The 72,089-nt window shown below is 36.9% G+C and overlaps 5 protein-coding genes across 10 annotated transcripts; 4 read left to right on the top strand and 1 right to left on the bottom strand.

Moving 5' to 3' along the window:
- Positions 1–4,235: 4,235 nt before the first annotated feature.
- Positions 4,236–5,194, bottom strand: LOC113303829 (probable helicase CHR10). The gene is made up of 4 exons (XM_026552916.1): positions 4,942–5,194; positions 4,846–4,853; positions 4,498–4,576; positions 4,236–4,380 (listed from the first exon to the last, which is right to left on the bottom strand). The coding sequence occupies exons 1-4, from the start codon at positions 5,129–5,131 to the stop codon at positions 4,337–4,339; spliced, it is 321 nt and encodes a 106-aa protein (XP_026408701.1). The 5' UTR covers positions 5,132–5,194; the 3' UTR covers positions 4,236–4,336.
- A 2,896-nt stretch (positions 5,195–8,090) lies between these two features.
- On the top strand, positions 8,091–9,164 carry LOC113301543 (probable xyloglucan endotransglucosylase/hydrolase protein 26). Its single transcript, XM_026550318.1, has 3 exons — positions 8,091–8,276; positions 8,398–8,591; positions 8,762–9,164. Exons 1-3 carry the CDS (start codon positions 8,097–8,099, stop codon positions 9,162–9,164), a joined length of 777 nt encoding a protein of 258 aa, XP_026406103.1. The 5' UTR covers positions 8,091–8,096.
- Positions 9,165–37,606: 28,442 nt separating this feature from the next.
- On the top strand, positions 37,607–38,954 carry LOC113301759 (probable xyloglucan endotransglucosylase/hydrolase protein 26). Its single transcript, XM_026550566.1, has 3 exons — positions 37,607–37,894; positions 38,003–38,196; positions 38,552–38,954. The coding sequence occupies exons 1-3, from the start codon at positions 37,607–37,609 to the stop codon at positions 38,952–38,954; spliced, it is 885 nt and encodes a 294-aa protein (XP_026406351.1).
- Positions 38,955–40,168: 1,214 nt separating this feature from the next.
- LOC113306476 (BTB/POZ and TAZ domain-containing protein 1-like) lies at positions 40,169–46,290 on the top strand. The gene is made up of 3 exons (XM_026555405.1): positions 40,169–40,343; positions 44,951–45,405; positions 45,514–46,290. Exons 1-3 carry the CDS (start codon positions 40,169–40,171, stop codon positions 45,994–45,996), a joined length of 1,113 nt encoding a protein of 370 aa, XP_026411190.1. The 3' UTR covers positions 45,997–46,290.
- A 3,897-nt stretch (positions 46,291–50,187) lies between these two features.
- On the top strand, positions 50,188–55,119 carry LOC113304002 (casein kinase 1-like protein 3). 6 transcript variants are annotated; one of them, XM_026553101.1, is made up of 17 exons: positions 50,188–50,479; positions 50,576–50,616; positions 50,718–50,787; positions 50,899–51,047; positions 51,203–51,298; positions 51,435–51,505; positions 51,872–51,933; positions 52,018–52,081; positions 52,294–52,378; positions 52,479–52,605; positions 52,740–52,822; positions 53,232–53,289; positions 53,584–53,726; positions 53,851–54,045; positions 54,230–54,528; positions 54,662–54,710; positions 54,801–55,119. In XM_026553101.1, the coding sequence occupies exons 1-14, from the start codon at positions 50,398–50,400 to the stop codon at positions 54,040–54,042; spliced, it is 1,323 nt and encodes a 440-aa protein (XP_026408886.1). In that variant the 5' UTR covers positions 50,188–50,397; the 3' UTR covers positions 54,043–54,045; positions 54,230–54,528; positions 54,662–54,710; positions 54,801–55,119. The 6 variants fall into 6 exon arrangements, with proteins under 6 accessions (XP_026408886.1, XP_026408884.1, XP_026408885.1 ...); XM_026553099.1 differs by having other exon boundaries at positions 51,872–52,081; positions 54,230–54,479; XM_026553100.1 differs by having other exon boundaries at positions 51,872–52,081; positions 54,230–54,479; positions 54,650–54,710.
- Positions 55,120–72,089: the final 16,970 nt, after the last annotated feature.

Genomic DNA, 72,089 nt, shown 5'->3' with positions numbered 1-72,089 from the left:
TGTTGACTGCAAGCTGATCCCACCTAAGGTCTGTTTCATAATGTGGGATGCAATGCATTATGAAGTTCCAACTAGAGATATGTTAGTAAGGCGTGGTGTCACAATTTCGTCAAATATGTGCTTATTATGCGACTCAGAAGTGGAAAGCTTGGATCACTTGTTTCTTAAGTGCAGTTGGGCTAAACAACTTTGAACTTTCTTCATTAATTCTCTTCAAGTTTGTTGGGTTATGCCAAATGATTTTCGTACCCTGATGAAGAGCTGGAGTTTAGTTGACAGTAGGGAGAGAAGGAAAACAATCTGGCAGGTACTACCTTATGCAATTTTGTGGGAAATATGGATGGAGAGAAATAGCAGGCACCATGGTGACAGAAGTAAGACAGCAGAAGAACTAAGTCACGCCGTGATTTTGGATATTTACTTATGGAGTTTATCTACGGAGATTTTTAAGGGATACTCGATGAGCCAAATCATACAACACCGGGAAGATATGGTTATTTTGTAATTAGCTAGCCTTTTCACTTTTTTGGGAGTCTATTGACTCCTCTCTCTGTACATTTTTTTCTTTTCTCAATATAACCTTTTCTTCTCGAAAAAAAGAGCCAAAGAAGAAAATGTCAATGTTAAGTCATGGCCTCCATCAACGGCAAACAACTATTATCTACTGTTGGATTAACTTCAACATAGAAGTCACTAACAAGCTGGTTAGGACAAGATTAGGAAATTGATGTAATCCTAAGGGAATTAGAAGTCATCTATTTCTAAGAAAAGGAAAGACATGTAATAAGGTAATAGGACTAGGAAAAGGAATTCATAGTTAATATATATATATATATATATGATCACCAAAGTTGTGGTTTGATCATATGAGCAAGATTAGAGCTTGTGTTTAGTTTTGAGATATTTTCTAAACATCAATAAAGAGAGTTGTCTTTATATAAGCTAAGTTTCATCTTGCAATTGCCATTAATTGGTATCAGAGCTTGTTTCTGAGCCATGGAAAACGAAACCACCATTGTGGGTGCAAAACAGTTCACGCCACCATCAATACAAGTTCCAATCCTCAACGCCACAAACTACACAGTATGGGTCATGAGGATGAAGGTCTTGATGAAAATCTACAAAGTTTGGGAAATAATTGATCGTGGTACATTGTACCCATACAAAAAAAAATGTTGCCATTGGATTACTCTTTCAAGCAATACCAGAATGTCTTGTTCTACAAGTTGGTGAACATGAAACTTCAAAGAAAATTTGGGATGTAATAAAGGCACGTAATCTCGGAGCTGATCGAGTTAAAGAAGCCCGTCTGCAAACCTTAATGTCTGAATTTGAAAGAATGAAGATGAAAGACACTGATACTATTGATAGCTTTGCAGGAAAGCTATCAGAGATAGCCTCAAAAGCTGCGTCACTTGGACAATCCATTGATGAAGATAAACAGGTAAAGAAGTTTCTCAATATTTTACCAAGATCCAAGTATATTCATATCATAGCTTCTCTCGAACAAGTCTCAGATTTAAAGAAGACTAGCTATGAAGATATAATTGGAAGATTGAAAGCATATGAAGAGAGAATCCTTGATGAAGAAAACAATGGAGAAACTCAAGGAAAACTCTTGTACACAAACTCTTACCAACAAAACTCTGCGACAAGAGGAAGAGGTCGTGGAAGAGGTGGTAGAGTAAACAGAGGCCGAGGAAGGGGAGGAAGGTTTAACTCACAAGATAGAACAACAAGTCAGAATGATCAAAACCAAGGGAAAGAAAAGAAGGATAGAATTATTTGTTACAGATGTGATAAACCAGGACACTTCTCCTCTGTATGCCCTGAAAGAATACAAAAGATGGAAGAAGCAAACAAGAATGAAACAAGGAAAGCAGATACAGCTCATTTCATGCACGAAGTTGTATTCTTAAACGAAGGGAAACTAATACCAAAGAACTACGAATCAAAGGATGGAGAAGAAGGAATCTAGTATTTAGATAATGGATCCAGCAATCACATGACTGGTAAGAGACACTACTTTTTTGAACTCAATGAGAAAATCAAAGGACAAGTGAAGTTTGGGGATGGATCTTCTGTAGAAATTGAAGGGAAAGGATCAATTCTATTTCAGAGCAAGATCGGAGAACAGAAGCTTGTCACAAACATCTACTTCATCCCAAACTTACAAAGCAACATTCTAAGTTTAGGACAAGCTACAGAAGTTGGATGTGATGTTAGAATGCGACAAGATTATCTAACAGTTCATGACCCAAGTGGAAGACTTTTAGTTAGAGTGTCACGCTCACAGAATGGACTCTACAAGATAAGTCTCATGATTGGAAGGTCATTGTGTCTGAATATGAGACTGGAAGATCAGACATGGAAGTGGCACGCAAGGTTAGGACACATAAGTTTCAGAACCTTAAAAACTATGTCTCAGAACAAGATGGTTCGAGGGCTACCACAACAAAACGGAGTGGTGGAGAGGAGAAACAGGACTCTAATGGAGATGACAAGAAGTTCTTTAAAGGCTATGCAGGTACCTAATTATCTATGGGGAGAAGCTGTACGACACTCCACATACCTAATAAACAGGATACCTACGAAAGCTCTGAAAGACATGACTCTATATGAAAGTTTGCGAAAGAGAAAACCAAACATAGATCATTTAAGAGTGTTTGGTTGCAAAGCATACGCAAAAGTTGATTCTGCAACTCTTAAGAAACTGGATGATCGATCTCAGAATCTTGTGCATCTAGGAATTGAGCCTGGATCCAAAGCTTACAGATTATTCAAGGTGATTTTAATAAAGTGTCACACTTCCAATTTTCAGATCAAGAAAATGCCACCGTTTTTTTCAAAGTTTATTAAATGTCATACATTTGACATTTTCCATCCAAAAAAACTGTTGCCATCAGTTAGTGCATAGGTGGCAGTTATCCAGCTTAGTAAAAGACATATATACCCTCAAATCAGTTAGTACATGTACTCTTTCTGTTGTTCTTAATTCCTATTTTAATGACCACTTCAAAGTGGCAATTAAAGATACCAACAAAATTGCAGTTTTATCTCCACCTGCAGCTGCAGCACTTCATCTCAGTACCACTAGCAAACTCATCCAACAACCAATGAGGATAAGTTTAGACGATAAGTTTAAACTCATCCAGCAAACTCATCTCAGTACCACCAGCAAACTCATCCAACATCCAACAAAAAAATCATCTCAATTACTCAACCCACAGCAGCATATTTAGACGATAAGTTTCTTTTGCTTGAGATACGGGACCCTACAATGTATGACAGTATAAAATTTTATGTTGAAGAGCCTGTAAAGAAGGAGGAACAACCCTGCTAGTAACTGTGAAAATATTTCTTTGGGCATGCTTATGAAATCCAACACGATCACCAACTTAACTTGAAACTCGAATCACTTGAGTAGAAAATACAGTTGCTTTCATATAGGCTTCGTTACAGAGTGTCTCAAGACCAACACCCACTGACAAAAAATGAAGAATTGAAATCCCACCTCAAGAACAAAGAAAAGGTGATCTACTAAAACTTCAAAAAAGATAAGAAGAAGAAAATACATGTTGAGAAGTCTCCAGCCTCCTTAAATGTGGATAGGAATTGCTCCAGTGTACCAGAAGACCATAGGCATACAAAAATGCATAAGAGACCACAGTTCAGAAAGATTATTCTGAATGGGGGTTCCCGTAATCAATAACCTTCGTGGAATGAAAAAAAGTTGTTCAAATACATTGTATAAAAACTGCAAAAATTGACCAATTAGGCAGCTGCAAGTGTGTTGAACGCAAAGGTGAACTTTACCATCAGTACTCGTTCATTTACAAGAGTATAAAATTACAAACACTCCCTGCAGCTCCTGATGAAAGTAGTTTTGTAGGTGTAGGACTATCGAGATGAATGAAGAGTTAATTAAAAAAATTTGTACATACACTGGAAGGATTTTTAAGTCACTGTGCTTCATCAATTACAGCATAGTGCCATGGAATTTGAGAAAGAAATTCCCTTATCCATCAACACAATGTCATACGTAGTCAAAAGGACATCAAAAGGAAAGTCTGTGTTAGCCTATAAACATAACAAACAAACATTAGCTCAAAAATGATTTTGTGTAAAAGAGTATGACAATCAACTCGAATCAATGCTCCTTTCGAGAAACAAAACTCAGAACAGCATCAAGTTCATAAGATAACAAACCGTCAAAAGTCCCGTACAAGGAAAAATACTGCATTACCTGCTCAAAAGGTTTCCTGCGAAGATCGCGTCTGACTTCTTTGTCGCCAACATATCGTAGAACCCTCAATTTAGGACAAAACTTTGCTACCTATGATACCCAACCATCTGTCACACTGAGAGGGCATATTACCACTGAAAAAAACAAGAAATTCGTAAACAAACAACAACGAAATCCTCTAAAATCCGTAATCATATATAATCAACGATCAAATCACAAAAGTACTAGCAGAAACCAAAAGATTAACTCACAGAATGGCCCAGGTGATTTCAAATGGAACTTCAAATAGCTTAAGAAAGTAATGGCTTGCAAAGTCTTCCCAAGACCCATCTACACAAAACAGAACCTAAACCATTATAAAGTAGAATTTTATTACCAATTAATCCGTGGGAATTAGGCGTAAGCAAAGAAAATTCTCCTCTCCCCACTGGTAAGATGACTAGCAAGCTTTCCCTAATGGCCTAACTCATTGCAATTACACAGTGAGTAACAACAAAAATACTGATTTCAACAACTAATACTGAACTTGAAAAACTCGAAGGAAAGAAAAAAATAAAATCAAAGAGTTAGGGTTTTAGTAAGCAGTCCGAATTCCCAACCTCGTCTCCTGCAAAATAGATAACAAAAGATCAATTTAAGGGAAGAAATCAATGATATAGAGTAGAAACGGAATTCAGAGCTAGGGTTTTACTGACCAAGAATAAAATTGACACCAGTAAGATATCTTTGTATAAGCCATAAAATTCCTTGAATTTGATGAGGCTTCAGTGTAGCCTTTATGCCAATCTCATCATAGTTTAACGGGAGTACGTCACTTTGATGATGATCGCTAGAAATAACTAAATCTGCTGCTTCTTTTAGTCTCTCCTTGTAATTCATCGACATCTTCTCTCCTGAGTAGTTGAAGAATCAATCTACCAGAACATTTACCTCGATCGAAGAAAGTATGTGGAAATCAACCCTAAATTGAGAGAACCCGTCTTCTCTCAAGAACATCACAAACCCGTTTCTCTACTGTTTCTTCTCATCTCAAGAACATCACTAGTATACAGGGTTTTCAAGGGTAAATATGTAAATCGCGACAGATTATTTTGACCGAGTCAGCGAAAAAGACCAAGTGTGTGGGTCCTGACGGAAAAACTAACGGTTGTGGCATTTAATAAATTCTGAAAAAAACGGTGGCATTTTCTTGAATCGGGATTTGCAAGTGTGGCAATTTGTTAAAAATCCCATTATTCAGTCCAACAACGAAAAGAGTAATAGTGAGTCGAGATGTGGTATTCGATGAAAAAGCAAACTGGAACTGGAAAGAAACTAATGATGGACCAAGTAGGGATCCAGGAATTTTTCACATGAGATGGGGTCAAGTAATTGATGAAGGAGAAGGACCCATAATCATCAATACCAATGGAAACAATGATGTTAATCAAGAAGAAGAAGAGAATAATGAAAACACAGAGAATAACGAAGAAGTAGAAGAAGAAGAAGAAGAAGAAGAAAAAGAGGAGACCGATGAAATAACTCAACCCATTCCACTGCGAAAATCAACAAGACAGATACAAAAGCCACAGTATCTGGAGGATTATGTTCTTCAAGCAGCAGAGGAATGTGAGACATTATTGTTGTCCATTAATGACGAACCAAGAAACTTTAAGGAAGCAAAGCTTTCGCATAAATGGATACAAGCATGTAGAGAAGAAATTATTTCAATCAACAGAAACAAGACTTGGTTTCTAGTTGATAAGCCAGGTGGAGTAAAAGTGATTGGTATTAAGTGGATCTTCAAGGTTAAAAGAAATGCTGATGGAACTATTAACAAATATAAGGCAAGACTTGTAGCTAAGGGATACGTTCAAGAATCAGGCATAGACTTTGATGAAGTTTTCGCACCAGTTGCTAGACTAGAGACAATTCGTCTCTTAATAGCAGAAGCTGCATCAAACTCATGGGAAATTCACCACTTAGACGTTAAGACAGCATTCTTACATGGTGAATTGCGAGAAAATGTGTATGTTGAAAAACCAGAAGGTTTTGAAGTAAAAGGACAAGAGCATAAGGTTTATAAGTTATCAAAATCTCTATATGGTCTAAGACAAGCTCCTCGATCCTGGAATACAAAGTTAGATCAAATCTTAAGAGAAATCAGATTTGTTAAGTGCTTTAAAGAAACGTCAGTATACAAAAGAGAAGAAAGGGGAACGCTTCTTGTGATTGCAGTCTATGTAGATGATCTATGTTTGACTGGCAACTCCCTTAAGGTGATCAATGAGTTCAAGAGAGAAATGTCATCAAAGTTTGAGATGTCAGACCTCGGAAAACTCACTTATTACCTTAGCATAGAAGTCCATCAAGGAGTAGATGGTATTCAGATTAAACAAGAAGCTTATGCAAGGAGAATTCTCTGTGGCAGTAGCAAGCCGTTATATGAAGAGTCCACGCAAGTCTCATGGTGATGTAATAAAGCAGATATTGAGATATCTAAGAGGAACAATCAGCTGGGGATTGAAGTATGGTCGAGGAGGATCAAAAGGAATTGTTGGGTATAGTGACAGCAGTCATAATATTGACCAAGATGATGGAAAAGGTACAACTGGTCATATATTTTATCTAGGTGAAGCACCTATTACATGGTGTTCACAGAAGCAAGACACTGTAGCCCTCTCATCCTGTGAAGCTGAGTTTATGGCTGCAACAGAAGCAACTAAACAATCAATATGGCTTCAAGAAATGTTGGGTGAAATCAAAGGAAGAGAACCTTAAAAAGTTCTCATCAATATTGATAATAAGTCTGCAATTGCACTCACTAAAAATCCAGTGTTTCATGGGAAGACGAAACACATTCACAAAAGGTATCATTTCATACGAGAATGTATCGAGAAGGAGATCATCAACGTTGAACACATACCAGGAACTGAGCAGAAAGCAGATATATTGACAAAGGCATTAGCTCGGATCAAGTTTGAAGAAATGAGATAATTGATTGGAGTACAAGATATCTCACGGGTAAGGTTGAAGCTTAACGGGGAGAATGTTGGATTAACTTCAACATAGAAGTCACTAACAAGCTGGTTAGGACAAGATTAGGAAATTGATGTAATCCTAAGGAAATTAGAAGTCATCTAGTTCTAAGAAAAGGAAATACATGTAATAAGGTAATAGGACTAGGAAAAGGAATTCATAGTTCTATATATATATATGATCACCAAAGTTGTGGTTTGATCATATGAGCAAGATTAGAACTTGTGTTTAGTTTTGAGAGATTTTCTAAACATCAATAAAGAGAGTTGTCTTTATATAAGCTAAGTTTCATCTTGCAGTTGCCATTATCTACTCTAGTCTCGGGTCATGAAAGAATTGGCCCCAAGACTTCGTGCGCAACATAACTTTGCAGTTTGCACCCTTCTGAACCTTATTTTTCTCGAATCATGCATTTTCTTTTGATTAATTATCAGAAATATGCAATTTTATGAATACCAATTCCCTTCTAAAATTAAGAAAATAATTTAACTGGACATCTTCAAACAAAAGATATGGATCAAAACATAAAAATATCTAAAAAACTCTATGTAGTTGTTGACATGAATGAAGACATAAAATTGTTATCAGCTAACAACTAATATAAAAGCCAAATCCTGGTTCCTCCAAAACAAACATCCCAATAACTTCAATTCTCTACCGAGTTTAAGTTACTAATCAGTTCCAAAACACAGAAAGTTTTCATTTGTTTCGAGGGTTTGCTGGGAACATGGAGGGGAACAGGAAGGCTATTTTCTTAGCCTTAGTTCTATCTGTTATTGTTGCATTTGATCATAGCAGTCTTCAAGTTAATGGTCAAGCTCTTGCAAAGAGTATGATTATTTTATGGGGTAAAGAACGTGCCACCATTAGAGGTGCTAATCTTGAACTTGTACTTGTTGATAAAAATTCAGGTTCTGCAGCAAAGACTAAGGCAGCATTTCTCTTTGGAAGTATTGAAATGCTAATTAAACTAGTACCTGGAAATTCTGCAGGTGTTGTTACAACGTTTTATGTGAATAGTTATGCAAAGTATGAAATAAATATTTACATGTATATACTTTTACACAAACATAATTTTTCCATAATATTCAGTTTCAGAAATATAACGTAAAATATATACGTTTGACGTGCAGCTGTCATCTACTGGTGATAAACATGACGAAATAGACTTTGAGTTCTTAGGAAATGTAACGGGACAACCCTACACAATCCACACAAACGTCTACGCTCAAGGAAAGGGAAACAGGGAAGAACAGTTTGTTCCATGGTATGACCCGAGTGCTGCTTTCCACAACTATACCATCCACTGGAACCCATCAGAGATTGTGTAAGTACATATGTACTGTATATGTTGTTGTTCAATCGGCTTTTAATGTGATAGATGTTAGGTGTTGGGACTGATCAAACTAAATTTAGCGTGAAGTTTAAGACATGCGCATGTGTATGAGTGAAACCGTGGTCTCTGAATGATAGCTTTTAATATTTCTCGTGTTTCAGGTGGTATGTAGATAGAATACCAATCCCTGTCTACAGAAACTATGAAAGCGAAGGAGTTCCATACCCAAATAAACAAGGAATGAGAGCTTTAACAAGTCTATGGAATGCTGATGACTGGGCAACAAGAGGTGGTCGTGACAAGACTGACTGGACACAAGCTCCATTCAAGGCTCAATATAGGAGGTTCAGGGCTAGGGCTTGCAAGTGGAAGGGAGCAGTCAGTGTTACACAATGTGCCAGCAAGTCTTACTGGTTCACATCTCCAGTTTATAGCCAACTAACTACTGCTCAAAAAGGTCAAATGGATTCGATTAGAAACAATAATATGATCTATGCTTACTGCAATGATACTAAAAGATTCGGTGGAATTATTCCAAAAGAATGTTCGTTGCCCCAATTTTAGTTCATTTTTCATGAACAAATTGCCATTGCATACGAACCTGTGCAAGGGTCCAAACAATTTGGACAAATTTCTGTTTTATCTATTTATTCAAGTGCTGTTGTAAGAGTGTACTTACGCCCTAAAATGGCTTATTCAGTATTGATTTCCTTTTGCTGTTATGCTTATTTTCATTTTGTACTTCTTTGGAAACAAAATTATTGGCTTTTGTAAAGGGCAGTGCTATTCTCATTTCCTTTCTCCTCCCTATTCTCCTTCCTCGTTACAACCGTAAATCGTAACGTGAATCGTTTTTATATTTTGAGAATCGAATCGTATAATGGATCGTGAATCGTAAATTTATAGTCATTTTAATATGTCCTTAGAAATTAATAATACAGTTATAATAACACTAATTTTTATGAGACCCATAAATAAATTCCAACAGAAAATAATTATAAAGTAAAATATATATGAAATCCATGTGGTATAGTAGCTCAGGACTCTAACCACCGAAGAGCTATATAAGGTGCAGCCATCCATGCAACCTTAAATTGTGAATTTTTATCACACATTTAGTATTTGATGGTCCAATATGCACAAATTTTTAACGTAAGTCTTCAAAGTTATCGTCCCGTAGTAGATTTCTAAGACCTAGGTAGTTGATGGGGTCCAAGGGGACACATAAGTCAGTGGAAACATAATTATTTGATTGGTCAACTAAAAGAAAAAGTCAAAATCGTATGAATAATTACGATTCTCCACACTAGCGATGTGAATCGAATTCAAAATTTTTGACGCGAATCGCACGATTTGAATCGCAAATCGTGCGATTTTAAAAACCATGATCCCATGTGGCGTTCAAAACTATCAGCATGAAAAAAACACGTCATACATAGTAGTCACGTGGATTTGTTCTCTCTCTTTCTCTTTGTTAGTTGAGAGAAAATCATACACACTGATTTTGTTGGAATATTTTCAACGCCGCTAACCAAAGGGGGTCCTGGGGGCATCGCCCCTGGTGGGGGTTTCAAGGGGGCAACGCCCCCGGAAGAATTTTTTGAACTGAAGGTTTTATTTGGCCGATAAAAGCCTGTTCGAAAATTTCAAATCCAAAAGACACCATTGATGTCTGTTGATGAAGGAACCTGACGTTTCGTGAATAGAAACCTGTTGGCGAATAAAAAAAACCTATTCCCAACAGGTGCAAAACCCTTTATAAATAGCTTCTCCCAGTTTCGTTTAACATATAAGAAAAATCAATCTGTTTTCTCTGTTTCAAAAAGCATCATCAGAAATCAGAAATCTCTTTGTGTGTTCTTGATTGAATCAAGGGGTACAAACCTTGAATTCAGTTTTCGTTGCAGGGCTTTCATTGTATCCTGAAGGCAATATTTCGCATACCTGTTGTAATCGCCAATTGTTATTGGGAGGGTAGAAATATTTGTCTAAAAGAAATTTATACAAGCCTTGAAAGTTTTGGAGTGCAACACTTTCTTCTCTGTGTCATTCATCCTTTGTGAAACCCATTTTTTTCCAACAGATTTTGCTGTAAATTGAAATTTTAAATTATATATCTGCTATTTGAATGATACAAGTTCAGATGATGGTAAAGATCTGAAATAGATTCTGAATTCCATTTTGGTTCTTCAGCTCATAATGATATTTCTTTTCAAACAATGGGTGCTGGGTGATTGTATAAATAATTTGATTTTGATGTTCAAGTTTGAGTTGGTTGTATTGGGATTAATTCCGTAGATGTATCATTGTTGTATTGTACAGGGGTGATGGTAATGGCAGTGGTCGGTGAGGTTTAAGATAGCCAATATTGTAGAATAGAAGTCCATAAATAGTTCATATGTATTGTTCATGAATAGTCCATATATATTGTCGGGTCTATGTCAGAGTCCAATGTAAACCAAAACCTAATAAGCTCAATATATATGTTTGTCTCCATAGCCCTACAGGGGTAACAAGAGCTTATACAATTGTTCATGGTATCAGAGCCATAACGATCTCTTTGAAATCCTAGTTTCAAAACAATTTTCTTCTTTTTCTAAAACCCAAACTTAGCCTGCTCTCTTTATTGTTCATATTGTTCATGATACGTCCGGACATTATCTATGCAGTTAATCAGGTAGTCAATATATGCATCGGCTAACTCAAGCTCATTTACGGTTGCTAAAAGAATTCTTTGATATCTTAAGGGTACACTTGGTCATGGCATCTCTTTTTGGCGCAACAATTCTATGCAACTTACGGCTTTCTCTGATGCTGATTGGGGAGGTGATCCTGATTCCTCTCGTTCTACTTCAGGTCATTGCATATTCTTAGGTAAGAATCTTATTTCATGGGGTTCTAAGAAACAACCCATTGTTTCTACTAGTAGTACTGAAGCTGAATATCGTGCGTTGTCTTCCACCTCTGCTGAAATCACCTGGATTCAGTATTTGCTACATGATCTTGGTTCTTTCTTACAACAGCCACCCATCTTATACTGCGACAATATCAGTGAAACAAATCTGGCTATAAATCCTATTCAGCACTCATGTTCGAAGCATATTCAAAGTCATTATAACTTTTTCAGAGAACGTATTTCATAAGGTTGTCTACTCTGTTATATTAAGACTGAACATCAGCTTGCTGATTTATTTAGTAAAGGTCTCTCTACAACACGGTTTCATTTTCTATATGGCAAGCTTTCACGTTGTCTACCACCGCGTACAGCTTGAGGGGGGTGTAGAATAGAAGTCCATAAATAGTTCATATGTATTGTCCATGAATAATCCATGTATATTGTCGGGTCTATGTCAGAGTCCAATGTAAACCAAAACCTAATAAACTCAATATATATACTTGTCTCTATACCCCTACAGGGGTAACGAGAGCTTATACAATTGTTCAAATATAGACCATGAAATCATGATGTCCTGTTTTCAAATTCAGTACGAAAAAACCTTGTGGATCTGATATCTTCAATCTTTTTTCTTTACCGATAATCATGATCGAATTCCTTGATTTAGCTAAATACTAATAATGGGATGATTGAATGTTGAAATACTTGTTCTAGAATAACATTAAGAACCCAACAAACAATCATGATTTGTTCCTTTTAATTAACTTACTGACAGAAGAGAAAGAAATTAAAAGCCAAACCTACGTCTTTTAGGATTTGGCTGATTTGAACTGCCACGTATTTAGAACCATGTCATCCGGGAGGAGAGTAGGGAGGTGAACGGGTAAAGAATAGCAGGCGTTTTCGTTTTATAAATGTTGTTAATTTCGCCTTTTCTTTTTTAGGCCAAGCACTACGGAACGCCATTTCCCTTCCCTATCCCTTTGATGTAGAGAAATGCATAAAAATTTAAGTTCTGCGGTCTTCTATATCCCTTTGAATAAGAGATATCTCTTCCTAATTTAGAAGTGGATCATATCTGGTTCATCCTGTAGGAAAGAGTTTTCGTGTGAAAAAGTATTTTACGATTTTCAACGGATACTTAGTTTTCATTTGAGAATTTTTAGTTTTACCGTATTTTTTTCACTTTTTAACTCTTCTATTTCTAATAAAATTCTTTATTTCCTATTATATCTCCAGTTTTTTCTGTTCAAATTTTTTTACCCATAAATAATAATTATCTAAACTCGTGAAAATAAAATTTGGAAAGAAAAAAATGTAAATTCACTATTTATACTGAAATGTCCTAGACTATAGTGAGGTTGCCTTGTGACTCATATCCCCTCCCTATAATTAGAGATAGGGAAGGGATACCCCTTGCCATAATGCTTGGCCTTAAATAGTTTTTGACCATGTTATGCACTAGGGCTTCGTATAATATATAATAATGGTAAAAAAATATGGAAATAATAAATTTGAGGTGTGCCATAATTAAACAAAATTCTAACTTAGGGTTAATAAAAATTGTCTTAATGAAAATGGAAATTAATAAAGAAAAAGACAAATAAGAGTGGTAGTGGTTATAGTCAAGTTTAGTTTGACTTAAATATACAAAGGTAGCTTTAATCAAAATTAACTAGGAGTGTGTTTGGCACCGGTGGATTTGAGGGTGGAGTGGATTTAGGGGAGGTAGTTGGAGGAGATGGTTCAAATTACCCTTGTTTGGCATAACTTTTTGATGGTGGAATTGATTTTCTTGTCAACTTATTTTTCTTCAATCAATGGCAAAGAAGTTGACAACCTAACCCTGGGATTTCAAACTCCTCCCTTTTTTTTCTATCCTTTTCACTTTCTTCTCTATTTTGCGCTATTTTACTTTCCTGTTCAGCAACAGAAAACATAAGCTCACAGGATTAATGTGGGTAAGTCACACTATGTTCCCATGTTTTCATCATGGGTTATTGTTAAATTTTTGTTCTCTTCTTCTCATATACTTCTATCAATCATCTTTGGATGGAAATACCAAACCCTAGATTCTTTTTCAGAACCAAATAAATCTGGATTGTAAATCTAATCCATGGGAAAGAAGCTTTCATGATCGAAAGATGTTCTTCTTGTTTTCGTTTCAGTACGATAATGAACCCTAATCTACTTTTTTCCCCTCTAAATTCATGATTTTCGTATGTACGAACATGTTAGAAATCTAAATTGGTTTATCAGAAAATATCAGCACAAACGGATCCTGATTTCAAACGATTTACACTATCAGAAAGATCTTTGATTCTTCTTATCTTTTTTCATGAAACCTTACTTTCAGTAAGAACTATGTCTTAGCCTTATTTTCCATCTATTCATTTTTGATGTCAAACAGAAAATATTGCACGGAGGAAGTTGAATTTCTAGGTAGTTGGTTTTTTGGGATGTTGAACTACCTAGAAATTGAACTCCGCTGGTGCCAAACGAATCCTAGTGTTACTTTAGAAATTCCGAGAGAATGACAAATACTACATGAAACCAAAAGTTCAAGGATAGTTTTGTAAAATAATTCCACTTTTAAATTATGCGTCATATTCCCATTTAATTCACCACTTTTAGCAATTAAATTTGGTTTTAGACCAAGGTTATGGGGAATGGAATCCTACTTAGTGGATCAAAAAAACGTCAAATTTCCCCTAATATGGACTCAACAAACATGCAAAACGAGTGAACAAACAAACAAATCTATTGGTTTGTTCAGTGCGGGCAAACATTAGCCGCGATTTTAAAACACAACCGCGCAGACGCAGGAAACTCGCTGGCGGGTGTACTGAAATCTCGTGGATTGTGGAAACCCACCAACGGGTAATTATAAACCACCAGCGGGTAATCTTTACCCGCCAACGGCTAAATATGAACAGCTGGAAAATATGTTCATCCAACGTCCATAATTTTGAGTTCTATAAATCTCTTCATTTCAACTCTAAATTCACACATTCTACACAATCTAAATCTCTTTACTCACAAAAATGCTTCCTAGAGTGTCTACTAGAGTTCATGGTACTAGATACAGTCAAGAAGAGGATTTAGCTTTTTGTAGAGACTATGTTTTTTACACACAAGATGCTATCAATGGGAATGTAGCTGAATCGATGTTCATCCTCTGGGAGAAAGTTTTTATAAAGTTCTTCGCTGAAACGGGGAATACTTATTCACGAGTCGCCTCCAGATTATCGCATCATTTTAGTGTAATTAGTTGGGAAGTATCAGAATTCCTAAGTCAATTAGTTGATAATCACAAAGTAAAATGGACGGTGAAGGTGCAGGTGTGGATGTAGTGGAATCATGAATACTAGCGAGGTGGGAAGTATCTCACGGCAGTCCTTTCGCCTTCCAAGCTTGTTTTAACATTCTTAGGGTGCTCAACCGGTTCAACCCCTTCGGCATCATAGGAATTCCATAAGGCGGCTATTAAATGAGGAAAAAGTTAATCGAGTGTTATGTAGTAGTAGTGGCTTTAATGTAATGTATTTGCTTTAATATGATGTAGTTGGTTTAGTCCAATGCATAGTATGTTTTTATTTATAAAAACATTTAAATTAGTTATGATATTGATAGTGGAAATGTGAAGAAATTTTGGTTTAATTAGATAATCATAACACAACATAACACCAAACAAAAAAACATAATACCATAGTGAATCGATCAGTTCGCACAGTTTAATCATAAGAAAGGTTAATCAGCCCACTCCACCAAAAAACACCTAGGACATTTCCAGAAGTTCCTTCCGTATGTGTCTTATTCTGTAGAAGTGCACAAATGCATAAAAGTCCTGCAACCGGCCGGGCTTTGAACATCCACTAATTCTCTGTGACAATGTTTGTATTCGTGATCTCCATCTCCACAATGCTCGCAGTGTAACGACTTCTTCTTCAGTTTGGCTTTAAGTTTGAAGTTTCTACAGAGTGTTGCAAACTTTTCTTCTTCTTCTTTAACCTTCATAGAATCATCTAGTATACGTGGTTCCGCTGGATAATTGAGATCTTGACATTGCAAATACCTGAGCTTTTGTAGTTGTGATTCAATCACCATTCTGATGCGTGAACAACCTTCCCGGGGACACTTTGAATACATCCAAGGGCATTGCATCAAACTGTTATTATCCATGAAACATAATGGGCAAACCTCTTTTGCTTAGACACATAATATTTGCTTCTCTTTTCCTTTATAAAACATGGTGGATGTTGTTGGCTACAAAGAAATCTGTTGGTTTGGTTGAGAATCAAAGCTAGTGTTGTATTTATTAAAAAAAGAAAAAGACAGCCATTGGTAATTCAAATTGGTGGTCAAAGTAAAGCAGCCTGGTTTTATTTTGATTGCCAACGGTTACATTTCCAACGACTCTATTTTTCTAACCCTATAAATTCAACTCTTCCCATCATCAGATTCACATCTTCTTCTTTTTTTATAAATATCATCATCTCTTAATCTATAGAAAAATATCTTCTAGAATTCGTGGTCCTAAGTTTACTCAAGAGGGGGATTTAGTTATATGCAAAGACTACGTTTTTCATATTGGAGGAAAAAATATTATGCGCGATCAAGACATGTCAGACGCTTTTGTTTGGCAGAACATTTTCACAATGTTCGTCTCACAAAAAGGGAACTTCGGAAACCGAGTTGCTCGTACTTTGTATCTTCGTTTTCATTCAATTAATCGTGATGTCACGCCATTCTTTGATCGTGTAAAGGAAATTGATCGAGAAAAATTTGTCAGTGTAAATGAAGCTGAAGTGATCCAAATAGCTCTAGATAATTGGGAGGAAGCTCACAACAAACCTTTTCTTTACGAAGATTGTTTCAGCATTCTTAAAACGGTTCATCTCAATCACATCTTCACTACATCGTCAGGGCTCTCCGTTTCTTAACTATGGAAGAAGATGTTATGCTTGTTCGATGTTGGATACATTGTATAACGAGAAATATGAATAATGACCATTTCTGGGGAAGGGTTTTGCAAAAGTTTGTGGCATTGAGAAATGATTATATAAGAAACATCAAGAGCCTAGAATTAAGATTTTCATTCATCACTAGAAGTCAAATATTATACACAAGTTTTGTGGATGGTTCACTGTAGTAATTTTGGATTTTCCAACGAAGAACTGGTTAGTATATCTTAATACCTTTATCATCACTGATAATATCTTAACTAACTTGTTGTTTATCTGTTTTTGAGAAAAGCATCGTTCAGACCATGTTTAACGAAGAAAACAGAAGAGATTTTACGCATTTTGAATGTTATGAACTCTATAGAGATAATGTCGCTGGATTTGATGTAGTGTGATGATATTTTTGTCGTTATTATATATGCAAGTTTAAATTAATAAGTATCGCTTAATATGAAATGAAAATCAATTTATGATCTAAATATTTTCATTGATTAATAAAATTACTGCAACTTCTTTACAAGATATAAACTTAAACAATAATAAGAAGTAAACTAAAACTAATAACTTCGATAAAAATCAAGTACAATATTTGGCCTCCTTTTTATCTTTATTTGACTTATCTTCCATTCAACGCGCTCTTGAACTGTTTCCCATTTGTTTTTGAATTTTCTGTTGTGAACTTTCAGAACTGGAGCTTTTCTCTTCCTTTTAGCGGAACATTTTCTTGAAGCCACTTCTAAAACTTGCATTTCCTTTTTATAATTTTCAATATTTTTAATTCTTCCACATATCTTAGAAACAGCAGCTTCAAGTTTTGCATTGCAAAAAAGTGTTATGGCCTTTTCAGACATTTGAAATAAACTTAGAAGAGAAAACTTAAGAGAAGTGAATTTTTGTGTGAGTGGGTTGTTTGAAGATGGTGGTAATTAATAGTGATAAAAATATGACCGTTTTTACTTTTGAAAAACTGGTCGTTGGCAGTTTATGTCCACCCGCCAGCGAGTTTCATTCATCCACAAGGTTTTGGCTAAACCATCAGCGGGTTTATTTCACTCGCGCATTTGGTGATGAACCGCCCACAGCTTTTCCCACACTGCAAACTCACGTTTTCCCATCCACCTGGCTCAACAAGTAATTTTTTTTATTGATTGCCATAGGAATTGTCCTATGTGGATAAAGTTTTGCTGCTAGCGAAGAAAAAAGGTTAAATGGCTAAATATTTGTTGCTCGACCTATAAATCTTATTTTATATATGTACTGCAACTGTGGGGATTGCGAACCTGATTTGCTTTTTGATTTTAGAATAACATATTTTTATACTAACGGGTAAACCTTTGCCGCTTAGAATGTCTTTAACTAATTCTCATAGTGATAAAAATGTATCACTCTCTTCCTAACTCATTTTGAAAGGGATATCCCATAGCTCTTTCTCTTAATTTTTGAATTTTATTTTTCAAAATCAAATTAATAATGGTTTCTAAATTCATAAAATAATCTTTTAATTTTTTGGGATTTCAAATTTCAATAGGTAATTAAAGTTTTGATTTAGTTAGAGATTTCAGTGTTTAAGATTTAGAGGTTAATATTCACGATTTACAATCTTAGTTTCACAAATTATAATTAATCTCACAGGGTTAAAAGTTGTAATTAGGTAATTTAAGTATAAGGATCCATGATGGAAGACTTTTTTTTTGGGAAATTAAGGATCCAATAATATGGTTAAAATGACGTGATTTTGATATTATCACTCCATTTATATGGTACTCACGAAATACGACATGGTCATAATTAATAGGAAGGAAGGGAGCATTTAACAAGCGACACATATTTTGTCGCGAGCAAACATGTTGTTTCCCAATATGATAGCAAGAAAATTTCACGTGTTTCCACTACATCCAGGTTGTTGATATTAGTCTCACATTACTAATTCCCCTTTGATAAATGCTAAATATAATACGAAAGGGTCACTCTAATTATTGCCAATTGGTTTTGAGTTGGATGCTCGCAAATTTTAACTTGGTAACAGAGCTACGCCCGTATGCGAGTAAGCCCAATGACTACCTGAAAATGAGAGGGTACTAAGTACACCACCAACTTTTTCGTTCGGCAGCATATATGGACAAAACCTAATACAATTGTAAGTAGACCAACCTAATAATCCTTGAAAATATATATAGAGAGAGAGGGAGAGAGTTTATATTTCTAATTATTCTCAATTAGAAATTTTAGACACAAGATCATGTGAACCTAATTCTGAAGAAGAGTACATGGACATTCTCAAAAATCAATTACCAACATCAATCTAGTCGTGTCCAAACATTTAAATCGAAATTCTGCCAAATAAAACTTGTTATCTATATTTCTAGATACTAATTCTACGAGAATGAGTCTCTTTCTCGATCACAATTACGTACAACTTGTGCTATTCTTATTATAAAGATAAAAAATGTAATGCGAAAAAGGAAAACACACAAGACACCATAATTTTTGTTAACGAGGAAACCGTAACTACTACAGGAAAACCCCAGGACCTCGATCATCCATATTTTAACATCGAACTGTATTAAGCCGTCACAGACACTAGCTTACTACCAGACTTCGGGATGTAATGTAGTCCTCCTCCAAGCAATTCAGTTGCAGTCGTGCTCCTTGCATCTCTTGAACCTCGCAAGGGTCTAAGAAATTTATTCCCTTAGCTGATGTCATTTATATCCTAAGAGTTGCTTCAGCCTAAGTGAAAAATTTTGATACCAATATGCCTCTAACAGATAAACTTAACTAATATCCCTTTATATCAAATAAATTAAGGCTTGGAAATATGTTTGCAATAGACAAAAATAGCTAATTAACTTCACAAATCTGAACACTTACACCTAGTTAGCTGAGAAGCATTGATTCTTAACCACCTCTCAAGAACAATTGCGAACTAATCAATCTTAGATACCTATATTGAGAAGACTTCACTTTGCGAAATATATCTATCTCGTTCCTGAAAAAAATTACTAAAACATCGATAACAAAATGAACAAGATCAGGATACACGAATTATCAAGGTAAAGATAGTCGGACCTGGATTCACGAATCCATATAAGTGAGGTCTTTCAATCGTAGACGTAATTATGTTTCTTAGAGAAAACCTGGGTCAATAGAAGTTGAATCTAGCAATAAACTAGGACAAAAAAGTGTCAGGAATTAAATTTCCCAGTTGAATGAGTCTCTCTACTTGTATATTTTCAAAACCTGAGGGTTGCTTAGGATTCAATCTAAGATAACTTGTGAATCAAACAACACTTCTCTATTTAGATGGAACTCTAGTTAGGATTTTAAGTAAGCATGTGAGAAACTTGTGTTGAAATCACATAGAAGAATATACACTGTGGTCCGGGTTTTGGAATCGTGTAAAATGATAGTCCTTGGCAAAGTGCCTTTCGAACTTGTTAGAAATATTGTGTTCATTTAAACACGTAAGACTTAAATCATGTTACACATACACAAGGTGTATTAGTGATTATATATGTCTTAAAGGTATTTATGAGAGTCATAACAATGCTAAACATATTTATGAAAGTAGTCTTTCAGCATCTATTAACACGTACTGGGACTATTTGTGAAACTGTTCGTGAATCGTTAGCCAGTTCGTGAATTCAGGGCGCTATCCCCGAACTCGGATGTCTACGCGATTCATTAACTGGGTTCGTGAACCGTTGGCTATTTCACAAATTAATATCACCACGGTTCGTGAACTGTTTCATTCAGAACTCCACGGTTCGTGAACTGGGTTCGTGAAATTACATGTATTCCAGAACTTCAGATATCCATGGTTTGTGAGATGGTTCACCAACATATCCTGAGTTAATATTTTAACTGTTTTGTCTCTTTTTATGTTGAAATATTCTCATTTTCCATACATATAAAATAACATTGCTTGGGAAACTTTCAAATGATCCATATCATGACAGAACAATAGTTCTTGAATAGTAAATAGTTTCGAACTAAAACCTAACCGTAAAATATCCTGAACTACACCATCTTTCCAAGTTTTTTATTTCGATTTACGGTTGGGTTTTCCCAAAGAAAAAACAATTGTCACTAATTTAAAGTTAGTTTTTACCCAGTTACAGTTGGGTTCGACTAAGATCATAACTGTAAAACCAAAGAACCCAATTGTAACTGGTTTACAGTTGGATTTTTCCCAATTTTACCTAGTTACGCCGAAAAACCAATCGTAACTGGTTTAATACAATTGGGTTTCTCCAATTTTATCCAGTTATGGTTAGGAGTTCATCATCATCTAACTGTAAATTTGTTTTACGGTTGGCTCCAAAGGAAAAATTTAACCGTAAATCGCTCTTAAAGCTAAAAAATTCAATCTTTTTTAAGTACTTTCACCAGTTCTGAGAAATAAAAAACACATTGGTTGAGCGGGTCGAAATCTATGGCTTTAGTTTGAAAAAAAATATCCAAAATTTTTTCCTTTTTTTTAATACTTTTTCCTCCCACCAAAATAACACACTTAATATGATATTTTATCACTAATTATATAAAAAATACTCACTAATCTAATCATTATAAACACTAATTAATCTAAACATTAGCTAATTAGATTATTAACACCGACTAAACGAGGGATGCCTAGCCTTGATGATTATACTTTATTTTACGAGAAAAGAGTAAATTTAATTAAAAAACAAAAATGTTACTAAGAGTGATACCAAAGTTACAAAAAAAAGAAAGGAAAAAAAATAAAAAAAAAACAACGTGCCCACAAATGAGTAAAATCATCACACTCTCAAAGAAAAACTTCAAAGCTAAGCTCCACACAAGAATTTACAAAAGATACTTCAGAAACAAGAAACCCAAAAGATAGGGGTGCCAAAAGCTAATCTGATATGGGACGTATTTTGGAAAGTCTAGCATATTTCCAAAATTTGACTAAATCTTGGATATCTGTTAGTTTTAGTATTTTTATTATAAGGATAATTAGTTTCTTTATTGGATTTATCTTGTTTCATGAGAATAATATATTTTTTAAGAATGTTCTAGATTTCTAGATTTAATGTCTGGAGGCGATAAATAGTCATTTTCTTTATCATTGTAATTAGCTTGGTTTAGCTCACATTTATCTGATTAATGAAAACTCTTAAGTTGTTTGGTTTATACCATTGTTTATCGTTTTAACTCTTGGATTAGAGATTATTGTAGCTCCTGGATTTGAGTGAGTGTTACCGTTACTTTTGGATTAGAGTCATTATCTTCGTCTTTGCTCCTGGATTGGAGTTGTTTATCACTTTTGGTCCCTATTTACAGGAGTGGATTCTCCGCGTGTCAGTTTATTTTAAATCGTTTCCGCTGTGCCATATCAGGTGGTTACCAGAGCAGGTTTTTCTTGTGCTGTGCATCTGGGGGTTTTTCTAGAAGGATAGATCGAGGAGTCTCGTGATATCTAGGTTTCTATCAAAATACTTTATAAAAAAAAAAGAAAAAAAAAAAAAGAAAGTCGAGTAAAATTAAGAAAGAGAAACGGAGGTCGGAGGCAGTTGAAGTGTTGGGTTCTTTTTTCGTCATCAAATTTGTCTGTGCGTATCATCACCTTGCCTTACTTTGTTTTGGTAAGTGCCTTACTTAATTGTGAGACCCTAGTTTTTGTTATTAAAAGAAAACCCCAACTTTTGATTTTCTGCACAAGAGTTCTTTGTGACAAGTTGAAATCAAATACGGTTTAATAAAACCCAGCACATTAAAATTGTTTTCGGAATTGCTATTCCACTCACTTGTCACAGCACTAATTGCCACTCACCCACATCTAGACCCTTGATTTTGGGAGTTAAAAACCTTTTTGGTAAGCAGGTGGGTCATGGTTGAATAGCCTTGACCAGTATTATTGGGACACTTGAATTTGAGTGGTGAGTAGTGCTGTGGATGGAGTGCAGAATAGCATTTCCGAATTGTTTTCATCTTGTATATCAAGTCAAATTTGTCCCATCCCCGTCGTTCGCAAGTTCACTAGAGAACTTTACAAGTTGGCATACTTCATATATATCATCCGGCTTTAAGCCATTAACCAAGTTCCGCGTTTAAAACTTATTTGTCCCTAAACGTATTGGAGATTGCGACATGGAGAATTGTTCTCAAGGCAAGCTTTTTCGAAGTCGGTACATCATCGAAAATAAATTTTGGGATTTTATTACTGACGGTGGTTGTGAACAAAATTTGGTTTCTATTAAAACGGTGGAAGCTTTGGGTTATGAGATGGACTGGTATCCTTACCCGGATCAGATTAAATGGGTCAGAAACAACGAAGGGGTGATTACTTGCATGGTAGTTTGCAAAATTTCAATAGTCCTCGGTAAGTGTTATTCTGACACAATCTTTTGTGAAGTAGTTGATACTGACGTTTGTGATGTTGTGTTGGGTGGTCCCTGGTTGTTTGAGGTACGAGCAAGTTGTCGTGATAACATTTATGAATTCATATGGAGAGCAATCAAGATCAAGTTGATGCAGGGTAAAAGACCGCCTGAGAAATAGAAAGAGGTGGCTTTTAAAAGTGCACTTTACACAGATGGTGAGGCTGCGTTCAAAAAAAAACCTTGGTGAAGTTGAACAGAACATTAGTAATTATGACCAGGGAATTCATAAAGTGATTGGAGGCAATGAGATGCTTAAGGTTAGTCCTTCCCAGTTGGATATAGCTGTGGTGGTAGTTCCCGAAAGCAGCACTTCTGAAGACTGTTGGAAACAATAAAGAAAATTCACACAAAATAAATCTATAACAGCTGAGTCGCGGATTAGGTCGCTATCTTTAAGATATTTCGCGACTCTGCCTCTTGATTTTGCTGGCAGTCAAAAACTTGTCGAACACCTATGGGATAAAACAGCTGATTCTCTCTTGTTCGATTTCTCTGCACCTTGAGAAATCGAACCAACTCTTACTCTATCTTACACTTGCTCAGAACACAAATAGATGAAAAAACTCAGTTATTCATCTTCTCCAAAAACTGTCTTTTATAACTCAAAGGAAATCAATTCGGTTTAATGAGAATAAAATCAATAATAACTGCAAACTTAAAATCCTCCATAACAGTAATAAAACGGCTAGAATATAAAACCGAAATTAATGAATTTAATAGAGAATATTAAGTTGGCATAAAACCGTTATGGAAATCAGAAGTTAAATCTGCAAAAAATTAACTTTTAAATCAGTAGACCTCCCAAGTCCCCGCTCTCCCGGACTTTTTAAGTAATATAGATATATATAATATACCTAGTCAAATGCATGGGGTGAGACTTGAACCCAAGTCTATAGTGTGGGAGCCCAAAATAATACCACCACACTAATTCTATAAGTTTGATATAATATTACAAAACTATGTTTTTAAATATATATATATATCTCCCAACAAAGACTCATACGCATTTACCATGTTTCCTGATGGTACTTCCAACTCTTATGGATACCGAAGGGACAATGCTTGGAAGATGTCGTGGGAGCTTCTACATTGCAACGCTAGGAGCAAACGACATTGTGTGGCGGGTTTTTACATGCATAAAATGAAGAATGTAAAGTTGCGATTATTTTCTAAACGGTTAGTAATTCCGATGCATGATTCAAGATCGACTTGTTCCACCAGTGGGAGTGCCAAGGTCCTTTATTCGACTTTCCATTTTCAGTATAAACTCGAGATGAGTTTCGTCGCAGTAGGGGAACCTGATACGGGACATATTTTGGAAAGTCTAGCATATTTCCAAGATTTGACTAAATCTTAGATATCTGTTAGTTTAAGAATTTTTATTATTAGGATAATTAGTTTCTTTATTGGATTTATCCTGTTGTTGATGGTGGTTTTTAGCTTAGGGTTAAAATCGTAAAACCGTACAACTGACATGACGTCGCTATGACCATTAGCACATTTATTGAATCGACCAGCATGCCTACGTAAGAATTACCAGTGTACATTTTCTTTATGTGTCATGTTCCAAGGCAGAACCCTTAACATTGACCGACATCATCTATGCCAAACCCTAATTCTCATGATACCGCGCCAAGGCATGCCAACCATGCCAGCCACACCACTGTGCCAATGGAAAACCATCCCACCCACATCTCCGCGCCAAGGCATGCCAACAATGCCAGCCGCACCACTGTGCCAATGGAAAACCATGCCAGCCACATCTCCGCACCAAGGCATGCCAACCATGCCAGTCGCACCACTGTGCCAATGGAAAACCATGCCAGCCACGTCTACCGCGCCAAGGCATGCCAACCATGCTATCCGCACCATACGCCAATGGCATGCCAAACCGTTGGCCCCACCATGCCAAGCCAACCGTACCTTGCCTTGGCCCCAACCATGCTAGCCGTACCATGCTCCAATGGCATGCCAAACCCTTGGCCCCACCATGTCAAGCCAACCGCACCTTTCCTTGGCCCCACCATACCAAGACGTCCGTACCAAACCCTTGGCACCACTATGCCAAGCCATCCGCGTCATTGGCCTTGGCCCCACCATGCCGGCCTTCCCTATGCGGCTACCAAAACGAAGGCGTGCGACGATCAACGACCACCCTTCCATCCTAGATGCAAATCCTAGCCGTCCAAGGTCGCCAAACAACGCATGGTAACCTTTGTCCCAAAACCCTAGTTTTGGCCACGTCAAACCGCTCCAAGGCATGCCATGCCACATGTGCCAATGGCATGCCAACCACCTTGCCGCGCCATACCATGCCAGCCTTCCCTATGCGGCTACCAAAACGAAGGCGTGCGACAATCAACGGCCACCCTTCCATCCTAGATGCAAATCCTAGCCGTCCAAGGTCGCCAAACAACGTATGGTAATCTTTGCTCCAAAACCCTAGTTTTGGCCACGCCAAGGCATGCCATGCCACATGTGCCAATGGCATGCCAACCACCTTGCTGCGCCATACCATGCCAGCCTTCCCTATGCGGCTACCAAAACGAAGGTGTGCGACGATCAACGGCCACCCTTCCATCCTATATGCAAATCCTAGCCATCCAAGGTCGCCAAACAACGCAAGGTAACCTTTGGACCAAAACCCTAGTTTTAGCCACGCCAAACCGCGCCAAGGCATGCCATGCCACATGTGCCAATGGCATGCCAACCACCTTGCCACACCATACCATGCCGTCCTTCCCCATGCGGCTACCAAAACGAAGGCGTGCGAAGATCAACGACCACCCTTCCATCCTAGATGCAAATCCTAGCCGTCTTTATCCCAAAACCCTATTTTTGGCCACGCCAAACCGCGCCAAGGCATGCCATGCCATGCCAACCACCTTGTCGCGCCATACCATTCCGGCCTTCCCCATGCGGCTACCAAAACAAAGGAGTGCGACGATCAACGGCCACCCTTCCATCCTAGATGCAAATCCTAGCCGTCCAAGGTCGCCAAACAATGCATGGTAACCTTTGGCACAAAACCCTGTTTTTGGCCACGCCAAACCGCGCCAAGGCATGCCATGCCAACCACCTAGCCGCGCCATACCATGCCGTCCTTCCCCATGCGGCTACCAAATACGAAGGCGTTCGATGATCAACGACCACCCTTCCATCCTAGATGCAAATCCTAGCTGTCCAAGGTCGCCAAACAACGCATGGTAACCTTTGGCCCCAAACCCTAGTTTTGGCCACGCCAAACCGCGCCAAGGAATGCCATGCCACATGTGCCAATGGCATGCCAACCACCTTGTCGCGCCATACCATGTCGCCCTTCCATATGCGGCTACCAAAACGAAGGCCTGCAATAATCAACGACCACTTTTCATCTAAGATGCAGATCTTAGCCGTCCAAGGTTACCAGCTAACACATGGCAACCTTTGGCCCTAGTTTGGTCGCCCCTAAACAAAGCCAAAACCCTAAATTTTGGCCGCGCCTAAACTAGGCTATATTAAAGCCATACTGATCATACTTTCATGTCGGTGTTGGTGATAGACACATTTTTGTGTCTATATTGTTGGAACTCGATTTTTGTACTAATATTGTTTTTTTATGTATTTTTAGGTATTTTTGGAAAATAAATATTGTTGGAAAATTCGGCTCGAAAAGTTGCTCGGAACACCCCGGAGGACATTTGCTATACGGACCCCCATTTTTCCTAATTGTCACCCACGGCTATATGTATCCCATTTTTGTCCACATCACCCATTTTTGTCCACATCACCCATCTTCTTAAAATTCAAATATAAATTTTGGCGGGAAAATATTCACAGATTTTCAGTTCGTGATTTAGAGGGGTTATAGTGTGATTCAATGGCTGAAACTTCATGGGAAGACTTTATTTAGCTTAACAGGCGTGGTAGGGTCATTGTAATTGATCCAGTTTGGCTGCATAATCGTTGGGAAGAAAACAGAGGTGTGTTTGCAAAGAGAGGAGATATTCACGGGGTTGCGTGAGTTGGAGAGAGTTTGCGCATGCTGGGAAGACTCTAACAACTGTTGGAAGCGTGTACGAGGTAAGAAAGGAGAAGTTGACATCCACAGACGCGTGAAGGAATCAAGAATCGAAAGAAAATGTTCCAGAAAATATTTTCTTCACTTCCGGATATATGAAGATCATTTTGAGTTATTACGGAGGATTTTATTCACCTGTTGGATATAAATATGTTGCTGAGGTTGCGAGGAAGGGAGATAGAGAGTTTGGGAGAGTTACAGAGCATCACAGAGCCGAAAAATCGAGTTGCAGATAACACCATTTTTGCTGCTGCAGAACTGAAGAACACGAAGACAGTCGTTTATCAACAGTGATAACGACACAGAGGCGGGGATCGTAGAAGATGAACAGCGACAGTTGGCTTTTATCGTTTTATGTAACAGTGTTTTGCAACAATTAAAAACGTTGCAAACAACCGATTTTTAATAGTTCTTCTCCAATTGATCATTTATAAACACTTTGAGCAATGAGATCAACTTTTGAGCGCGTTTCCACAATGATGAGCTAAACCCAATCCTTGGGGCTATGGAGGAAGCCGTTGTTTCGGTAAAAGTGATATATTTCTATTAATTAATTACAACAACTCTATTATGATTTTTGCATTGAACTAAAAATCTTTTATATGATTTTGATTAGTTAGGTGTATTTTCTCTTGATAGAATATGCTTGCTTTAGGGTTTTGATATTCTATGCTTGGATTAACATCTATTCTTTTGGAAATCTACATCTCTAGGCAATACTATTAAAATCAATTTGAATGTTGAGTTGCATAATTATTGTTTTATTAAATCACTAATATCAACCAATGGTGGAATCCTAGCCTTATTCTCTCCATAATTTTCACAACATCTTTTTAGTTTAGTTCGCTATTTCTATTTATTAAAAAAATAATCTAAAAATCCGCTTTCACAAGTCTTGAACGAATCATATTACTTCAACAACTTTGAAACACCATCAAATTTTTGGCGCCGCCGACGCGGACTTGTCTTTAGGCTAGAGTTTTTAGATTTTTTTTTTTTAGGTTTTTATTTTATTTGTTCTTCTTTACGTTTTTGGGTTTTTGTCTTTTTCTTACAGAATTCGGAATTTGGAGCGAAATAAACTTTTGCCAAAGCTTTTGGTGAATACTTAAAGACTTCGAGTGAAAGGCAAAGCGAAAGGAGCGAAAGAAGAAGATTTTTTTTTAATTTTATAAAAAAAAGAGACATTTTTATTTTTGTAGATTTTTATTTTTTTAGACTTTCTTTTTCTTTTGCACTTTATATTTTTGGACTTTGGACTTTAAATTTTAGGACATTATTTTTAAACCCTACGGAAGGGTAGTTTAAATATAAATTGTTTGCAAAGAAGGACGGTGATTACGATATCACCTCGGCCCCTCGGGTTCGTACATGACATAGGAGTCGTGGCCCAAGTAGACTACAAAGGTTCATCCCCCATCTGGTACGGGAGGTAAGTTTGTCGAAACACTCGCGAATCCCCTGTCAGCGAGTTATTGTCTTCCTTCGTATGCATATATGTTGAGGACTTGAAAACGGCTGCTTTAATTTCCTAGTAAAGGGCAAGGACTGGCCATACAAGATAAGGGTTTGGATTTCATCACCGTTCCCTTCTTTCCCGCCTTAGGAAAATGATACCAAACGCGAACCTAAGCCTAAATTTTTTTACTAGAACGAGACTGATAGGGTAACGAGCTTAACAGGAAAGTCATTCGAAAAATATTGGTTACTCTTTTAAGCATACTTCGAAGTTCTTGACGGTTTCTGTAAGTTGAATGCGTGACTGCGCCGCCTTGTAATACCGGTGAGGCCTTGGGTATCAAAGCTCCACCGAGCTTCCCTAGCCTCTATTCAACTTACTTTAACTCGGATTGATTTCAGAGGGGTTTGCTTAAATTGTAACGAATTCCCTTTTGAAGAATTAGAAGCTGGTTTAGAAACAATCTAAGTGCAGCCATCATGCTTTTTGTTTGCTAGAAATCAGTAGGTTTGCTATGGTAGAGTCATCCTTGTCAGTGGGTTTATTTTGAGAATGTCAAACTGGTACAATAGCCAATACAACGAATATCCAATTGAAAAAAATGGACATTACTACTTTGACCATAGTGTGAATAGTGGTTGGGAACATCCACCTTTTGAAGGTTATGGGTCATACTATGATGAGGCTAATTACTATTCACACACCCACAGGTCATACGAGCAAAACGATCATTCTATTTCTCTAGAAGAGTCTCTCAAGAGTTTCAGTGAGTCAACACAGAAGTTTCACTTATTTATGAAAGAGACTTATAATATTCCGCTTCCAGAAGAGTCCGTAGAGCAGTCAATTAAGATGTCTCTAGAAGAGTCCCTCAAGCAGTTTAATGAGAGTACAAATAGGATTATGGAAAAAATTTCTTAAGATAGTCTTAACTTCCAATATAGTGTTCCCAATACCACCCTTGAAAATAAGGATAGTTTTTATTCACATAATCAAGACGACGAGGTTAGAATTAGTAACACTACTAGTTTAGATGAGGTTCAACCATTTTCATAGTGTTGATGAAGAATTAGACACATATAGGCACAGTGATCAGGAATTTGTTACTCCAATTGAGCTTTACAATAATAATATTATTTCTAGTTCAAATCCAAATAATTTTAGTAATTATTCACCTATTCAAAAGGACGATGATTTGACTAGAAGTATCCCCGTTTTAGACGATGTAGTATCTCCTTTTTGCGAAGCCAATAATGGTTTAGAGGAAAGAGTTTACCCTGAGAATATTGTTTTAGAGTCTAGCGAGTTAAAAACGCTAGTCTTAGAAGAAGATAAACTCGTAGAGGTAAGTGAGGATGCTGATTGTAACTTAGAAGAATCAATTGACTATTTTCAAGAATTTGATGATCTAGAAATTAGGGATATTGTGACTAGTCTATCTAGAGACACTTAAAACTCTAAGTTTGGGGGTGATTATCACTTTCCTAGTGCCTTACCTTTAACTCTCAGAAAGTCCCCTCACTTAGGACTTGATATATGTGCCTCAACCATTGTGCCAGAATACCTTCATACTAGATCTCCTGAACCTAATAATTTCCAGGAAGAAGTTCAGTTGTTAGAAACCCATCCTCTGGTTGATGTGGTTTACCCAGGCGATAGTACCCAAATTGACTTTGTTTTTCCACCAAATATTTTTCATCCAATTGTGGGAACGTATAAGTTTCAGATGTGTCAATTATTGAGTTTTGAGACTAAACCTAATTACTTTAGGAGATTAGGGTCGACACATTTGTTTAAGGAAGACCACCACGTTCATTATGGTAAGCTGTGTAAGTCAAATTTGATTGACTTAGAGGATCCCCAGTTATTCAGGTTACTTTTATGTGCTTCTAAATTCTTAGTTGAGTATTTCCAGACTCTATAAGATGACCTTCAGGATCCTGCCTTTGAGGAAGTCCAGCCGATGAAAACCTTTTATCTAGACCCAGTTGTAGAACCCCAACCTGAACCACAACTAGATTTTGTTATCTTAAAGTTAAGTAAGGGTATGTTCGGTATCTTCATGGTCTGTTGCGATTTTCTCTTCGCTTGGGTAACACTTTTTGATTCAGATGACCCGCAATTATTCCGACTGCTGCTATATGATTCTTTGTGGTGGCTAATCCTTTCTTAGTCTGGCTGAAGACTTTAAACTTAGCACTTCCTGGGAGGTAACCCATGCTCATGCAACACGGTAATATCTTTCCTTAACTCTTTTGCTTCAAGTGGTAACAATTTCTCCTTGTTCATGCTTTCAATTTTATCTTTAGAACATTGAGGAAAATGTTAGATTTAAGTTTGGGGGTGTGGGATAAACTTTTAGTTGCAATAAATAAACTCCAGAGCCTAGAAATTTATGCTTATTAAGGTTGGCACTAACCAATCTAAGTGGATGGGAACATCTTGGTTGTAGGAGTTGAGGAACCAATCTGATTAGATGGAAACATCTAAAGAGTCTATTCATAAAAGCACAGAGCTCAGGTGTTAGAATTAAAAAAAAAACATGGTAGTTTCGTCATATCTCGTTGAATCCTAATCCTTCTGTTTTTATTTTTTAAGTGATTTGGTGGGGCACATGATTCAAGTTGCTACCTTTTCTAGGATGGAATAGAGTGATTGAGATACCACAAAAAAAATGAAAAATGAAAAAAAAAAAAAAGACCAGACCATTAGACCAACCGGAATAAATTCAATAAAGTCGACCACTGGTGCCCTTGTATATGCCAGTTGTGTTGACCTAGAGTTAGGTTTATCGACCACTGGTCCCCTTGTATATGCCAGTTGTGTTGATATTAGTCAGACCGGTATCTCAGTCCATTAGGATAGGTTCACCTTGGCAGAGGCCTTCAGACAGATATGGGAAACACCGTTCTCTTTTAACCATCTCTTTATCCATCTTCTTAATCTTTCCATGTGATTGGTTGACTCCGGTTATGATGTCTAGAAACTATCTGAGTAGAGCTCTGTCACTTATATATGAATTATAGTATGCTGAGTGAAAACTCGTGTACAACAATTGGAAATTCGCATCAGGGTACTTCCTCCTATAGTCAATGTTTGTGTGCCAACCAAGGAGATTCTTTAGTGCCTTCCAAGGTTCTGCGTAGATAGCTAGGGTATGGAGTAATGGTTTTGTGGGTACACCTCTGGTAAACCCTCCAGAGAAAACACTTCGCCACTAGGGCCACCTAGCGGTTTAACGGCTTGCTGCACGTGCTAAGTGTAGTCATTTTTATTTTCTAGATTTGCTCGAGGACTAGCAAATAATAAGTTTAGGGGTATTTGATAGACACATTTTTGTGCCTAAATTGTCCTCAATGTCTATATTGTTGGAACTCGATTTTTGTACTAATATTGTTTTTTTATGTATTTTTAGGTATTTTTGGAAAATAAATATTGTTGGAAAATTCGGCTCGAAAAGTTGCTCAGAGCACCCCGGAGGACATTTGCTATACGGACCCCCATTTTTTCTAACTGTCCCCCACTGCTATATGTAGCCCATTTTTGTCCACATCACGCATTTTTGTCCACATCACCCATCTTCTTCAAATTCAAATATAAATTTTGGTGGGAAAATATTCACAGATTTTCAGTTCGTGATTGGGAGGGGTTATAGTGTGATTCAATGGCTGAAACTTCATGGGAAGACTTTATTTAGCTTAAAAGGCGTGGTAGGGTCGTTGGAATTGATGCAGTTTGGCTGGATAATCGTTGGGAAGAAAACAGAGGTGTATGTGCAAAGGGAGGAGATATTCACGGGATTTGCATGAGTTGGAGAGAGTTTTTGCATGCTGGGAAGACTCTAACAACTGTTGGAAGCGTGTACGAGGTAAAAAAGTAGAAGTTGACATCCACAGACGCGTGAAGGAATCAAGAATCGAAAAAAATATTCCAGAAAATATTTTCTTCACTGTCGGATATATGAAGATCATTTTGAGTTATTACGGAGGATTTTCTTCACCTGTTGGATATAAATATGTTGCTGAGGTTGCGAGGAAGGGAGATAAAGAGTTTGGGAGAGTTACAGAGCATCACAGAGCCGAAAAATCGAGTTGCAGAGAACACCATTTCTGCTGCTGCAGAACTGAAGAACACGAAGAACAGACTCAGGAAGACAGTCGTTTATCAACAGTGATAACGACACAGAGGCGGGGTAGAAGCTGAACAGAGACAGTTGGCTTGTAACGTTTTATGTAACAGTGTTTTGCAACAATTAAAAACGTTGCAAACACCCGATTTTTAATAGTTTTTCTTCAATTCTTCACTTGTAAACATTTTGAGCAATGAGATCAACTTTTGAGCGGGTTTCCACAATGATGAGCTAAACCCAATCCTTGGGGCTATGGAGGAAGCCGTTGTTTCGGTAAAAGTGATATATTTCTATTAATTAATTACAACAACTCTATTATGATTTTTGCATTGAACTAAAAATTGTTTATATGATTTTGATTAGTTAGGTGTATTTTCTCTTGATAGAATATGCTTGCTTTAGGGTTTTGATATTCTATGCTTGGATTAACATCTATTCTTTTGGAAATCTACATGTCTAGGCAATACTATTAGAATCAATTTGAATGTTGAGTTGCATAATTATTATTTTATTAAATCACTAATATCAACCAATGGTGGAATCCTAGCCCTATTCTCTCCATAATTTTCACAACATATTTTTAATTTAGTTCGCTTTTTCTATTTATTAAAAAAAAATCTAAAAATACGCTTTCACAAGTCTTGAACGAATCATATTACTACAACAACTTTGAAAACACATCAGTTGGGGCGGCAAGTCATGGCGCGGACGGCTTGGCATGGTGGGGCCAAGGCAATGGCGCAGTTTGGTGAGGCAAAGCATGCGCGGACGGCTTGGCATGACTTGCCGCACCAACACCGACAACTCGCCAAGCCAGGTTCAGGATGTTCCCTAACCCATCCAAGGTGATGCATAGCCAGACTACGGTCTACACCACGAATAGAATCTACGCAAGGCCGCCAAAAACGAGGATCATGGACTCTCCTTACCTCTCGAAAAGGTTAGTCGAACCTCCCTGACCATCTTTCCACGACTTGTCGTTTCGATTTTTGTCCTTGCCCGTCACCATCTTATGCTTACCTCACAACAATGCTCCTATTCCGAGCTAAGCAGGGGACTTAATGTTGATGGTGGTTTTTAGCTTAGGGTTAAAATCGTACAACCGTATAACTGATATGACGTCACTATGAGCATTAGCACATTTATTGAATCGATCATCATGCCTACGTAACAATTACCAGGGTACCTTTTTTCTATGTGTCATGTTCCACGGCAGGACTCTTAACATTGACCGACATCATCTATGCCAAACCCTAATTCTCATGCTACCGCGCCAAGGCATGCCAACCATGCCAGCCACACCACTGTGCCAATGGAAAACCATGCCACCCACATCTCCGCGCCAAGGCATGCCAACAACGTCAGCCGCACCACTGTGCCAATGGCAAACCATGCCAGCCACATCTCCGCGCCAAGGCATGCCAACCATGCCAGACGCACCAGTGTGCCAATGGAAAACCATGCCAGCCACATCTCAGCGCCAAGGCATGCCAACCATGCCAGTCGCACCACTGTGCCAATGGAAAACCATGCCAGCCACGTCTACCGCGCCAAGGCATGCCAACCATGCTAGCCGCACCATACGCCAATGGCATGCCAAACCCTTGGCCCCACCATGCCAAGCCAACCGTACCTTTCCTTGTCCCCAACCATGCTAGCCGTACCACGCGCCAATGGCATGCCAAACCCTTGGCCCCACCATGCCAAGCCAACCGCGCCAAGGCATGCCATGCCACATATGCCAATGGCATTCCAACCACCTTGTCGCGCCATACCATGCCGGCCTTCCCTATGAGGCTACCAAAACGAAGGCGTGCGACGATCAACGGCCACCCATCCATCCTAGATGCAAATCCTAGCCATCCAAGGTCGCCAAACAACGCAAGGTAACCTTTGGCCCAAAACCCTAGTTTTAGCCACGCCAAACCGCGCCAAGGCATGCCATGCCACATGTGCCAATGGCATGCCAACCACCTTGCCACACCATACCATGCCGGCCTTCCCCATGCGGCTACCAAAACGAAGGCGTGCGACGATCAACGGCCACCCTTCCATCCTAGATGCAAATCCTAGCCGTCCAAGGTTGCCAAACAACGCATGGTAACCTTTATCCCAAAACCCTAGTTTTGGCCACGCCAAACCGCGCCAAGGCATGTCATGCCACATGTGCCAATGGCATGCCAACCACCTTGCCGCGTCATTCCATGCCGGCCTTCCCCATGCGGCTACCAAAACAAAGGCGTGCGACGATTAACGGCCACCCTTCCATCCTAGATGCAAATCCTATCCGTCCAAGGTCGCCAAACAACGCATGGTAACCTTTGGCACAAAACCCTATTTTTGGCCACGCCAAACCGCGCCAAGGCATGCCATGCCACATGTGCCAATGGCATGCCAACCACCTTGCCGCGCCATACCATGTCGGCCTTCCCCATGCGGATACCAAAACGAAGGCATGCGACGATCAACGGCCACCCTTCCATCCTAGATGCAAATCCTAGCTGTCCAAGGTCGCCAAACAACGCATGGTAACCTTTGGCCCAAAACCCTAGTTCTGGCCATGCCAAACCGCGCCAAGGAATGCCATGCCACATGTGCCAATGGCATGCCAACCACCTTGCCGCGCCATACCATGTCGGCCTTCCATATGCGGCTACCAAAACGAAGGCCTGCAATAATCAACGACCATTTCTCATCTAAGATGCAGATCTTAGCCGTCCAAGGTTACCAGCTAACACATGGCAACCTTTGGCCCTAGTTTGGTCGCGCCTAAACAAAGCCAAAACCCTAACTTTTGGCCGCGCCTAAACTGGGCCATATTAAAGCCATACTGATCATACTTTCATGCCACTGGCTACCAAACGAAAGATTGCAATGATTAACGGCTACCTTCCTCTTAAGATGCAAAATCTCGACCGTTGAAGGTCACCACCGAGCCGGAAAGTCTCCCAAGCTCAACTTGCCAGACAACAGCAACATGCTACATGTTTTCCACGAAAACACTCGAGACATCAACACATGTCACAAACTGGGGGATGCTCATTGGGTATTGGTTTAGCGGTTTACAGCGTACGGCGTACACTACGTTCGTTATAAGAAAGTTTCAAAAGGATGAGGTGGTTAGTAAATACAGGGAGTAATGGTGAAACGCTTTCTTTTATGGAACATCAATCCCAAGCGTTACCGGTTACCACCTCCTCCCATTTACTCACCCGTTTTCCATTTCTTAATGAGACTAGAGTACGTTTCACTTCGAGTTGTATAAATAGGCATTACCTGTTTCCACTGAACGACAAGTTCAGGTCATGAGGATACAACACTCAGAAAACATTTGCTAGCTTTCCATCTATTAGCTTCACACTTTCTGATGCAAGTCGTGGAACAACTATTCTTCCAGAATCAACTATTCTGGTCTTAATACTTTCTTCGCTTCCCTCCCCAAAACCAACCCTTCTCCTTCACTTTGTGACCGAAGAAAGTCTGGAACGACCATTTCTTGGTTTAGGCCGGATTTGTACAGATTGATCTCTCGAATCTAAAGTACCCCCTTGCAGTACATTGTTTAGGGTTTAAATTCGTTTCTCACCCACGCACCCGAAATTACCAAAATCAGCAGAAACCGTTTTCACCCTCAAACACCTGTTTTATGAGAATAATATATTTCTTAGGAATGTTATAGATTTCTAGATTTAATGTTTGGAGGCTATAAATAGTCATTTCCTTTATCATTGTAATTAGCTTGGTTTAGCTCACATTTATCTGATTAATGAAAACTCTTAAGTTGTTTGATTTATACCATTCTTTATCGTTTTAACTCTTGGATTAGAGATTATTGTAGCTTCTGGATTGGAGTGACTGTTACCGTTTTAGGAGTGGATTCTCCACGTGTCGATTATTTTCAAATAGTTCCCGCTGTGCCATATCATAATCATCCTTCAAAATCCTCATTTTCATCTTGAAACGAGCAATTGACAACATCAATTTTCTCATCATTGTCGGTATCAGGGTAGAAATATCACAAATCATCATCATCTTCAAATAGAGGTGTTTCCATCTTTGATTGAGATTTTGAATTCTGCAATAGATTCTTACACGTAAATCTCATCAAAGGATGGTCATCTACTCATCAATTTTTTAAAAGTTATTTGAAATCTATTTCGACATCAGTAACAGAGACAGTAGCAGATTTTACTTGATGATCTTGAGTCAACTGCCTAAGAGAAAATATTTTTTTTTCTTCTTTTTCCAAACCGTAATCCAACTCATATCCCCTGGAAGAATCTCCTCTGAATTCTCCTTCACATTAGAATTAGAAGTCAAACTTGGAGTTGAAAACCCATTTCTTTCGTTGGAAACTAAATTTGGGCATTCCCCTCCTCTCGAATCTAGGGTCGCTTCCAAAAATATAACAACTGCGACCGAAATCATGATTATAGTTTAGATAAAAAAAATATGAAAATCACTAACAGGTGATCTGTTTTTATCCTATTAGTGGAACCCCTTTTTTGGAATGTAAGATAATAGTAAAGCCCCGGTTTCTTTCCAAAACAATACACGGGAACTTAATCAGTAGCCCGCACTACTCTTCAGTGTTCGGCACGATTTTTCAAATTATGACGCGTTAACAGCTTCGGTTTTAGAAGAAGTCTGTTTAGTTCGTTGCCAATCATTTCTAGTGCCACTTGTTGAAATTAATAAAACAAAAGGAGTTGGTGGGCCAGTTAATAGTATTACTAGGGAATTCAAAATTGCAAATAATCGGCCCCGAGACTTCGTGCCCAACATGACTTTGCAGTTTGCAGCCCACACAATCAACGGAAACGTAGCATTTCTTTTTTTTCTCAACGCATGCATTTTCTTCTGATGAATTACCTAAACTGAGAGTGGAGATCATCAAAGAAAGAAATGGGTCAAAAGACAATTTGTTGGCATGAATGAAGAACCTAAATTTGCTATCAGAAGATAACAACTTATATAAAAGCCAATCATGGCACCTTCAAAACAAACATCCCAATAACTTCAATTCTCTACAGAGTTGAAGTTATTAACACACAATTTTTGCACTTATATTCAGGGTTTGGTAGGGAACACATGGAAGGAAACATGAAGGCTATTTTCTTAGCTCTAGTTATATCTGTAATTGTTGCATTTGATCATAGCAGTCTTCAAGTTAATGGTCAAGAAGATCTTGCTAAGAGTATGGTCATAACATGGGGTAAAGATCGTGCTTCCATTAATGGTGACAATCTTGATCTTGTACTTCGTGATAAACATTCAGGTTCTGCAGCGAAGAGTACGGCAGCATTTCTGTTTGGAAGTATTGAAATGCAAATTAAATTAGTACCTGGAAATTCTGCCGGTGTCGTTACAACTTTTTATGTAAGTATAGTTATGCAAACTACTTAACATGTAAATATTTGATCACAGACTATATTTTTACGTATCAAGACCCAGACATATAATGTATGTACGTTTGAATGCATGCAGCTGTCATCTACTGGTTCAAAACATGACGAAATAGATTTCGAGTTCCTTGGAAATGTAACGGGACAACCTTACACAATCCACACGAATGTCTACTGTGAAGGAAAGGGAAACAGGGAAGAACAATTTGTCCCATGGTATGATCCAACTGCTGATTTTCACAACTACACCATCCACTGGAACCCATCAGAGATTGTGTAAGTACATATACATATATCAATAAAGTAGTTCTTTTTTCGACCAGTAATGGAGTTATGGACTTATTCTGTATAAGAAGATGTAATGCAAGGACTAACCAATCAACCCCTAGCGGCCTAGCCTATGTTGTGAAAGGCGCCCTAGGCGCACGAGTCGCCCAAGGGGCGCCTAAGCAATAAAGCGCCCTAGGCGCCAAGATGTGTACAGTTTTTTTCTGCTTTTTAATTTTTTTTCCACGGGCGCTCGCCCAGCGCCTAACACCTCCTAGCTAGTTTGGAGTTTTAGACATGTCTATATGCATGGGTTGAACTGTGGTCTTAATAACAACTTTTTGATACTTCTTCCATCTCTCAGGTGGTACCTAGATAGCAAACCAATCCGTGTCTACAGAAACTACGAAAGCCAAGGAGTTCCATACCCAAATAAACAAGGAATGGAAGTTTATACAAGTTTATGGAATGCTGATGACTGGGCAACAAGAGGAGGACGTGACAAGACCGACTGGACACACGCTCCATTCACTGCTCACTATCGCAGGTTTAGGGCTAGGGCTTGCAAATGGAACGGAACACCCAGTATTACTCAATGTGCCAGCAAGTCTAACTGGTATACATCTCCGGTTTTCAGCCAACTAACTCCTGCTCAAAAAGGTCAAATGGAGGGGATTCAAAACAAAAACAGGATCTATGCTTACTGCAAAGATACTAACAGATTCAAGGGAAATATGCCAAAAGAATGTTCATTACCCCAATTTTAGTTCATTTTGATGAACAAATTACCACAGTATATGAAACTGTGAGTGGTCCATATAGTTTGGACAAATTTATGTTTTATCTGTTGTTTTATTTATATTCATGGTGTTGTAAGAGCTGATGGTACTAAAGCCCTAAAACGGATTCAGTATTGTTTTCATTTATCTTTGTATTTATATTCATCGTGTTGTAAGAGCTGATGGTAACAGAACAATGAGTATGTTTGATTTGGAGACAATTTTGTTGGATTAACTTCAACATAGAAATCACTAACAAGCTGGTTAGGACAAGATTAGGAAATTGATGTAATCCTAAGGGAATTAGAAGTCATCTAGTTCTAAGAAAAGGAAAGACATGTAATAAGGTAATAGGACTAGGAAAAGGGATTCATAGTTTTATATATATATGATCACCAAAGTTGTGGTTGATCATATGAGCAAGATTAGAGCTTGTGTTTAGTTTTGAGAGATTTTCTAAACATCAATAAAGAGAGTTGTCTTTATATAAGCTAAGTTTCATCTTGCATTTGCCATTAATTGGTATCAGAGCTTGTCTACACCGAGCCATGGGAGACGAGAGCACCATCATACGTACAAGATTTTTCACAAGCACAGTTGAAGCTTAAGGGGGAGAATGTTGGATTAACTTCAACATAGAAGTCACTAACAAGCTGGTTAGGACAAGATTAGGAAATTGATGTAATCCTACGGGAATTAGAAGTCATCTAGTTCTAAGAAAAGGAAAGACATGTAACAAGGTAATAAGAATAGGAAAAGGAATTCATAGTTCTATATATATATGATCTCCAAAGTTGTGGTTGATCATATGAGCAAGATTAGAGCTTGTGTTTAGTTTTGAGAGATTTTCTAAACATCAATAAAGAGAGTTATCTTTATATAAGCTAAGTCTCATCTTGCAGTTGCCATTAAATTTTAGTGATTGATTAATGTGTATGGTTTAATTTTGCCAATGATGGAAATAATTAACTTGATTTTGTTTTGTTTTTATTACGACCAAGTCAACATGGAATCAAAAATTCAGTAAGTAAAATCATACTATTTTATCCGTGGTTGGATATAAGCTGAATTCAAATCAACCTGAACACAAATAATGTGTGGGGAATTGTCAAGTCAATTGTTGATTTGTGCATGAGATTGAAAGAGGGGGAAAATGTGCTTGTTAAGGATCCGTGAAAGCCATAGGTGAGGATTTACGGGTGATGCATTTGAGAATAAATCATGTGGAGGAGCCATTGCCGGAAGACGAACAAGTACGACATCCTACAGAGGAAGAGGCTAACGTTGAGGCACTAGCTGCTGCAAATGATGTGGAACTGGAAGATACAGTTGAGGATGTTGCGTTTAGAAGTGTACATCTCATTAGTGAAGATGATGGTGATAGTCATTTTGTTTGTTTTTGGTTTCAAAAGGGATTGAAGCTTATCTATTTGTTGTTGTTTTGATTGGGAAGAACACGGTCATCATCATCACCAGATTCACGGAAATATCTGTTACAGTTAGCGATTGAGAAGAATATATAAGACCAGACACGATGGAATGTTTAGTTGTTCCAACCTTTCCCCGACTCATTGTTACAACCTTTCCCCGACTCACCTTTCTACCTCAAGCCGACTCAAACGATTCAGGGGCTGCAATATCTTTTAACATGACTGATTTAAAGCCACCTCTCCTCTGATGTCCTCTAAGAGCATCTTGAACAGTGGGTGCTAAACATCCTACGTGAAAATTTTATTTAGATCCTTATTTATGGGGTTATATGTATGTGATAAAAATGGTAATGATATGCTTATGATTTATGAACTATCTCCAAGGGTGGTGGTCATAATTCTAGGATTTGTTATTTTGGATAATGATAAAATTGATTCTCTTTTTTTAATTGGTTTAGAAAATTTTATGTAAAGATAAAATTTAAAATATAATTTTAATTGATCATTCCCAAGGTCTAGTTAAGACTTTTCTAACACCTTCGTATTTATTTTGACACCCTTCCTAATTAATAGGACCCACTATTGGAGATGCATTTTATGTAAATGAAGATCTAAAATCCTATGTGTCATAAAAAAATAAAATTTTCATCCTCTATTGGAAATGCTCTAACGGTTGTTGACGATTTCTCCGAAAAAACTGGATGAAAAAGGTCAAAATATGGGAATTAAATATATCATGGAAAAAATGTAGGCATTTTATTAAATGCATTTCCCCCATGTACATTTTATTAAAAAACCCTACTTTCATCTCGTACATTCTTCCCAGAATTGGTTTTTTCTTTTCACACATTTTGTGTATTTGGTTATGGATTGCATATGACATGTGTATTTGGTTATGGATTGCATATGACATCAACAAGATCAACTAATACATGCAAGTTTTTCATCCTTATTAGCTGTGTTGCATCATTGTAACAGCAACGCGAGTTCATCACTAGTTTTTATGTACTGTTGACGTCCTTTAGTAACACTATGTGCTTATGTGCTTTAGTTTTTAACCATATGTGCTTTTTTATTGAAGCAGGCCTTATGTGCTGGACATGGTTATTTTCAATTTTTTTACAGACACCCTCAGGAAGCAAGAGCCAAGAAACAGACGTAAAATACTAACCAAATGACTACACATTGTGAATGCCATGGTCATATATTTACATTTTAGGAGATATAAAATGAAATCAAAATCAAAACAACTAACTCAGAAGAGGGCTCACGGTTAGACCATAGCCACGGTACTGCTAGCACAAAGTTGTACATCAACCATGAAAGTCGACTTAGACTAAATTTTTTCCAAGGTGACTTCCGTGACCACTTTTTCTTATCATAAGAATCATGCCATGGCATAGTAAAGTCAAGTAGCTTACCATCATATCAATTCACTATCTGGCTAATCGTTCAACATGAAGTAGTAGTTGGAGGGAAACTGTGAGATCTTACGGTTTTCTGAGATGCAGCCGCAAGTCAATTGCTACTTTGGAATACTATCCATAAGACTTGACCACCATTCTCCACTTCAAATTCTGACGTGACAGCAACTTTGGAAGATTAATTTTCCGTCTCACGAGAATGTTTTTACATTGTTACAACTTGGACGGTGGAAAACCCCGATTGTGATGGGCATAAGAGATCTACGTTCACTCATTAGAATTGAGCGCTCTCACCAAGAAAACTTGACCACCACCACCACTTGACAAAATCAAGTATAATGTATGGTCTCATTCCTTCAATATACAAACTATATTTCATTATCTAACACTGGGTGATACGTAGTGTATCGTTTCAACATTCTTGCTGTTATGGATAATATTTGTATACAGTGGTCTGAGGAATTGATCACTTGCCACTTTGGAATACTTATCTATAAGACTTGACCACCATTCTCCACTCCACTCCAAATTCTGACGTGACCGCGACTTTGGAAGGTGAATTTTCCGTCACATGGAACTTGTTATTACAGTGTTACAAGTTGTGTGGCGTATAAATCCGATCTGATGGCAAATAAACATAGGATATCTATGTTCACTAGTTAGGATTGAGCCCTCACGAAGAAAACTTGACCACCACCACCACCAAATCTATTGTATGGTGTCATGCGTTTTAATATACAAATCACATTTCATTTTCTAACACTACATGGTATACGTAGTGTATCGAAAGCGTTTCAACATTCTTGTTGTTATGAATAACATTTGTATACAGTGGTCTATAATGACTCAGCTATGATTGGGGCAATTTTCATCCACGTAGGAAGCACACTCAAGTCTTTTTTGGAGACTAAAAGCGCCTCCTCATGACCAAAGAGCCAAAGGCCGTCTATAGGAACCTGCCCTTTTACCTTTTTCCTTCCATGTAAACTATAATAATTAGTTTATCCCCACCCCCACTTGCCACTTCACTCTATATCGTTGTACTACCAAACTCTTTATATATGTTCATTTATGCGACTGTCCCTGTTAATTCGACCACTAAAAAGAAAAATAATGAAACAAATTAATAGGGAAAGATTTGATCATATCCTATATGCTTGGTGTTGATAAGATTTCAGAATAGAAACATGCATGGCGTGTGAAAAAGGGACATCGTTCTCGTTTAAAGTCTACTCCCATTGTTAAACAATATGTTTCCTGATCAGAAGCTGATAGTCCCTTATCCCCTCTAAGTGCCTGTGTAACAGATAAGTACAACCGGTGTAAGAGACTTAAAAACGCCAGATCGAACTTTTTGCAAATGTAGAAGAAAAAAATTTACTCTGGAAATAGTACTAATATACATCTACTGCTTTGAACACCGGTAAAATCATTATGTACCAATACTAATGACATGACATCATGGGCGGGGGCGGAGCTAGTAATTCTATTAAGAAAAAGCAAAATATTATTCGGGATGCAAGATAGTAAAAATATAGTAAAAATAGGCATAGCAGCTCAAAATTTGGGCAAATTTAGGCTTTGGAACCAGTTTGGCCGGGTATGTAAGTTTTAACTGCCTCTACCAGAGTCTACCATTGATAACATGTTCAAAATTCATGTCATCAGTGGTAATCTGGCGGATGCACTTAAAAGTTTAATCAATTAAAAAAAAATATCTAGATCATAGAAGAAAAAAATACAATTTTGGGGGGCCATGATAATTAATCCAAGATTAGCAAATTGGATGGGCCAGCATTGTTTCTATGCGTGTTCATATTATGGTCCCTTGTCTACATCGTGGAAGTATAAAGGATTAACGAAAACAGCTTTGATTTTGGTCTCTAAGAGCAACTGCAGTGGTGCGAGTATAACCAAAGACCAAAGAGGAAAAAAAAGACCAAATTTTGGGTTTAATCTGGTGTGTGACCCTACGGTGGAAAAACTAAATTTGGTCAGACGGACATTATACCAACGCCTGGTGTGGGGCGTAGAATATACCAACGCCTGGTGTGGGGCGGGGAGTATACGTTCGCCCGGTGTAGAAAAAAAAATAAAAAAAAAAAGAAAAAAAGTGGGGCGGAGGTATTATGCCCGCCCCATGCATTTGAAGTTTGTAAAGAGTGGGGCGGAGGTATTAAGCCCGCCCCACACAAAAGATTAAAAAAAAAAAAGACGGGCGTGCATTATACGTTCGCCTAGTGTGGGGCGTGGACTATACGTCCGCCTGGGATGGGACGTGGACTATACGTCCGCCTGGTTATGGGGCGTGGACAATATAAACGCCCGACTATATTTGGGTTTGGTCTTGGTCGCAGATCAAATTTGGTCTGGATTTTAGTCTTTGATCAAATTTTGATCGATGGTCCGTTCCACTACGCCTATCAACTGGACACTATATTTGGATTTAGTCGTCCATTGTGGACGCTCTAAAAGATCAATGGTCCTTTTACCGACAAAAAAGAAAACACCCAAGAGAAATGCATGGTGAAGTGTTTCTCAACAACAGCTTTGATTCAAGGGTTAAAACGTTTCACTTCTGTGAACAAACACTTTTTCCCTTCAAAGGACAAACACCTCCGTCCCATGTTCCCACCCCAACTACTAAATAAGCAAAAAGTGCCCACTTGACACTTGTCCAGTATAAATAAACGGAAAATAAGTAAACAAAATACAAGTATCATCTCTGTATTTTTTGTAATTTATAATAATCAACCATAAAGAACAGAAAGTGGTAGGAAATATACTCTGGTCTCTTAGCTATAAATACGCGCTGGAGTGGAGACAGTCAGACAGAAAACAAACACTCTTATTCAAAACCTTCTAATTTCCTCTTCTCTTCTTCTAAATCATTTGTTTCATTAAATGGAACCAGCCATGAAAAAGCAGACTAAAACAATCTCTATGTCAACATTAATTGGATTTGATCAGATCTCAACAAAATCCGATAAAATCTCATCTGAAGATGTCAAAATTCTCACTTCTAATGGACTTAGGATCTTTGCTAACTCTAATTCTTTAATTATTGCACTTTGTGTAAAAAAAAAATTGATTGATTTCAGATCAAGAAATGAAAATTAACAATAATTATAATCGGTTTTGCAGGGTTCAAGTTCTAAAGTATTGGAAAAAATCTTAGATCAGCCAAGTGGAAAACACCATAATTCAGTGAGAGTAATTCCAATTCTTGGAGTTCCATGTGATGCTGTAATTGCTTTCGTTCAATTTCTTTATTCGTCAAGATGCACAGAAGAAGAAATTGACAATTATGGAATACATTTACTAGCGTTATCACATGTTTTCGATGTCCAAAAACTGAAACAGAGATGTACAAAAGGATTATCAACAAGATTAATGGTGGAAAATGTTGTTGATGTTCTTCAACTTGCTAGGTTATGTGATGCACCTGATCTTTATTTGAAGTGTATGAGATTTTTATCGAAGGAATTTAAGGCTGTTAAGAGAACCGAAGGGTGGAAATTCTTAAGAGCTAATGATGCCGTTCTTGAACTCGAAATCTTACAATTCCTCGACGAAATCGAATCCGTAAGTCTCTTTAGATATATAGTTCACGCGTGTTTAAAATCTCATTTTGAGAGATTTTTTTTAATTATTATTTGTAATTCTAATTTTGAAATTTAAATAAATTTACAGAGAAATAAAAAGAGGAGTAGAAGCAAAGAAGAGCAAGCTATATATTTAGAGCTAAGTGAAGCAATGGAATGTCTAAAACATATTTGTACAGAAGGTTGTACAAACGTTGGACTGTATGATAGGGAGCTGCCACCAACTAAGAAAACTGGAGCATGCGAAAAATATTCTACTTGCCAAGGTCTACAAGGTTTGATTAAACATTTTGCAATGTGTAAGAAGAGAATGAACGGTGGATGTTGTAGGTGTAAGAGGATGGGGCAGCTTCTAAAACTTCATGCTTCAATTTGTGATCAAGATGATCATTGTTGCAAAGTCCCTTTCTGTAGACAATTCAAGTTGAAGAATCAACTAGAAAGGAAAGCAGATGACGGAAGATGGAGATTACTAGTAAAAAAAGTGGTTTGTGCAAAAACTGTATCTTCCTTGTCGTCACCAAAACTGATGATCTTGAGAAGGAAAGAAGAAGACAGGCAACAAAGGTGATGGTGGGAACAAATTTTGTGTAATGGGGATTTTGTTATTGAGAGATTGATTCCGGTTAGTGTTGGTAGGGAATTAGTAGTACTATAATGTCCAGAAGGAAGTAGATACGAAATAATAGTCGAGCTTTCTTTTTCTTTGTAGCAACCTGACGGAATTGGCCAAAGTGTGTAAATGGAGAGAAAATATGTAGGGCAAGGGAATGACCATGCGGGCCGAATGGCCCGGAGTATTTCATGTTGTATCAGGTTAATTTATTATGTCTCTTAGTTTCAATGCAGCCTACATTGTATTTTTATCTATGCTGCTCACCCGTAACTTGGACCTGAGTAGCCAAAGTACAATACAACGATCGCAGGAGTCGTGTTTATCCCCTGGAAAACACGGTTTATCGTCCATCCGTGAAAGGATATTTACAGACTCCAGTAACATTTTTTGATGTCAAAGTTTCTAGACAAACAACTAAAGAAAACAACAATACTCGTACAAACAACGACGGAAAAACAATGACCAAAACTGACCGATACAAAGTGGTGGGATACATGGGATCACCACGGGAGGATGGAGAGCGGTTGGTTTGCGGAATCCACATGAACCCATCCATACCCATATCGCGTATGTCGGTTTTCTTTTCCTCGGTTTTTCTTTTTCCTGTCTGCCAAACATTTTCGTGGAAAAACATCCCCGGGACCATACATTTGGACCATTTCACAAGGATGGAACACAGCCCACCCAAAATGACCCCTTGTTAACCTTAGGGAGGTATAAGTCTCATCCAAATGCAAGAGTTTTAAGGTGTGTTTTTTTTGGTTATTTGTATAAAATGACTTTTTTTACGTTATCTACGTCAACATCTTAAATTAATTCTTTGATTTTTTTGCTTTTTAAACCGTAATTGGCACATTATACCATATATACATAATAACCGCCATATATACATAACTGCTAGTCCACCACAGTTTGCAAACCCAACTACCGCTAATTTTGGGTAGCCCTTCCACCAAACGAATGGTCTTTGGAAAAAAAACTGTGTCAATTATGGACCAAATGCGTTTTCATTGTCCATTCAAATATTCTTCGAACAAGACTAAACCATGATGTAATAAGGATTTTTTTTTTCCTGCTTATGTTAACTTACAACTTTTCCCTGCTGATTGTGCTAAATTTAAACTTTAAAAGAAAAGATGATATTTTTTTGGAAACGAACAATACGCGTAAGTTCGCTAATAATTTAGCGACTTACTAAATAGGTCTTATACCGTCTATACATAACCACCAGTCTATCAAAGTTAGCCAACACAACTACCGCAAATTGTGGGCAACCCTTCCATCAACGAATGAGAAAGAAAAACTATGTCAATCATAGACCAAATGCGTTTTGCTTGTTCATACAAAGATTTTTCGAACAAGACTAGACCATAATGTAATAAGGACTTTTTTTTTTTTTTGCGTACGTCAACTTACACCTTTTCTCTACTGATTGTGTTAAAGTTTTTAAAATAATTTTTATTCTGAAACGAATAATATGCGTGAGTTCGCTAATAATTCGGCGACTTACAATCTAGGTTTTATACCATCTATACATAACCACCAATCCATGGTTAGCTAACAAACCTACTGCAAATTTTGGACAAGCATTCCGCCACGAATGGCTTTTAAAGAAATACTATGTCAATCATGGACCATATGCGTCTTGCTTGTTCATCCAAAGATTATTTGAACAAGAGTAGACCATGATGTAATAAGTACTTTTTTTCTTCTCCGCATGTCAACTTACACCTTTTCCTACTGATTGTGTTAAAATTTACTTTAAGGAAAAAAAATCTTATTTGGGTCTGGTCCGTGATTTGAATTTGATAGGTCTAAATCTGATGTCAGAATGTTTGTTTTTTCATTTTTCTGGTGTCTGACTCAACTTGTAACTCGGCTTATACATATGAATCATTGATTCAAAAAATAAATAAATATCAGTAACCATACTAGTTAATAATTATTGGGTCAGATTTAATTAAAGAATCAAATTTAAACATAATGAGTTGGATTCTGACCAATTAGTTGAGTCCGGAAGAAGAAGAAAAAAAGTACAAACTATAGTAAACCCCATACTATATGGGTTCAATATTAAGAAACCCCACAAAATGGATCCTTCATTATCTAACTCATGCTTTAAGATTTTGTTAGATTTCAGGGCTTATTAATTTAATAATACCAAGATTTCCCTTTAGTATTTATATAAATATATGAATATGGGTTTTCCAAATATACGTTGAATTGCATAAACCTAGCACCTGGTTCGAAATGAAATGATAATGAAATTGAGGGTTTTGAATAATGACATAATGCATGCACTAGACGTGAAAACCATTGTGAGCCATGATGCCACTCAACAGGTGCTTCTATATTTGAATCTGTAAAAAGTCAAGTAAGTCCATTAGTGCTGCACTTAAGGTCATCCAAGCAGGTGACCAACTAAAACTCGTCTTAATGACTATGCCATGGAAATCTAAACATCATGAAATGTCTAGATATGCAATAAGAATGGGACTTCACGAAGAGCAATGATGAAGTATGAAAAATTGCATCTGAAACTGAATAGGCATATTCTGTCAAGGGACGAGACGTTTAACCATACGTATGGTTAATCTACCCAACCTATAAGAAGGAGAAGAAAACATAATTTCACTATTAACTTTAATTATACTAAAAAAGAAAGAAATTCTCCAGAGATTAGAGATTTCAGAAATGGATGAACCAGGCGGTGATGGAAATAATTAAAATGTTGGGGGAACAAGTAATTGATTCACCAGACTTTGAGAGTGCGAAAAGATCAGTTAAGGCATTACTAAGCCATGAGATAGAGAGATTGGTACCATTTGTGAATCAAGCGTTAGAGAGGAAAAAAATCAAGAGGAGTTTGGTCGTTATAAAATTGAGAACAATGAGGAGTTTCAGTTGTCGGTAAAAAAAAAATGATGCAAGAGGTGCAAGAAAAGCAAGGGAAAGACAAGCAAGACAAGAGAATCGCGTAGTTTACTAGAGGAAAACAAAAATCGCAACAGAGAGTGATATTGAAGAAGAAAAATATGAAAATGTAATTGGAGATGAAGATGAAGGAAGCAGTAGTGGGTCATCAACTGTTCCAGAGGATGCAGCACAGAAAAGCGAAAGGCATGGGCGAATAGATGACATGATATATTCGTGTTATCTTTCCGAGAAGAGGCTTCCCGGATGTTTGCTCGTACCATGCCCGAAGCCCTAAATGTGGATGTTGTTTAGGAATGTTTTTTTTAGGAGAATGGGTATCAGGAGACGAATTTTGGTGTTGCTGGTAATGATCGGTCAGAGATGTACGTATGGTGGAAGTTTTTATGAAAGTCATGATGAAAATATATCTTTGCTTTATGTTTTTTCTGTTTAGAAAACTTCAATGATTTGATGAAACAATTTTTGAATGCTAGACTTGGTTAAGGGAATAAAAATAGGACTGAGAGTAGGGGTATGTTTTTTTGATTGAATAATACTGGATGTAAAAGTAATTGGTTTGTTAATAAAATTGAAGTTGTAGTTTCATGATTACTTTGATTCTTGACATTAAAATTATGAATAAATTGAAGGATGTGGTTTGTGATTTTTTTTAGACTGCTGAGAAATAAGGCTAATAGGAGATTGATTAAACTGTGGATGATATGAATTTGAGAAAAATTTATAACCCGAAAAATACAGATTTAAAAGGTGAAGAACAAAGACTTGCTTACGTGATAGTGGCAGAGCAGAGCTTTCTCCTGTCTTCTCTCTCTTATTTTCTCGACCATCAGTCATACCTTTTGTTATCTATGTTAATAATCTAAATTTCCAGGATCCGACAATCGGAAATAATCTAAATTTCCAGGATCTGACCATCAGAAATGAATTTTATTTAATTAGAGGTCTAAATTTCTAGATGTTAATAAAAATATTGTAATTATAGAGAAAACAAAATAAATACCAAAATTTATCTCCAAAGGCAACCATAGTCTAACCATCACGTATTTTTCATTTGAACATTGCCATAGGAATCGTCCTAGGCATTCTTTTTTTTTTTGGTAACAATTAATGAATTTCTGAAGGATACCCCTGAAAAATATATTAACTTCAATCCATCCTCAACATAGAAAATTTTGTGACTTTCATATCCCTTCCCTTTTAGGACTCGCTATCTGTTTTGTGTGAAGACAGACACACACTAGAAGTCTAGAAGAAGAAGAGTTGTTCGTCTGTTAGGTTAGGTTCTCACCGTCAATCAAAAACACCTCTTTTTTTTCTTCGTGTTTTTCATCTTCATCTTCTCTTTTATCTTTCAGAAATTTCTGAAACCCTAATTTAATCTATTTATTAAATTAGGATTTAGGGTTATTTATTGTTATTATGAGTATGGAAAGGATTGTAGGTGCAAAGTATAAGTTAGGAAGAAAGATCGGCAGTGGATCCTTTGGTGAAATCTACCTTGGTCAGTTTGTCTTCTCCGATTCGATTTGATTTTGATCAAAAATTGATTGATTTGTTCTGAGGATCCTGATTTTTTTTTGTTTGATGAATTTTACAGCAACACAGATTGATACAAATGAGATCTTTGCTGTTAAGATTGTAAGTATTGGTTAATTGATTTCTCAAATTTGTAACTATTTATGCTGAAATTTCACCTGAATTTGATTATGATATTTACTGTTTTCTTTTTTTTTTTACAGGAAAACACAAAGACAAAGCACCCACAGCTTCTATATGAAGCAAAATTGTATAATATTCTTCAAGGAGGAAGTATGTATTGTGTTATTACTAGTCATTAGTCTCTATACCTTTAACTAAAGTACTGAATTTTATGCTATTTTTGTCGAATTTGGGGATTTTTTAATGTTTTGATTTGATTAGGTGGTATTGCGGGGATAAAGTGGTTTGGGGTTGATGGGGAAGAGAATGTTTTGGTCATTGATTTGTTGGGACCGAGTTTAGAAGATCTTTTTGTATACTGTGGAAGGAAATTTTCTTTAAAAACAGTCTTAATGTTGGCTGATCAAATGGTAAGCAACAGTTGATGTAATTAGTTCGAAGTTATCTAAATTACTGAAGCAAGTCTACTGCTTACGGCTATCTTGGGTAACTGTAGTATACTGGTGTTGCTTAATGGAGTGAACTGTGTATTGACAGCTGATTGAATTTTTTTACTTGTTTTTAGATTACAAGAATTGAGTATATGCACTCTAAAGGATTTTTGCATCGGGACATCAAACCAGATAACTTCCTCATGGGTCTTGGTCGGAAAGCAAATCAAGTACTAAATTTCTTTCCTTGGTATACTTATTTGAGTTTTATGGAGCTGAAACCTTCTGCGGTTTTCTTCCTTCTACATAATATAAGATGTTCAGCTTCACATGAATAATAATGTTCTCTTTATGTTTATTTTTCAGGTCTATATCATTGATTTTGGACTTGCTAAAAGATATCGGGAGTCTACCACTAACCGCCACATTCCTTATAGGTATACATTTTTCGCTTGCTATGATTTTGGTGTAAAAGCGAGTGATTTCCTTTGTTTGGTCTTTTAGTTTAACCAACCTTAGGCAATATTTCTGGGGTAAGTATAAAATTATTGTCTGATCATTTGTGTCTGTTATCGAGTGTTGACATTCTCAACACTAAGATCAATTACATTAAGTATTTGCTGATCATCAATTATTAACAATTATCTTTCTGGTGGTTTATGCTTTGACGGTTTTGCTTTAACTAGGAATACTTGGTACAGTTTTATACATGGGAAAGTTCTATTATTGTTTATTATCTTCTTAACTCATCATCATCACCAAGACTTGAATTTTATAAACTTATTTTTCTTTCTATATTTCAGAGAGAACAAAAGTTTAACAGGGACTGCTCGATATGCGAGTTGCAATACTCACCTTGGCATTGGTATGCAAAAATTTGACATAGCTTTCTTTTTTGAATTAACTAGAAGTGAGTATTTCCACTACTCACAATGGTTTCCTTCTGCAGAACAAAGTCGGCGAGATGATTTGGAGTCTCTTGGTTATGTGCTTTTATACTTTTTAAGAGGAAGGTATGATCTTTCCCCTAATCCCAATTCTATGAAATACGACTATGACAAAATCTTTTGCAAAATCATTTTCGGCATAAATCGTAGAGCTCAACCCTGATTGGTGGTAGCCTTCTTCCACCTATTTGGATCTGGGTGCTCTTAAGTAATGATATTGCCATGTTCTGGTTATCCTAGCTTTGTCTATTTTCTGATGATGACACTTTTGTTTAAAGTCTTCCCTGGCAGGGTTTAAAAGCTGCTACAAAGAAGCAAAAATATGACAAGATATGTGAGAAGAAGCTATCCACTCCTATTGAAGTATGTGGTTTTAGCACAATATACACCCTTAAGTTTTATGGCTATGTTGAGTTGTGTTCATCTGATGTTCAATGTCCTATCTTTGCTCTGTCTTATGAAGGTTTTGTGCAAGTCCCATCCGGTGGAGTTTGCCTCGTACTTCCATTACTGCCATTCTTTGACGTTTGATCAACGACCAGATTATGGTTTCTTAAAACGCCTATTCCGTGATTTGTTTACTCGTGAAGGTATTGATGAAGTTTTCCCCACCATCTTAGTTGCCTGTTTTTAGTCTTACTTTGCAAAGATGTGTGAATTTATGTGAGTGATCATGAGTGCATGTTCAAAGCTTACATTAATATGGTTTGGTATTGCCTCGCAGGACATCAGTTCGATTACATATTTGACTGGACTATCCTAAAGTACCAGCAAGCACAAAAGACAAAAGTTCAGCCACGGGGGCCTGTTAGTATTCCGATTTTCTAATTCTTTTTTGTCAACCTGCTTAACTTCACTTAAAAGATGGGACTCTGCAGTAGGAAGTAGAGAAAATATTTTTCTAGCGATAATACTTCACTTTGAAAATGGAATTGTAGTGTTAAAAATTAACATATCAAATATTTTTATTCAGTAATAATATTTCGGAAGATGGAAGTTTTGGTAGCTAAATAATGAGCATAACAAACACTAATCGACTATACAAGGTTGAAGGTTGAAATAGGGACTGTACGAAGTATCTGAGTGCGAATTATGTTTTAGTCAAAATACTTCACAGTTTTTTTAGGCGGTCTTCCTTTAATGCTCTTAATGAATCTCGTATGGACGTATGGTGTACTGTCTCTGTTCTAACACATGTCAGTATCTATTTTTGCAGCCACCTCCTATAGCGACTGGAAGTCGAGCAATGCCAACAGATGCTAACAAGCATAGAGGTAACCTCTGACAATATGCACTTTCTGTATTGATACATTTTCTTTTCTCATGAAATTTAAAGAGTAGTCTCGACTCTCGAGGATTCACAGTTTTGACAGCTGAACTCAAAAATTTGAACGTAGTAACTCGTTGTTACCTTGGATGTGCAATTGTGTAGCATGAAAAAGTTTGTGATTCTTTTAAAATGATTTCCAAATGAGATTTTGAAATATGAAGGCCTGTATGGGTTTTAAATCTGATATTGTTTGAATAGATGCTTGTAATAACACCCATAATTTGTACCGTCACTTCAGTTTCAGGTGGAAATGGTGCTGCTTATTCGGCTGAGGTCACCGACCGCCTTGTGTCCACTGATGGTACTCGTCCTGGGATACGGATGCAATTTAAATCATCAACACAGAGGATTTCGAGTTCTAGTAGGCCTATGGAGAATTCTGTAAGTAATCATGTGGTGTATCTGAAATCTCTCCTCTTTGCTATTAGTGCTCAATAGTACTGCCATTCTTTAACCTGGTTCCGACTATAACTTCCTTGGATGATTGGTTTGTTATTTGTTGCAGAAAATGAGCAGCTTCGCTGAAAATGGGCATGCGACGTCTAGCACAGCTGCTATTGCTGGTTCCTCCAGTAGAATTGCTTCACAACCTATGGTGACAACTGAAACTTCAACCCTTGGGCATGCCTCAGGCAGCAGGAATGGTCATCCGAGTAGCTGGTTTCCATCGTTACAGCGAAATTCTTCTGCTAAATAATTGGTGAGAGAAACCGTATTTTATAAACCTTACCAGTATTAGTTTTTTTTTTCTTTTTCCTATCAAGTAGGGAGTTAATTGTATGCCATATAGGCTGAAATGAACTGTTTGCATCATATTCTCTGCTACTGGATGTATCACTGCGTGATTCTATTTTCTTCTTAATGATTGTTAATTGTTTCTTCAGCAAAAGGGCCAAACAAGAAGAATCAGTGAATCCATATTCAAGAGGCTGTGAAAGTGCAAGGCATTTTAAATTGCTCACGTCCCCTACAGCCTTCCAGATCACGAATAGCAGTTCCTCAAACGCAACAGCAGCAATCATTCTGTGGCAGCTGAAATGAAGTGATCAAGTGAGAAGTAGTTCATGCTGTTCTGCCAGCTGGAACTTATTACTCACGGGACTCTTCAAGCTTTACGATTGCATGTAAACATGAGTGAGAAGTGAAGCCTTTCGTCGTTCTTCTGTTGATAGTAGTTTATAAGGTTACAATTCTGCTGTTTGGTTGTCTTTTATTGATCTGGTAGCAAGATTCTCAGATCTCTGTGTATATGTTTACTTCTATACTTTGTTTTAATTGAAGTCTTGGTTGTTCACCTGAATCAGTTTTAACTATAGGTACTCAGAAAGTTCTCCGGCATCTAGTAGAACAGAGTCTAGAAAACAGGTGCTAAATCCTAACCCTTTGTTTTATTTGGTATTCTAGCTTCATAGTTTAGATCCTTGTATCTCATTAATGTGGTTCATACTCTCTCAGTGAATCACATGGCAACAAAGTTCAACATCTGGACCAATATGAAGTTTACAGCGCAAGCAAGAGAGATTCTTAATCTCGAGAATCACAGGTTTTGGTTGACAGAGAGCCATTAAAGAGGTATTCTGCGCTTATTCAGCTCGGTTGACCTTCCAAGTATCCTTCACAAAAATTCTTCTTTCCGGTTTTTGTACTCTATCACTTTATTTTTGCGTGGCAGCTAATTTTTGGTCGGGTCATCACAGAACCTGATAGGCTTGTAAATAGAAAGATATGAAAGCTACATAATCTGACAGAAGATCTAACAAAATTTATGACCTAAGATCTACCCTCCTATGAAAGAGAAGAACAAAAAAAAGAATCTAATAATCTAAATTTGCTAAAGAACCCACAAGTGTTCATGCACAAGCCACAAGGGCATCACCACCATTTCAAGCCGCGTTAATCTGTCAGCGGGCAAGTAGATTTTCCTCTGTCAGCGGGCAAGTAGATTTTCCTCAAAACCACACGGTGAAGTTGACTGCATACATTCACTCACCTCGACCACATAAGCTAAGGTATTTTGCCATTCATAAAAGGGTGACGGGTAAAATAATTTACTTAATCAAAAATTATATCTATGGTAAAATACCCTGGGTTATTATATGAATGGCAAAATTCCCGGGCTGGTTAAAGTTTTGGTTAATCAATTATTTTCGTAAGTAACCCTTTGTTGAGGTAGAAGAAAGTAACCCTTTGTTGAAGTAGAAACATAATATGGAAGAATAGAAGAAGGAAATTCTTATTGATTAGAGATACGTTACATAGGTTTAAAGGTTACGGGGTAAATCCTGGTTTTTCTTTTTGGTGGATATTTAAGAGCCGATTTTTTATTACCTTAGATTAACTAAACCATCAACCAAATCCTGATATTGTATTGATATGTAATGATACTGATTTGGGCTAATGATAATGAACCAACCAACCCGCCTATTTGGATTCATACGGGATAATGATAACTAAAGGGCAAAGAGGAAGTGACAAATGGGCTTCATAAAAAATAGGTTGGGGAGTCGACTTAGGTGTATGTAATGGCTATAAACCAATTGTTGTGTATGTTTTTCTAGAATCCGAATGTATATAAGATGAGAATGAAATAGTTGGTTTACACTATGGAAGAAACATATGTATATGTGATATTAGATATTGACTAGTTATATATGAACTATTCATAGATCTTATTTCCTTTACGATCCCACTATGAATTTAGATGAGGATTCCAATAGAAGTCCTTCCATTTCGTCTGTGACGAATGAATAAACACATGAAACCAAGAGCATATAGAAGAGAAAAATAACGAAGAATTGAAAGAATGCTTTGGAACTAAAGACTCGATGGATGGGAACAAAAAACGAGAAATCGAAGTAGTCCTGACGATTCAATTATATAATTACTTCAATTGAATATATCTTAGTAATGGAATCATAAGGCATTATTTATTGGTTTTGATTGTATCATTAACCATTTATTTATTTTGGTGCGAGGAGCTTACCATGAATCCACTGATTTCTGCCGCTTCCGTTATTGCTGCTGGATTGGCCGTAGGGCTTGCTTCTATTGGACCCGGAGTTGGTCAAGGTATTGCTGCGGGACAAGCCGTAGAAGGTATTGCGAGACAACCAGAGGCAGAGGGTAAAATACGAGGTACTTTATTGCTGAGTCTGGCTTTTATGGAAGCTTTAACAATTTATGGGTTGGTTGTGGCATTAGCACTTTTATTTGCGAATCCTTTTGTTTAATCCTAAGAATAGAAAGTTTTTTTTTTCTAAATTGTATTGCCCTGGATTTCCCACCTGCTTTTCTGAATTCTATTAAGATTTTACTCCTACAATCACTTTTTGATTGAGACAATATCCGTGGGAAGGACTGATTTGAGAATGAGGAATTAGCAGACCTACTCGCTTTCTTCCTTCCCGTTCTTAGTCCAATGAAACCCTTTTTTTAGAAAGCGTTGCAAAAGATGAGGTATTTCACGACTGACATGAGATCTGGACCTAATTCTATTAAGTGTGTTTTTGAGTGGGAACCTCAATTGAAATATCAAAAAAAATTCAAAATGGAAGAATAAAATCTATGTAAAAAAAAGGGAAAAAAAAGAATAAATCAAACAATAAAAAAAGGGACGAATTGATACAAACTCTGTTTGATTTTGTTGGTCCTATCTATAAGAGGAGATCATATGAAAAATGTAACCGATTCTTTCGTTTCTTTGGGTCACTGGCCATCCGCAGGGAGTTTCGGGTTTAATACCGATATTTTAGCAACAAATCCAATAAATCTAAGCGTAGTACTTGGTGTATTGATCTTTTTTGGAAAGGGAGTGTGTGCGGGTTGTTTATTTCAAGAATAGGCCGAATCTAACCAGCTGCACTTTCTTTTTTCTTTAGAACTAAACTAGGTAAATGAAGGGTGCAGGATCTCGCGAATTACTTCTGAATAAGTGAAGAAATCATATGTAAGAACCATAACATTTCGCGACTCATTGGTAAAGTAAATACACTTTGATTCTTTATGGTTGAGACCACAAGGAAAAATTACATTGCCATAAATTTACAAGATTCCATTTCCATTTATTCATCAAAAGAGTACTTCCCTTTGAAGCCAGAATTGATTTTCCTTGATATCTGACATAATGCATAAAAGGATCCTTGAACAACCATAGGAAGGTCTGAAAGTTATTACTAAACACTACTACAGGATGCTCCATTTTTCCATATAAATTTATTCGCTCAAGAAGGATTCTAAAAGATGTTGATCGTAAACGAAAAGATTGTTTACGGAGAAAAACTAATATGGATTCGCATTCATATACATGAGAATTATATAGGAAGAAGAAAAAGCGTTGATTCTCCTTTGAAAAAAAGGAAATTGCTTTATTTTGAGTAATAAGACTATAGCAATTACGATACTCATGGAGAAAGAATCGCAATAAATGCAAAGAGGGAACATCTTGTATCCAAGAGCGTAGAATTTGAACCAAGATTTCCAAATGGACAGGGTAGGGTATTAGTATATCTGACACATGAGTTAAATGTAATAATTTATCCTCTAAAAAAGGAAATTTTATTATGAATGGATCGTAAATTATGAGATTTTTTTATATCCTTTCCTTCTAGAAAAGAGACTAATCGTAGTGAAAATGGAATTTCTACTATGACTGAAAGCCCCTCGGATATCATTTGATAACAAACATTTGGGTTGTGCGCAACAAATTTTTTTTTTTTTAGCAACATTTGTCGAAATCATCAAATTAAAATGTTTATGTTGATACATTTGAGCAATTAAACGTTTCACAAGCAACGAACTTTATTTATTATCATAACCTACATTTTTCACGGATTCATATAGAATTGATCCATTTAAATCATGATCATGAGCAAGTGCATAAATATACTCCTGAAAGAGAAGTGGATATAGGAAGTCTTGTTGCCGAGATCTATTTATTTTTGAATATGCTTCTAATTCCTTCATTTAAAATTCGATTTGAAACAAAGGTAAAGGATTTCTTGGGTTCACAAATGATACATAGTGCGATACAGTCAAAACAAGGTATATAATAGTAAAAAACTAGACACCTCGGAGACAGATAGGATAATCAACGGATCCTACCTTTTTTAATCCAATTGATAATGGTTAGAAATCCTTTATTTTTGCAACCCGATCGCTCTTTTGATTTTGGAAATTTTTTATCTTTATCAATATACCCCTTCTTCTACACATTCGTCTCCCATCCATACTATAATGAAGATATAGTGAATAGTTAGGATTCATAAAAAAATAGATAATCCACGTGTAGGAGAACCTTTTACCGCGTTAGGCACTAATATATTTTTAACGTATAATTAGATCGGGTAATCATTCAAATTAAGAACAAATGCCTGTTGCTTTTTATTTCCCTATAATTGGAGCCGTATGGCTCTATCCATTTATTCACTCGACCCATCCGTGAATTTTTTTTCTCACGCTCCAAGAATTCAAACAATATCTTGTACCGCTCTGGTAAGGACGATAAATTCTCAGAGTTTTGCATTGATACGACATGCTATTTTTTCCATTCATTCCCTTTAAGGATCAGTCGTGGTCTTACAAACTTTACCAATGGTATGGACGAATCCGTTGCTTCATCCAAATGTGTAAAAGAATCTAGCCGCACTTAAAATCCGAGTACTCTACCGTTGAGTTAGCAACCCAAATAATATAATTATGATGTGTAGATACGATCGAAATAAAAAAAAGAAATAGATTAGATTGAACGGACACATCAAAGGATTAAACTTACAGCAAATCTAACGAACACTTTTTTATGAAGCAAAAAACAAAACTTATGGGACGTGGATAAATAGATTCATTTATCCACGATCCAATTATATTTGTTCAATACACTATTGTCAATATAAACGGTGAAAACATAAAGAAAAAAAGAAAAAACTCAAATATAACTAAAAGGACAATAAGCAAGCTTAACCCCCTTTTCTTGGTGTCATCCTAACAAAAACCATATCAAGAAAAAATATTTCATTTTTTTCTAGAATCGATAATTTGGGATTATATGAAAGCAACCTAATAGTAAATTCGTATAAATAGAACAATAAAAAGAGTGAAAAAAGAAGAAATTACGGGAAGTTAAGTTCACATTATGGAACCCCCACTTTCTTTTTCTTTATTCATTATTTAAAGTTCGTTTGATTAACGGGAAGTTCCTTAAACACCTCTGCCTTCTTTGAAATATCATGAGCGGTTCCTGTGGGTTGAGCGGCTTTTTCAAGGAAATAGAGAATAGCGGGAACGTTTGAATAAGTTTGATTCTTTATCGGATCGTAAAAACCCACTTTTCGAAGATCTCTTCCTTCTCTTCGGGATCGAACATCAATTGCAACGATTCGATAGATGGCTCATTGGGATAGATGTAGATGAACAACGATCCCCCTAGAAACGTATAGGAGGTTTTCTCCTCGTACGACTCGAGAAAGAATGATTTGAATTTATGTATATAGTTCCAAATAGATTGATAAAATCATCAAATACATTAGACATTTTTTGCATTCCTTTTTTTCTTCCATCTCGCAGAAAAGAAAAAACCATTCGTACTCATAACTCAAGTTGTATAATTGTCAAAGAGCTCAAAGGAAAATCCTTAAGCTTAGGCATTTTATTTATTGAGATGTCTCTAACCCCCTTGCTTTGTCTTGTTTAGAGTCCATTTTTTATTCCTCGCCCTGACCGAACCTATTGTTGAGACAACAGAAAATGGTGTTTTCTTGTTCCAAGATCCTTTATCGTTGCTTTGAATCATTGGGTTTAGACATTACTTCGGTGATCTTTAATCTTTCAAAACGGCAGCAACATACCTTTTGTGATTTTTTTTCTATCGAAGAATCAGATGAAGGATTGATTCCTATGCGATACACTTTTGTTTTGATCAAAAGAGTTTTTTGACAATTCCAAGAAAAGAATTTCCTTTTTTTGAAACGTTTGTTCGAATTGGATCCTTTCGATTTCTATATTGAAGATATACTTACGAAGTTGTTCCGACTTATTGATTGACACTAACCCTAGACCTTTTCCCCTGAGAAATGAATCAAGACTTTCTACTCGAGCTCCATCATGTACTATTTACAACCCAACAAAAAGGGATTGTTCTAGTGAAACAGAAAAAACTATGTCGAGCCAATAGCACCTTCATTCCTTTATAAAATGGTGGATGTAAGAATCCACAACCGATCATGTCCTTCAAGTCGCACGTTGCTTTCTTCCACATCATTTTAAACGAAGTTTTACCATAACTTTCCTCTAGTTTGGAGCCGGTATGGAATTGATTCAATATGGAATCATGAATAGTCATTGGTTCAATCGGCACATTGTAATCTATACTTTCATACTTTCTTTTTCTATATGGAAAGGTCCTTTTTTCTGTAGAAGTCTTCGCAAAGGATTCAATTTAATTAACCCCATCTTTTATTCTATGAGCAAAATAATTTATACAGAAAATGAAGAAAAAAACGCTTTTCTAATACCGGAACAAAATGAAAGATTCAACCTTTCTTGACCAACAAAGCTAAAAACACCTAACTAAAAAAGGGGAGGGTCTTTAATTAAATTTCTAATACCGGAACAAAATGAGTATTAATCATTAACCAAAGAAATGGTCCAATGAACTAGAAAGGCCATAAATGAGTCGATAGAATTAAAATTAACAAATCTCACATCTCTTCGAGAACCAAAGATCGATAAAACATCATTAAAAGTGTTTCGTTTTTAAAATTTTATATTTAAATATCAATAGAATCTTTCTTATTTGATCCTGAAATAAATTAAAAGATTTCGCAATCAGATAATAGCCGGTAGTTAAAAAAGTATAATAGATATCTTATTTCCGACTCAATCACCCATAGATTTTGAATGAACCATTATCTCGATGATGGAATGAAAATTTAAGTAGTCCCAAGATCCCCTTCTTGTTTAGTTTAGACTTCCAAGATCCCCAGAGAATCAATAACTAATAACTGGATTCCCCTATTTACTTTAGATATAGTGGAAGTAAGGTAGAGTTTTTTCGCATTTTCACTTTGAATGCGTTATTTTTTTTTATTCAAAGACCATAAAGTCTTTCTAAGCAACTAGGAATATCGACGGAATAGGCAGACACGGAAGAGCCCATCTAATTTTTGAATTCAACTATTGAGCTATTTCCTAGTCAGGTAGGATAGGAAATAGATTTTGCTCTATCGGCATGTCATTTGCCCTGGGTTGTTTTGCGAGAAAAAAGGGAAAGATATGATTCAGAAAAGAATCAGTAGAACTAAGTTAAGAAAAAAGGATTCGATTTTATTCAACATTACATTTTGAACCTAATTGGACTTCTCTGGGACGGAAGGATTCGAACGTCCGAGTCGCGGGACCAAAACCCGTTGCCTTACCACTTCACTTAATGATCAATAAATTAAGTGAAATTATACAACTATATGCATGAAATCTTAGCAACAATCTACTCTATTCCATAGAGATTCGGGTGGGAATTGACAAATAAACAATACGGATATTAATGTTTATTGGTGTCAAATATAAATATAAATGCAATTCATTTCATTGAATTTAAAGGAGAAGATTTATCATCTCTATGGGATTAGATCCCGAGTTATTGTGAAGTAAAAAACGATGGGATTATGGAAGTAAATATTCTCGCATTTATTGCTACTGCGCTGTTCGTTCTAGTTCCTACTGCTTTTTTACTTATCATCTACGTAAAAACAGTCAGTCAAAATAATTGATTTGAATGAAGCTTTACTTCTTTTTTCTTATCAATGATTGAAGAAATAAAAGGGATTGTCATTCCACGTCTTAAATGAAATGAGCGGACTAGAATCAGCAGTATATGAGATCTGATAGTATGGTAGAAAGAAATTTTCTATTATTGTATTGTCTAAAGTTGTACTGGTACTGTATAAAGAGGTATAGGCTTCATCTAGATTAATCTACAAGATGTATCTTGTATCTTCATATATGTACATATCTATAAATTTCATATATGTGATGTACATCATGTAACTAACACTCCAATTCTAGTTATTCCTTGCATCTATTTTCTTTGTTTGATTGAAAGATTCTTTTTAATATAGTCCATTACTGTAATCCAATATAATTTTGAAATGGATATTTAATATTTAAAATCCCTTTGCAGAACGATAGATGAAAAATGGCTACAGTTTGATTACTCAACTCAATTAGTAGTGCTTTTAGAGTCCACTTCTTCCCCATACTACAAGTGAAAGGGAAAATGTAAAGACTACTATTAAAGCGGCCCAAGCAAGACTTACTATATCCATGTGAATTATGTCCCCTATCTTTATGAATACGAAGAAATTCGTCCATTATTGATCACTAATAATAGTGGAATCTATGGTGCAGAGTCAAAAATGGATTATGACCAAATGCTATTGTTCAAACTATCCAAAAAAATCCACCCACAACAAGTTCCTATATGATTTCTGGTATAATAGGGAAGGATTAACCACAAGCAAGATACACAACACAGGGATTTTCTTTGTACTATCAAGGAAATCTTTTTTAATGGAAGATGTAGGAATAGTAAGGCCTATTGTTTAGTTTCTTTTGTTGCCCTTCATAAGCAAAAAGCATAAAATATACAATCCCAGCACTACCTACCCCATATCTCTCCAAAATATGGTTTTTACTTTTGGTTTCCTCTAGAATCTAGTGCTTCTGCTGAGCAAAAAAAGAAAGTCTTTCCCATTTTTTGTAGATGAGGCGGCACCCGGATTGGAACTGTGGTAAAAGGATTTGCAGCCCCCCGCCTGACCACTCGGCCATGCCGCCAAACAAACGGATATAAAATAGAGGGAACGCTCTCTTGTTTATTATTTCTTGAATCTCATTGTCTTTCTCCCTTTCCTAAACCCCCCAAAACCTTTTTTTTAACCCAGTTGATTCCCTTTGATGGATTATATGGTATCTCAAGTCTCAAAATAAACAACACCTAAAAACTTCCCCCTTTTTTATCTTTCAAAAGCAAATGTAAATGTGCATTTTCAGTTACAAAATGAAAAATGCAGGGCAAATTGGAACCATTAACTATTGACTTGAATCCACGAAGAGTTCTTGGACCTCAAATTTCGTTTCCTTAACAACGTCAACAAAATAACGTTGATATACAACTTATACTTATCAGTATCAATTCTTTTCAATAATCAATATTTTTCAATTAAATTTACATTATAACAACAATTATATATATATATATGTAAACCCCGGAACAGAGATTATTACAAAGATATCCTAATTAGGTATCTTAGCCATATATGTCTATAAGAAATTATCATGCTTCCCTTTTTTTGAATCAAAATAGAAATTATGATAGCACTTCCTGTGTTGCCCCGAGTATAGCTGGGATAGGAAATATCCGGATGGATAGGTTGCTATAGCTATAGGTAAAAGTGTCTCGCAAAAAAAAAGAAGAAATTCTATATTATTCCTGATTTTTCTGTTTTTCTCTCATTCATAGAGAACGGATCAAACCTTGAATCATTTCTTTTTGGGTACCCAACCGGATTGTAATATCATAATAATAGGTAGAAATTGGATTACTTTTGATATTTTATACAAGACTCTAAAAAAGTATAATCGGCATAATTATGATTCCAGGAATGTTTTATCCTGTTGCAAATTCGAATTTGAATAGAAAATTATTCTTATTGCTCTGCTCAATGGTATAAAGTTGGGTAAAATTTCATGTGATTCAGTAAACAGAATATACATTCCATCATTGCTAGATCGGTCCATATGGTTCGATGAAGAATGAGCCAATAATGGGATTAATTAATTTTCCTAATTCCATGTAATTTGCATGGAATTAATTCGAATTTTGGACAATCCTTGAATTAAATCAAATTAAATGGCAATCCATCGTTCTATAGAACATCATTTTTGTTTAATCACACATAAAAACTAGATAGCATAACAATTTGGATTCAAGTTATGAACCCTAATATAATTAGAATCTTGTAATTGAATGAACAAATAGAAGTGGCGGTATGACATCAATGCACCAAGAATCTTAGGAAAAAGATCTTTTAGATCTCTTTCCTTTATTTATAATTTTGAATTCCCGAATATCAATCAGAAAATCTAGTTAATGATGACCTTCCATGGATTCGCCTATATACGCCGCGGCTAAAGTTGCAAAAATAAGAGCTTGAATCCCGCTTGTAAATAATCCAAGGAACATGACAGGTATAGGAACCACTAAAGGTACTAAAGAAACAAGAAAAACAACTACTAATTCATCAGCCAATATATTCCCGAAAAGCCGAAAACTTAGTGATAAGGGTTTTGTGAAATCTTCTAGGATGTTAATTGATAAAAGGATTGGAGTTGGTTGAATGTATTTACCAAAATAACCCAATCTTTTTTGGGTAAGACCCGCATAGAAATATGCCACTGACGTGAGTAAATCTAAAGCAACGGTAGTGTTTATATCATTGATAGGTGCGGCTAACTCCCAATGAGGTAACTGTATTATTTTTCAAGGTAAAATAGCCCCTGACCAGTTAGAAACAAAAATAAATAGGAACATAGTTCCAATAAAGGGAACCCGAGGACCATACTCTTCTCCAACCTGAGTTTTTCTCAAGTCTCGAATGAATTCAAGGACATATTCGAAGAAATTCTGACCATTGGTCGGAATAGTTTGTGGGTTCCGAACAGCTATAGCAGCTGAACCTAATAAGATAGCAATTACGACCCATGACGTAATAAGGACTTGGGCATGGACTTGGAAACCACCTATTTGCCAATAGAAATGTTGGCCTACTTCCACACCGGATATATCGTATAGCCCTTTTAATGTGTTGACGGAACATGGTAGCACATTCATATTGTCCTCTGGCAGAAATAGAACTTAAAAAGGAATTATTTTGATTCCACTATCTCTTTCTCAACTCGTCTACTTGAATCATCTTTTTCGGATATCAAGTAATCACATAATATCCCCAGCTTTTTTATCTCTTTTTTGGTATTCAGAATATAGTAACCGATTCAAAAAATCTATGGAGTTCTCGAAGTAATTGACTTATCTTATTATTAATCAACGATTTGGGATATAGCTAGAACGGCCCTCACAAATAGCGAATACTAATTTGTTAAGGATTAATCGGATTGAAGCTATAGCGTCATCATTGGCTGGAATCGAAATATCTGCGAGATCCGGGTCACAATTTGTATCGATTAAACAAATCGTTGGAATTCCCAAAGTTACACATTCTCGAAGAGCCGTATATTCTTCTTGCTGATCAACGATGATTACAATATCGGGTAACCCCGTCATATATTTGATCCCACCCAGATATGTTTGCAAGTGATATAATTGTCTCTTCAACATTGCTGCATCTCGTTTTGGAAGGCGGTTGAGTCTTCCCTTCTTTTGTTCCGCTCTCAAATCCCTGAACTTATGAAGTCTCGTTTCTGTAGTGGACCAATTCGTTAACATACCACCGAGCCATTTTTTATTAACATAATGACACCGAGCCCTTATTGCAGCCGATGCTACTAAATCAACTGCTTTATTTTTGGTACCAACTATTAAGAATTGCTTTCCCTTACTTGCTGCATCAAAAACTAAATCACAAGCTTCTGATAAAAAGCGAGCAGTTCTAGTAAGATTTATAATATGAATACCTTTACGCTTTGCAGAGATGTAAGGTGCCATTCTAGGATTCCATTTCCTAGTACCATGACCAAAATGAACTCCTGCTTCCATCATCTCTTCCAAATTAATGTTCCAATATCTTCTTGTCATTTCTCCCCACGCTTCCCCGTTTTTTAAGAGATAAGATACCTTAAATACTAAATAAATAATTGTTCCGATGGAACCTTTTACCAGAGATTGACCCTTGATACACAGGCCAAGCCATAAATTCCTTTCTATTCACTATTATCTTTAGACCAGATAGTTTAAAGTTAAGGTAAAAGGATGAATCTGCTCTTAGGAATCATTAAATCCCGTAAATAATTGTTCTGATGGATCGTGGATATTCTTTGGGATGTAAGAATCAAATAATTCTTTGTGTTGGAACAAAATATCTCTAAACCCCCCTCGGAATAGGTTATTCTTTTTTATTTCAAAAGGGATTTTTGTGTTGGCCTTGAATGATACACTAATCCTTTGAATCCGGTACCAACAGGTATCATCCCCCCCAGAACAACGTTCTCCTTCAGACCTTTCAACCAATCGATACGACCTCGTAGAGCGGCTTTTGCTAAAACTCGAGCAGTTTCTTGAAAACTCGCCTCGGATATGAAACTTTGAGTATTCAGAGACGCCCTCGTTATTCCCAATAAGACGGCTCTATAACAGATCGCTTCTTCCAAAGCGCGTCCCGTTCGTTCCGCTCGCAATAATCCAATAAGTTCTCCGGGTAAAAATTAGACATTCCATCTTCCGAAACCAAAACTTTTGATGTTATTTGACGCACAATAATTTATATATGCCTATTGTGGATTTGCACCCCCTGGGATCGATAAACTTTTTGAATCTTATTAACCAAAGAGATACGACTTTGTGCTATGGTTAACTCTGCGCCAATCAAAAACCCCCAAGGAATTCCAAGAATTCTTGTTATACGTTCGTTCCAACCTTCAACCCGTTTTTCTAGGTTCATTGATATTGAATCAAGCGATCGCACTTCTAAAACCTGTTCCACTTTTGGAAGACCCTGCGTTATATCACCAGATCTCGATTTTTCATATATAAATGTAACTAATGTATCTCCTTCAGAAAGGGTTTCACCATAATGTCCATGGACGGTTGCTCCTGGCGTAGCCAAGTAGGGTTTGGCCGATCTTATTACTAAAGAGCCAACACGAATAATTAGAACCTGACCCGCTTTGAGGGGTGGTCCATATTTGGATATACATACATTTTCACAATTAAACTGTCCAAGGTTAATTATTGTCGCTCTCTCTTCGCAATAATAGTGTTGAAGAAAAAACCAATTCAAATTTGATGGATTCAAAATGATGTGACTTCCTAGATTGGGATTATAAATTCTCCCAGTTTCTTCCATTAAATAATATTTAAGTCCTTGGAAAGTGAAAGTCTGTTTTAAATTTTAAAGTAGCAAATATTTTTTTACCAAGATCTGATTATGAGTTATTAAATGATAAGAAAAAAAATTCACAAATTTAGGCACAATCCCTAAAGGGCCCAATGAATTTAGAATGGAAATTCGGAGATCCCTTTTCGTTGATTCTTTTGTCACACCGTCATTATATTTAACACTGTTGAATGGACCCATTTGAAAACAATTAGATGATGACAAAATGATCAAAGGTTGGGATTCCTTATTTCGATTTACCAACGCATGAATAGTTCCTTGATGCTGGGTAAATATTTGTTGAATCCTTACCTTGGAATAAAATGAATAGTTCCCCCCCCTCCCCCCATCATTTATTTTTCTGGTATACAAAATAGGGGACTTCACTAAGTCCATTCTTATGAAATATCGAATCAGATTGTTTACCATTACTTCAACAAAAGAAGCCTGAACCTCCTCTATAGACGAACCTTTTTTCTCTTGGTTCCAATTTAATACTAAACAAGTTCGAACTAATTGAATACTTGTGTGATAAATCCCTCGAATTGGTTTTCCATTTACATAAAGGATATAATTGACAACTCGAAGTTGCACATTATCCCTTTCCTGCAACAGGTCGTGGTGGAAAAGCGTTGCTAAATTTATCCCGTCCGCTATTTCATATGTGACTACGGGTCGAACAAAAAAAAAAGCTTTTTCTTTATAGGTGTGATCCGTTGGACATAGATCCAATTTTTCAATTTTTTTGAATCACCGACATTTTTTTTCCTGTTCCCGGTGGTATTAAGATGCCGCTATGCCAGGATATCTTATCTGTCTCTCCAGGAAAATGGATATCTCCAGAAAAGATTTTCAATTCAATTTTTTTTTTCTCTCCACTCGGACTAATCCCCTACGCGGCTTCTTATATTTAAGGTGATTCGTGTATCGATTCCAATAATACTATTATTCCATACCATTATGGAAGAAGATCCGGATAAGATATGCACTTCCTCAGGAATGAAAAAAAAGCGATCTACTTTCTTTTGGTATTTTTGCCTAAATTCTTTTGCTCTTCGATACTCAATAAAATCCTCTTTCTTTACAATAGAATGCATCTCTAGAGTCTCATATTTAGTAATTCCCGAACTGTTTCTTCTGTATCGGGGATCATCGAAATAAGCAAGAATACTATTTCTACGGAAAATACCATTTATGGGTATTTCAATTGAGATACCTGAACGGGGTATTCGTTCTTTATCTCGTTCTTGATTAGATTGAAATGGAATGATTAATCTATTTCTTCGCCTCTTTGCCAATAAATCAGAACTCTCGTGGAGAATGGGAGGATATATGAAATTACAATGACCGTTGCATATGATTCGATCAGGCCCTGAATAATCAAGAACCCCCCGCCCACCTGTACCAGAAGACTCCGAACTACAAAATTTCGGTTTCACTTGATCATTAGTCACTGAGAGGCTAGGCGTATATCTTTGTTTAGCAAACATAGAATGAACATTCATTTGATCTTGATCCTTGCGGTGAAAAAGGAACTATACTGGATCTGCACACACACCCCCCCACCCAGACAATATCCATAAATGACTTGTTTTTGGTAAAAGATGAATGTTACCATATGTATATTTGGGTGCATGATAGACATCGGTACTCCAATGCATTTCCCCCTCTAAGTCAGAATAAATATGTTTTCGAACCCTCTCTTTAAAATTAAAGGTGGATGTTCCCGCGCGAATCTTGGCAATTACTTGTTCTGATTCTACATATTGATCGTTTTGAACTAAAAAAAAACTTTTTGGTGGAATATTCACATTATGTATAATATCCTGACTCTCAATAGTTACAAACAGGTCTATATAACACAGAAAAGCAGGATGTCCATGACGTGTACGTGTGGGATGCACCAAATCTTCATTGAATTTTATTTTTCCGTTAGAAGGAGCTCTTATATGTTCTGCAGTACCGCCTGTGAAGACTCCACCGGTATGAAAAGTTCTTAACGTTAGCTGGGTCCCCGGTTCCCCAATAGATTGACCCGCAATAATACCTACTGCTTCTCCCAGTTCGACCAGATCACCATGAGTGGAACTCCGACCATAACATAATCGGAAGATCCAAGATGTACTCCTGCAAGTAAAGGGGGTTCGAATATATATTGGTTGTGCTCAAAAATTTATGAATCGGTTGACAAGTCCAATACCTATATCTTGATTTCGATGCAACGCGAACCCATATATATATCGTCTGCTAATACACGACCAATTAATGTTTGGATAAAAATACGTTCTGTCATCATCCCATTTCGAGGGCTCACAGAAATACCGCGGATGGTGCCACAATCTGTTCTCCGCACAACAATGTGTTGAACTACTTCAACAAGTCTGCGCGTGAGGTATCCAGCATCTGAAGTTCGTACAGAAGCATCCACAATGCCCTTGCGGGATCCGTAACAGGAAATTATATATTCCGTTAAAGAGAGCCCTTCGCGTAAATTGCTTTGAATGGGTAAATCAATCATTTGTCCTTGGGGATCCGACATTAATCCTCTCATACCTACTAATTGGTGTACTTGAGATGCATTTCCCCTAGCTCCCGAAAAAGACATTATATGGACTGGATTTAAAGGGTCAGCCATCATGAAATTAGGATTCATTTGTTGTCGCAAATATTCCCTTGTAGCATACCATATCTCAATGGATTGACGTAATTTTTCTTTCGCGTGTACATTTCCATAATTGTGGTGTTTTTCCAAAATCAAACTTTGTTGTTCCGCATCTTGGACTAGCCATCCCTTAGAAGGCATTGTTAAAAGATCATCAATTCCTATTGAAATGGTTGTAGCAGTGGCTTGATGGAAACCAAGAGTCTTTACTTGATCCAGGATGTGCGATGTATATGCCATTCCAAAGTGATCTATTAATCTGCTAATAAGTCGTTTTATGGCATCTGTCGCTTTATTGTGAATGACCAGATCGGCCCTTTCTACCATAAGTACCTCCATATTGTGCTGAGTGGGATTCGACAATAGGTTTGAGTCAGTGATTCGAAGACTTCCTTTCCTCGATCTTGCGTCTTGTATACATTCAGGAATTATGATACTAGTGGAATCGATTTATTAAGTGAAATTCTACAACTATATGATCATTTATTGATCATTAAGTGATGGTTGATGGTTGATTCCTGAATGTAAATACACAGAAAACCGCCTTTATATTGGGTGGTTTGGTGTTTTGATGATCCCTACCTTATTGATTGCAACTTCTGTATTTATTATCGCCTTCATTGCTGCTCCTCCAGTAGATATTGATGGTATTCGTGAACCTGTTTCTGGGTCTCTACTTTATGGAAAAAATATCATCTCTGGTGCCATTATTCCTACTTCTGCAGCTATCGGGTTGCATTTTTACCCGATCTGGGAAGCGGCTTATGTTGATGAATGATCAACAACAGTAAGGACCTCTGCACTTCTCGTCAACAGTCGAGCTTTTCTCGACTCCATCAAGTGACGTTATCTTCATTCTTATCCACAGCTTCTCGTCAGCATCACTGCCATGATGAATGAACCCATGGTAACAACATCACAGAATTCCACCCCTTCCTCATTGCTGGCAGCAGTTCACATAAAATCTCATTAACGATGGTTGCAATCCATCTTTCTCCAAGATCCTCTCGAGTAACAGCAGCAGCAGTTCACATCTTGAGCTCAACTTCTCCACAGCAACAGCAGGCCATTAGCACGAACCTCCCTGTCTTCTCAGTAACTTCGACATCATGGCAAACTCCATCCTCTCTGCAGTTCAAAACAACAACAGCTAATCCTTGAGCTTCAACTCCATCAAGAATAGCAGCATCCATCGTCTCAATGGGATGAGCTTATAATGATTTCCTGTCAACAGGCGAGCATTTTACCAACGCCTAGTCGGGCATACATTTTACTAACGCCTAATTGAAGCGTTCATTATATACACGCCTCACTAACGGCACGAGAAATATACCCCGTTTTAACTGAAACGTAACTTAAAAACTCGCCTATTAACAGACGACTTTTAAACTTCCCTCGACCAAATTTGGTTTTGGTCCGGATTCCAGACCAAATATCCTCTGATATTTGGTTTTAGTCTGGTTTTTGATCTTTAATCCATTCGACTGCGTGTGGTTTCTGGACAACAATTTTTGTCCGGGTTCTAGATCAAATATAGTCTGATATTTAGTTTTAGTCTGGTTTTTAATCTTTAATCCGTTCGACTGCGTGTGGTTTCTGGACCAAAATTTTGGTTTTAGTCGTCCTTTATGGATGCTCTTAATAGATCATATTTACTCTGTTGAATGAGTCGAGCATTCTTAATGAAACTTTTAGATTGCAATCGAGTACGTGTCTATAAGATTCGTAAGAGAGGTAAGTAAAATAAAGTAGATTTCTCGAAATATATCGATAAAGTAGAATACTTTTACCAATTTCGACCGAGAGTAGTGTTGGATATTTTCAAGGTTTGCCTCTACGTAGAGTTTACGGTGATCGACCTGACCGGCCAGGTCGTGGGGGTCTAGGGGAAAAGTCTACCAAACTCAGTGGTTTGAATAAAATGCAAAGAAATGGGACTAAGGTCTGTGAAGGAAGGTTGATCTCGCATAGCAGAAACCAAAC

This window comes from Papaver somniferum, chromosome 8, assembly GCF_003573695.1.
Source record: "Papaver somniferum cultivar HN1 chromosome 8, ASM357369v1, whole genome shotgun sequence".
Taxonomy (NCBI): domain Eukaryota; kingdom Viridiplantae; phylum Streptophyta; class Magnoliopsida; order Ranunculales; family Papaveraceae; genus Papaver; species Papaver somniferum.
This window is presented reverse-complemented; position numbering and strand designations above follow the sequence as displayed.

Excerpts from the sequence above, each read along its gene's own strand:
- LOC113303829 (XM_026552916.1), bottom strand. The coding sequence starts at position 5,131 with ATGTCGATGAATTACAAGGAGAGACTAAAAGAAGCAGCAGATTTAGTT. Across the intron at positions 4,381-4,497 it reads GAAATCACCTGGGCCATTCT|TGGTAATATGCCCTCTCAGT; the intron begins GTGAGTTAATCT and ends TGTTTTTTTCAG.
- LOC113301543 (XM_026550318.1), top strand. The coding sequence starts at position 8,097 with ATGATTATTTTATGGGGTAAAGAACGTGCCACCATTAGAGGTGCTAAT. Across the intron at positions 8,277-8,397 it reads GTGTTGTTACAACGTTTTAT|CTGTCATCTACTGGTGATAA; the intron begins GTGAATAGTTAT and ends TTTGACGTGCAG. Across the intron at positions 8,592-8,761 it reads TGGAACCCATCAGAGATTGT|GTGGTATGTAGATAGAATAC; the intron begins GTAAGTACATAT and ends CTCGTGTTTCAG.
- LOC113301759 (XM_026550566.1), top strand. The coding sequence starts at position 37,607 with ATGGAAGGAAACATGAAGGCTATTTTCTTAGCTCTAGTTATATCTGTA. Across the intron at positions 37,895-38,002 it reads GTGTCGTTACAACTTTTTAT|CTGTCATCTACTGGTTCAAA; the intron begins GTAAGTATAGTT and ends GAATGCATGCAG. Across the intron at positions 38,197-38,551 it reads TGGAACCCATCAGAGATTGT|GTGGTACCTAGATAGCAAAC; the intron begins GTAAGTACATAT and ends TCCATCTCTCAG.
- LOC113306476 (XM_026555405.1), top strand. The coding sequence starts at position 40,169 with ATGCATTTGAGAATAAATCATGTGGAGGAGCCATTGCCGGAAGACGAA. Across the intron at positions 40,344-44,950 it reads TCTCATTAGTGAAGATGATG|AATCGGTTTTGCAGGGTTCA; the intron begins GTGATAGTCATT and ends AACAATAATTAT. Across the intron at positions 45,406-45,513 it reads TCCTCGACGAAATCGAATCC|AGAAATAAAAAGAGGAGTAG; the intron begins GTAAGTCTCTTT and ends ATAAATTTACAG.
- LOC113304002 (XM_026553099.1), top strand. The coding sequence starts at position 50,398 with ATGAGTATGGAAAGGATTGTAGGTGCAAAGTATAAGTTAGGAAGAAAG. Across the intron at positions 50,480-50,575 it reads CTTTGGTGAAATCTACCTTG|CAACACAGATTGATACAAAT; the intron begins GTCAGTTTGTCT and ends TGAATTTTACAG. Across the intron at positions 51,299-51,434 it reads TTGGTCGGAAAGCAAATCAA|GTCTATATCATTGATTTTGG; the intron begins GTACTAAATTTC and ends TTTATTTTTCAG.